This window comes from Beta vulgaris, chromosome 1, assembly GCF_026745355.1.
Source record: "Beta vulgaris subsp. vulgaris cultivar EL10 chromosome 1, EL10.2, whole genome shotgun sequence".
Taxonomy (NCBI): domain Eukaryota; kingdom Viridiplantae; phylum Streptophyta; class Magnoliopsida; order Caryophyllales; family Amaranthaceae; genus Beta; species Beta vulgaris.
In genome coordinates this window covers 32,196,619-32,268,707 of record NC_079202.1, presented here as the reverse complement: position 1 = coordinate 32,268,707, position 72,089 = coordinate 32,196,619, and the positions used below count along the sequence as shown (strand labels likewise).

The 72,089-nt window shown below is 38.3% G+C and overlaps 2 protein-coding genes, 1 non-coding gene and 1 pseudogene across 3 annotated transcripts; 3 read left to right on the top strand and 1 right to left on the bottom strand.

Annotated features, from left to right (window-relative positions):
* Positions 1-34,919: 34,919 nt before the first annotated feature.
* Positions 34,920-35,783, top strand: LOC104898347 (uncharacterized). Its single transcript, XM_010685412.1, has one exon. It carries the CDS (start codon positions 34,920-34,922, stop codon positions 35,781-35,783), a length of 864 nt encoding a protein of 287 aa, XP_010683714.1.
* A 17,019-nt stretch (positions 35,784-52,802) lies between these two features.
* LOC104898365 (protein FAR1-RELATED SEQUENCE 11-like) lies at positions 52,803-55,064 on the top strand (annotated as a pseudogene).
* A 6,462-nt stretch (positions 55,065-61,526) lies between these two features.
* On the bottom strand, positions 61,527-62,150 carry LOC104898373 (uncharacterized). The gene has a single exon (XM_010685444.1). The coding sequence runs from the start codon at positions 62,148-62,150 to the stop codon at positions 61,527-61,529; it is 624 nt and encodes a 207-aa protein (XP_010683746.1).
* Positions 62,151-62,948: 798 nt separating this feature from the next.
* On the top strand, positions 62,949-63,054 carry LOC125494486 (small nucleolar RNA R71). The gene has a single exon (XR_007270734.1). It is a non-coding gene; the product is annotated as a small nucleolar RNA R71 (small nucleolar RNA).
* Positions 63,055-72,089: the final 9,035 nt, after the last annotated feature.

The window sequence follows — 72,089 nt, the reverse complement described above, 5'->3', positions numbered from 1 at the left end:
CTGAGGGTGATATTCCGAAGACTGCATCCAGGACGTGTTATGGTCATTATGAGTTCACACTGATGCCGTTTGATCTGACCAACACACCTATAGCGTTCATGGATTTGATGCATAGAATCTTCAGACTAGACTTGGATAAATATGTGGTTGTATTTATAGATGATATTTTGATATATACGAAGGATAGGAGCAGTCATGAGCTGCGTTTGAGGGAAGTTTTTTCCACCCTAAGAGAGCACAAGACATACGTCAAGCTCTCTAAGTGTGAGTTTTTGGTTGGATAAAGTTGCAGTTTTAGGACATGTTATCTCAAAGGAGAGAGTTTCGGTGAATCATTTTAAGATTCCAGTAGTGCGCGAGTGGCCAACACCGAAGATGGTGTCTGATATAAGGAGTTTCCTTGGGTTAGCTGGTTACTATCGAAGATTTGTAAAGGATTTGTCGAAGATCTCGAGACCAATGACTAGCCTGATGAAGAAAGAATGTAAGTTTGTCTCGACTCCAGAGTGTGAGGAAGCTTTTCGGCGTTGAAGGAAAGATTGACTACAACACCCATTTTGGCTCTAGTTGAAACTTAGCAGTATGATTTTATAGTGATGCTTCGACATTTGGGTTAGGATGTGTATTGATGCATAACCGAAAGGTCATCACTTATGCTTCTAGGCAGTTAAAATCATATGAAGTGAAGTATCCAACCCATGATCTTGATTAGCAGCAATACTATTTGCTTTGAAGATATGGCGATACTACTTGTATAGGGTAGCGTGTAAGTTGTACACGGATCATAAGAGTTAAATGTATATTTTTACTCAGAAGGAGTTGAACATGAGGCGGAGGAGGTGGTTGGAGTTGATCAAGTATTATGATATGGAGATCCAGTATCATGAAGGGAAAGCTAATGTTGTTGTTGATGCATTGAGTCAAAAGTCGAGTCATTCAGTTAATGTAATGGTGTTGCCCACTCAGTTATGTGTCGAGTTTTAGAAAATGTCATTGGAGGTACTAGAAGAAGGAGGCGTTGAAGAATTGTTGGGTTCTTTGTTAGTTCAACCCTCAATCTATGATAAGATTAGGGAGAGTCAATCAAAAGATGAAAAGTTACAAAAGATTCGAGAGAAGATCCAGGATGGTCAGTATCGGATTTCCAAATAGCCGATGATGGAAGTATTCGATTCAAGGGGAGGTGGTGTATACCAAGTAATAGAGAAGAGTTGAAGCGGAAATTGTTGGAAGAAGCTCATAGCTCACCTTATTCAGTACACCCAGGTGGTGATAAGTTGTGTAAGGACATGAAGCAAATGTTTGGTGGCCAAACATGAAGCGAGAGGTAGCAGAGTTCGTGGCCAAGTGTCTCACATGCCAAAAGGTCAAGTTTGAGAACAAGAGGCCGTAAAGGAAGGTTCAACCTCTGGATATTTCGAGTTGGTAATGGGATTCTATGTCAATGGATTGTGTGTCTGCATTACCAAGAACTAAGGCTGGAAATGATACAATTTGGGTAGTGGCATATCGTTTAACTAAATCCACAACTTTCATACCTATGAAGAATACTTGGCCGATGGATCAATTGGCTAAAGCATATGTAAAGCGGGTGGTGAAATATCATAGTGTGCCTAAGGACATTGTTTCCGATCGTGATTCACGGTTCTTGTCCAACTTCTGGCAGAGTTTGCACAAGGCTTTGGGTACTAATTTGTTAATGAGTACAGTTTTTCATCCAGCTACAGATGGGCAAACAAAACGAACAATTCAGACTTTAGAAGATATGTTGCGATCTTGTGTTGTGGAGTATCAGGGTTCGTGGGATGATTTCTTAGATTTGATAGAATTTTCCCACAGCAACAATCATCATGCAAGTATTGTTATGGCTCCGTTTGAGGCTTTACATGGTCGAAAGTGTAGAAGTTCAGTCTGGTGGAATGATATTAGTGAAATCGTGGTGCTTGGATCCGAGTTCCTTGAAGAGACAGCGAAAGAGGTGAAAGTGATTCAAGAAAAGATCAAGGCAGCTCAAGATCGACAAGAGAGTTATGCTTATTTGAACGAAGGAATGAAGAGTTTCAGGGTGGGGAGAAGGTATTGTTGAAAATATCTCTAATGAAATGGGTGATTCGATCTGGGAAGAAGGGAATGTTAAGCCCAAACTATATCGGGTCATATGCTAAAGAAGATCGAAAAACTGCATATAAGTTGGATTTGCCAAATGATTTAAGTCGAGTCCATGATGTTTTTCATACATCTCAGTTAACTAAGTATATTCCGGATGTGTCTCATGCGCTGCAACCTGAGACCATTGAATTAGATGATAGTTTGACTTACAAGGAAAGACTTATGATGGAGGTTACAAATCTTGGTTTAATCTCCTAATATATGGTGAAGGTTACAAACTATTTAATTTTTGAAATAAGATACGATCTATTCTACTCCTATAAATACCCCATACCTTAAGCCATCTTTTCCATACAAAAACTTTGAAGAACATACTCTCTTACTTCAAAGTTCTTCTTTCTCTTTCTATCTATTCTAGTTTTATATTTCTTATTCAAGTTTCAATTTTCTTTAGTTTAAGAAAAATATTTTCATATTTCTTACTAAAAAATATTATGCTCATGATAGGTCATTCATGTTTAAATTCATGATTAACTTCATGTGATAAATTACTTATTGGTTGGTTATGAGAAAGCTCAAGTATAAGAATAAGTTAAGACTAGGAAAGGAGGTTTATTCATGACTTACAAGTCATATGATTATTATTTCCGCTTGATTAAATCAAGGGATTCCAAGTCCACTTGTTGGCAATTATAGTTAACTCTTGATATAGCTCCGTGATGGGTTGACTAGCTTGGGAGGGTGTTCACACTTACCAAAATAGAAGGAGAGATAAGAAGAGGAATGATTTTTAGGATTATTTTTAATCCAAGTTTTTTGGAAAGAGTTTGTTCTTAAAAGGTTATTGTTGAATTATTATTCAAGTTTTTGGAAAGGGTTTGTTCTTAAAATGTTATTCTTGAATTATTATTGAAGTGTTTGGAAAGAGTTTGTTCTTCAAAATGTTACTCTTGAATTATTATTAAGTGTTTGAAAATAGTTTATTTTTAAAGAGTTATTCTTGAATTATTGGTGATGGAGTGGTAGATCGTGAAAAATTACTACGAACCAACAAATGTGTTACTTATCTTGTACATTTCATACTCAGTTTTATACTGACGTGTATTTTCTTTTTCCTATTTGGCTTTGCCCTGTTTACATTTTCGGTAAGTAGTTTTGCAGGTGAATTTTGAATGTGCGTGGGAGCATACTAGGAAGGGGATATTCACTTGGATTAGAGTGTTTCATTTATTTTGAGTATTGAGACAATATTAATTTTATTAATAAAGAAATATTATTATTTTTTGTTAAAGTCTTCCGCTACAAGTTATTTTGTTAGTTAGTAGTTGGTTGCCGAAAGCGTGTTAGTCACGTGGCGGTAATACTCCTAAATTACTCAAGTATTATTTACTAAATTACTTATTTAAAAGCGATTAATTTGGGGGTGTTACATTGTGTGAAAGAGATGGCTTAAGGTATCGGGTATTTATAGGAGTAGAATAGGTAGTACTTAATTTCCAAAATTAAATAGTTTGTAATCTTCACCATAAATTAAGAGATTAAACCAAGATTTGTAACCTCTGTCATAAATTTGGAAGTTATAGGAAAACAAAACACCCTTTAATCACCATAAAATCCCGTAGGAATATATGGCCCAAAAAAAATTTTTTTTTTTTGTTTTCTGAATTTTTTTTTACTAGGATTTAATACCCAAAGTTTAACCAATCCAATTTTGGCATCATATTCCCGCCAAAATAATTTAAAATCAGTGAAAACAATAAAATACCCTTTGCTTAAAATATTTATTTTAGAAAACAAATATAAAATAAATATTTAATTATTTAAATAAATACTTAAAATATGGGGTGTCACATTCTAACCCTCTTAAAAGAAGTTTCGACCTCAAAACTTAAGACAAAAAGCCATAATCACTTTCCAAAAATGGATTAAAATTCAAAACTATAGTTTCTGATCAAATTCTCATGTCTAAAAGGCATATAATGACTCAAAAATATGATAAAATGCAATAATTATAGTAGAAGCGCGAAACTATATCGCATTCTACCCCACTTAATTAAAAGGAGTTACGACCCCGTAACTCGACAACTAACCTCGGAAAACAACGCCGGATATTTGCGCATATCCGCTTTAACTTCCCATGTTGCTTCCTCAGTCCGATGGTTTGACCATAATACTTTGACTAATCTTACATCCTTAGTTCGAGCACTTCTAACTTTACAAGGATTCGTACAGGTATTTCCTTATAAGTCAAACTATCATCTAATTCAATGGTCTCAGGTTGCAGCACATGAGACACATCCGAAATATACTTAGTTAACTGAGATATATGAAAAACATCATGGACTCGACTTAAATCATTTGGCAAATCCAACTTATATGCCACGTTTTCGATCTTCTTTAGCACCTCATATATATGACCCGATATAGTTTGGGCTTAACATTCCCTTCTTCCCAGATCGCATAACCCATTTCATTAGAGATATTTTCAACAATACCTTCTCCCCAACCTGAAACTCTTCACCCCTTCGCTTCAAATCAGCATAACTCTTCTGCCGATCTTGAGCTTTCTTGATCTTTTCTTGAATCACTTTCACTTGCTTCACTTTCGAGGAACTCGGGTCCAAGCACCACTTTTTCACTAATATCATTCCAGCAGACTGAACTTCTACACTTTCGACCATACACTAGTGGAAAAAAGCCCATATGATGCGGGCAAAATCGGGCTTACTAATGCGGTTATGGTCCGCATCAGATGGGCCCGCAACAAGTAACCAAAAAAAACTAATGCGGTTAAAAACCGCATCAGTATAGTGAGAATCTGATTCGGTTTTCCACAATAACCGCATCAGATTATGGGTGTTGAAGAATAAGAAAAAGTGGCGCGCTGCCATGAAAACCGCATCAGGTTTTCGAATTTCATTAGTGGAAAAAACCTTATATGTCACTTAGTATCAGATGCGGTTTTTGTAAAATCGCATCCGAAAATGCTTCAAAAAATGGGAGGGAAATTTGTCAAAAAAAATTGGATGTGGTCCATTAAAAACCGCATCAGATTATAATTTTCGTAATTTTGTGAAGCTCAAACTGTTAGTGCGCGGCCCATTAGTGCGCGGCCCATGTTAACTTAACAAACCCGACATCCCTAACCCATTTCTCTCTAACCCCAACCCAGCCCTTCCCTTATAACCCTAACCTTAAAACTTTTCAAATTCTCTCTCCTCTCTCTACCGACTTTTCCTCTTTCCTCTCTACTCCCTACTCCCTTCTCCCTACTGAACCCCCACCACCATTTGCGTCCACCACCATTTGTGTTCACCACCTTCTCCTTCTTCGTCACTTCACCACCTTCTCCTTCTTTGTCGCTTCACCACCCATTGCTTCACCAACCACCATCACCACTGCATAGCACGATGAGACGAAAAGGACGAACCACTATCGCCACCGCATCGCACGACAAGACAAAAAGGACAAGACAAAAACGAAGAGGAAGACGAAGAGACAAAAACAAACACGAAGAGAGAGAGATGATTAATTTGCATTATTTAGATTTAGGTGTTTGTTTATATTGTTTGATTTATTTATTTTTTATTTTTCAGTTTTAATTTATATTGTTCAACATTTTTTGATTATCAGATTTTTTTTTTTTCGATTTTTAAGTTTTAAGTATAATTTAGTTATTTAATTTCGTTCCTAATTAATGTCGTTATTATGTATAGATTCGTTTAATATTTCAATTTTTTTCTTTCGATTAGTATAGTTTACTTATTTAATTTTTCGTTTTCAGTATAATTTCGTTGCCAATTTTCATTTTTTGTTTTCAATTTGGTTCATACATCTTGCTTGTGGGTGTTATAAATTGGTTTATGTTTTTTTCATTCGCTGCTGGCTGGCCTGCTACTAACTTCTTTTTTTTGTTTTTCAAAAACCCCACAATCTGATGCGGTCATGTTAAGAACTGCATCACATTCTCACTATTTTGTTGCCGTTTTTAACCGCATCAGATTTTGTTGTTAGCTGTTGCAGGCCCATCTGATGCGGACCAAAACCGCATCTGTAAGCCCGATTTTGACCGCATCAGATGGGATTTTTTCCACTAGTGTCCCCCCCTAAATAAGCATGAAGCAGCGCCAAAGAAAGCCAACAATGACAAAAAATTCACATGTAAATATGCTCAATACTTTTTCATATAAAATATACTCAAATAATTTTACATATATATACAAAATACAGAAAAAAAATTGTACATCAAATTAAAAAATGAAATTGTGTACAAAAAATACAAAAATCTGACAAACTTGTACAAAAATATGTATAACATATAAACAGAATCTAAAAGAGAAAATAAAAAAAATATAAAACTAAAACCTTACTTAGATCTATAAAATATATAATAAATTTTAAAAACTAATTATAAACAAATAATAATGCATGAAATCCTAAATAAAAAAACCTATTTACCAACGAAATTACAATTGATGCGAAGAGAGAGATGACAAAGTATTTATTGCTTTCGATGAACAACGAAAACGAACGACGATGATGAAGAGAATGGTGATTTCGTGCGCAGCGATTAAGCTTAAGAGGACGCTTGAAAAACGAGAGTTTTCGATGATCAACAAATGAAATCGGCAAGCTTTTGATGAACAACGAACAAAGTCCGGCGAATTTTTCAAGAGAGAAATGCGGAAAAAGTAGGGGGGAGAGGTTGAAGGCGAAGGGAAAAGAGGAGAAGGAGGATGACGACTTGTGAGAAGGGAGATGGGTCATTAGGTTTAGAGAAGAGAGAGAAATGAGAGGGGATATGGGTTTGGAGGAGGCCGAACTGAGTTGGGTTGTACTTCATGGGCTGCACATTGTTTCTTGGGCTGTATTTGTGTTTTATTTCATCAAAACATTAGAAATCTGGTGCGGTTCTCTTAAACGCATCAAATTTTCAAAAACCGCATTAGTTTTCTAAATCTGATGCGGTCCAAAAGAGGACCACATCATATTGTCTTCCAACTTTCCCTCCCATTTTTTATTGTTGATTTTCGGATGCGGTTTTACAAAAACCGCATCTGTTACTTAGTGACAGATAAGGTTTTTTCCACTAATGATATAAAGCCTCAAACGGAACGTATACTAATACTTGCATGATGACTTTTGCCATAGGAAAATTCTATCAAATCTAAGAAATCCTCCCACAAACCCTAATACTCCATAACACAAGATCGCAACATATCTTCTAAAGTCTGAATTGTTCATTCTGTTTGTCCATCTGTAGCCGGATGAAAAGTTGTACTCATTAACAAATTAGTACCTATAGCCTTCTGCAAACTCTGCGAAAAGTTGGACAAGAACCGTGAATCACGATTGGGAACAATGTCCTTAGACACACCATGATATTTCACCACCCACTTCACATATGCTTTAGCCAATTGATCCATCGACCAAGTATTCTTCATAGGTATGAAAGTTGAGGATTTAGTTAAACGATCTACCACTACCAAAATTCTATCATTTCTAGCCTTAGTCCTTGGTAATGTAGACACACAATCCATTGATATATAATCCTATTTCCAACTCGAAATATCCAGAGGCCGAACCTTCCCTTGCGGTCTCTTGTGCTCAAACTTGACCTTTTGGCATGTGAGACACTTAGCCACGGATTCCACTACCTCTCGCTTCATGTTTGGCCACCAGAACGTTTGCTTCATATCCTTATACAACTTATCACCACCTGAGTGTACTGAATAAGGTAAGCTATGAGCTTCTCCCATTAATTTTCGCTTCAACTCTTCTCTATTACTCGGTAAACACCACCTCCCCTTGATTCGGATACTTCCATCATCGGCTATCTGGAAATCCGACACCTGACCATCCTGAATCTTCTCTCGAACCTCTGCTAACTTTTCATCCTTTGATTGACCCTCCATAATCTCATCATAGATTGAGGGTTGAACTGACAAAGAACCCAATAATTCTTCAACACCTCCTTCTTCTAGTACCTCTAATGAAAGTTTCTGAAACTCGACACATAACTGACTGGGGCAGCACCATTGCATTAACTGAATGACTCGACTTTCGACTCAATGCACCAGCAACAACATTAGCTTTCCCTTCATGATACTGGATCTCCAGATCATAATCCTTGATCAACTCTAACCACCTCCTATGCCTCATGTTCAACTCCTTTTAAGTGAAAATTAGTTATTAGGCCCGGGTTACGCCCCGGATAAGGAAAAATTTCAATTTATTAATATTGTACATTAAGATGATAACACTAAATGTTATTTGGTCTAGTGGTTAGGACTTTAATTTGTGTTCTTGAGGTTGCAGGATCAAACCCTATACTATGCAATTTCTAACTTTTTTTATTGTTGTGAATGACATGGAGTATAACGCCCTTAGGTAGAGCGCCACATGGCACCGTTCCTGGTTTATGCACGCCTTTTACTATATTAATATAGATATACTGTAAGCTCTTATGATCCGTGTACAACTTACGATTTACCCAATACAAGTAGTGTTGCATATCTTTAAAGCAAATACTATTGCAGCTAATTCAAGATCATGGGTTAGATAACTCACCTCATATGATTTTAATGTCTAGAAGCATAAGCGATGACCTTCTGGTTCTGCATCAATACACAACCTAACCCAAATTTGAAGCATCACTATAGACATCATACAACTGAATTTCATCAGGTAGAGCTAAAACAGGTGTTGTAGTCAACCTTTCTTTCAACGCCGAAAAAGCTTCCTTACACTCTGGATTCCAGACAAACTTACATTGGCCTGTAGTCAAACAGGCTAGTCATTAGTCTCGAGATATTTAAGAAATCTTTTACAAATTCTCGAGAGTAATCAGCTAACCCAAGGAAACTCCTCATATCAGACACCGTCTTCGGTGATGCCTACTCACGCACTGCTTGAATCTTAGCAGGATCCACCGAAACTCCTTCCTTTGAGACAAAATGTCCTAAAAATTCAACCTCATCCAACCAAAACTCACACTTAGAGAGCTTGACATTCAACTTATGCTCTCTTAGGGTGGAAAAACTTTCCTCAAATGCAGCTCATGACTGCTCCTATCTTATGAATATATCAAAATATCATCTATAAACACAACCACATATTTATCTAATTATGGCCTGAAAATCCTATGCATCAAATCCATGAACACTGCAGGTGCGTTAGACCAAACAGCATCACTGTGAACTCATAGTGACCATAACGCGTCCTAAATGCAGTCTTAGGAATATCACCCTCAGCAATCCTTAATTGGTGATAACCTGACCTCAAATATATCTTCGAGAAAATCCCCGCTCCTTTCAATTAATCAAATAAATCATCTATTCTCGGAACCGGATACTTATTCTTGATCGTCACATTATCAATGCACAACCTCAAACTACCATATTTCTTTTTCATGAACAATACAGGTGCACCCCAAGGAGACGAACTAGGTCTTATATATACCATTTTTCCAATAAATCCTCCAACTGAACTTTTAACTCTTTCATCTCAGCTGGAGCCATTCCATACGGAGCCTTTGAAATAGGTTCGGTTCTTGGAATCAAGTGTATGGTGAACTCAAGATCCTTAACCAATGGCATAAGGTATGGGGTTTATCGGAGTAGAATAGGTAGCACTTAATTTCCAAAATTAAATAGTTTGTAACCTTCACCATAAATTAAGAGATTAAACCAAGATTTGTAACCTCTATCATATATTTGGAAGTTATAGGAAAACAAAACTCTCTCCAATCACCATAAAATCCCGTAGGAATATATTTCCCCAATTTTTTTTTTTTTCTGAATTTTTTTTGACTTGAATTTAATACCAAAAGCTTAACAAATCCAATTTTGGCACCATATTCCCGCCAAAATAATTTAAAATCAGTGAAAATACTAAAATACCCTTTGCTTAAAATATTATTTTAGAAAATAAATATAAAATAAATATTTAATTATTTAAATAAATACTGAAAATATGGTTGTCAATGCCAACACCTTATTTCGTGGTCGATTTTTGTGATTGACTCGGACTAATCAACAAAAATTTAATAGTTTAAGAGCAGAATATAAACGGTTCTTTCACCAGGTACCCCTGTGGTTTTTCAAAATTCATGAGGTACCCCTTCTTTTTTAAAAATGCACCAGGTATCCTGACTATTTCAATAAAATTCACAAAATGTTAATGACTAACAGTGGGAAGATGATATGACCAAGTGTAGACACTAAAAATTTATTAGTGTTTTACATTAAAATAAATCTATTATTGTTATTGAGCTAAAATAAATATGATTAGCCCAAGTTAATTAATTTAGTCCATTCAAATAACATATCCAAATCAAATTAAACAAATATAATTTGGATTCTAAAATATTTGGGCTAGCCCATATTACTAGTCAGAATAAGGTGGTCAAATGGCAAAGGTAAAAAAGACTTCCAAGTCATAAATGGGCCCAAACCCATAACTTATCAGGTCGAATGAAGGGTTCTCCATTCCCTATAAATAGACCTCACCTCCTTCAGTTGAAAGGACGGAAAAATCATCGTTCTCAAGAGCTCATAAAATTCTCTTAGAATTCTCTCTACAATTAGTCAATAAGCACATCAAACCTGTGCCGACTATTCAGATACACTCAAACATATTGGACTGAGATTCAAGCTTTGTCAGCCCTCCTTCAAATATACCCAAACAAAACTCAAGCTCAGTTTGACATCGACAAATCATCATTCCACACTCAAACTCAGGTTGACGTTGACAACAGGTTAGTCTACATTCAACTCCACGTCGACACCAACACGTGTCACTCTCAAGTTACGAAACAGAATTAGAGGACTTAGTTTCTTTTCATTATAAACTGTTTACTGAGATTTGTACTCAATATATTTATTGAAATATAATTTCTTTGTTACTTTGTTTCTAGTCTTATATTATTTTGACTCAAAATTTTGTGTATACAGATTTTGGCACGCTCGGTGGGATCATCTCTACCTTTTATCTCTGTTTCGTCATCAACAACAAATCTGAGAAATGGCCTCAAGCAAAAACATCTCTCAATCTTCTGAAAACTCTGCTGACACTCCACACAAATCTGTAACGTTGGGTGATTTTATGAATGATATGACTCTTGCTTTTCGCACCAGAGGAATGAAAAAGGCTGTTATTGCTGTCGCTGCTGCAAAGTCCGAACTACAAACAATCCTACCAGGCAGAGAAAGCTCTCTAAGCCTGCTGCTACTGAATCATCTGTCACGCATGATTCATACAAGGAGAGTGAAACCCCTGTGTTTGGCTCAACCGCTTTGGCTAAACGTGACCCATCATTCATTGCTTCTTAAATATGGAAGCAACTCTCATCTGATAAGTCAGATAGGCTGACCGTCCACACTAGCCCTCTCTTTGACCCAGTCAATGTGGGGAGTGACAATGAAACGAATGAAGACATTGTTGACTCATCACCTCTAAAGATTCTTGACTTAGAGAAACCCTTGCCCTTTTCTCAGTCAAACACTGATGCTGTTATGGTGACCTTGGCTAAGACAGTTGAGGAACAACTTGCTGAAATGAATAGCCTACTCCAAAAATTAATGAAGGATGGAGAAGAAAAAGATGCTCAAATTCGACTCCAAAATGAGAAAATCGCTGCCCTCAACAAGAAACTTGAAGGAGACGACGCAGCATCAGGACTGGATGAGGGTGAAAGCGAAGGCGATAGTGGTGAAGACGCTCGCCGCCCACCTACAGCTCGACAACTTGAGTTATTGGTAGCTCACACTATCAAAAATCAACTCGGGGAAAGTTCTCAAGGCAGTCATTGCTATATATGTAAAGCCTTATACTAAAAGAATCGACAAGCTGCATATGCCACTTGGCTATCAGCCCCCCAAGTTCCGGCATTTCGATGGGAAAGGAAATCCGAATCAACACATTGCTCACTTTGTGGAAACATGCAATAATGCTGGTACCACAGATGATTTCCTGGTCAAACAATTCGTTCCTTCTCTTGAAGGCATGGCCTTTGACTGGTACACTGATTTACCCTCACAATCTATCGATAGTTGGGATCAAATGGAGGAGGAATTCCTGAACAGGTTCTATAGCACTAGACGTATTGTCAGTATGACTGAACTAACTAAGACTCACCAGTGGAAGGATGAGCCAGTCATCGATTACATCAATCGTTGGCGTGCATTGAGTCTAGAGTGTAAAGATCGCCTGACTAAAGTCTTTGCTGTTAAGATGTGCATTCAAGGAATGGATTGGGACTTGCTTTATATTTTGCAAGGTATAAAGCATAGGACTATTCAAGAGTTGGCTACGCGAGCTCATGACATGGAGCTTACCATTGCCAACAATAGAGGCAAAAGCAACACTTCTTTAGCGTACAAGGAAGAGAAGAAGGATTTTAAGAAAACTGACAAGACTGCCAAAAGTTCGACTAAGGAGTCAATGTTGATCATGACTACCTCCTCGCCTGTCAAGATCTCTAGCAAGGCTGGTACTGAAAATAATAAGGCTGAAAATAATAAGGGTTCACCTTCCAAAGAACCTAGGAAAAATAGGCCAACCTTGAAAGAACTCAAAGCAAAGAAATATCCATTTCCAGACTCTGATTTATCAGGGATGTTAGATGATTTTCTTGAAAACAAAGTCATTGAATTGCCCAAAGCTAAGCGTCCTGCAGAGGTCGGTAGGACTTTTGATGCTAACTACTATCGGTATCACAGGCTGATTAGTCATCCTATAGAAAATGTTATGGCTGAATTTTTTGACAGGATGACATTGACGCGACGACGCGATGATTCGATGATGTAATACCATATGACGTAAAGACACAAAAGATGCAAACCGAAGACACAACGAAGGATGCAAGATTGAGAGCAGTGCATTGAATGGTAACGGTCCAGCCAAATAAGGCAAGAGCATTATAAGCCATAAATTCAGCCGTTAAAGGGGACAACATTAAGACGCTGGAGCGTGAGCATAGAAGATTCTCCATGATTCAAGCGTAGAGATTAATGTAATAATGAGTGAATTTATTTTTGTATTCGTTGGGGAAAAAGCCAAAGAAAGAAGAAGGCATATAAAAGGGAGAGAGAGGTCAATGACATGTTTTTTACGCAATATTGTGAGAAAGACATTAGAGTGAACTAAGCATTCTTGTAAACGACAATCAGTCACGAAGAAAGATAGTGAACTATATTAGTTTGGTGGATCTCCAACCACCCGCGGTTTTTTACCCATCTTCATTGGGGTTTTCCGCGTCACCACTTTTGTGTGTTCATCCCCTTTGACTCCCCTTTGCATTCTTTTGTCGCATCACTTTAACATCATCTGGTTGACACGTCCCACAAACTTTAATTTTATCATAAGTGATAAATTTTAGCATAAACAATTTGGCGCCTTCCGTGGGGCATAACCAGACCATCTACTATTCAAAATCCGTCAAATGGGAGAAACACCTAACCTCGAGGAAATGCGAAGGCAGTACAACAAATGAGAGCAGAAATGCTCGAAATAAAGCAAGCTAACGAGCGTTAACTACCACTTTACGACATCGCAGGAGAGGATCCAGAAATTGCAAGAGGAGTTAGCATCGTCCAGGGCTTCGAAAGCCCGACGTCGAGAAAATCTGAATGACATCCCTTTGATGGGGAATCTTTCTGAGTCAGATGATGAAGAGCCTGAAGAGACGAAGAGCCCGAGGATGAAGAGCCCTTGAACAATGAAGAGAACGACCAAGGCGAAGGAGAAGCGAATCTTATGACAAAGCGCATGGCTCAAATCGAAAAGCAAAACAAGCGCTTGATGAAGCTCATGTCCCAGCTCCCTGGAGCCCCAACACCAGGCATCGTGGAGCATCCCGACGGCTACGCAGAGTCACCCTTCGTTGATAGGATCTCAAGGGCCGTGCTCCCCAAGAAGCTCAACCTGCCTACCTTAGCTGCTACTTATGATGGTTCAACCGATCCAGGCGAGCACGTCGCGCAATACAAGCAACGGATGTGGCAAGCGTCAATTCCCTGGCATTTGGTAGAGGCATGCATGTGCAAGTCTTTTGGAGCCACGCTCACCGGTCCCGCTCTCAAGTGGCTGGGATCTCTCAAGCCAGGAAGCATTGGCAATTTCTGATCTCCACCCTAGTCAATAAGTTCTATGAGAAGTTCGAAGGCAGTCGCAGCCTGAAAAGCAAGACGAGCACCTATATGGCGTCGTGCAAGGACCCAAAAGAATCCGTTCGCGATTATTATAATCGCTTTAACAAAGAAATGATTAGCATTAAAGATCTTGATACTAAGACTGCTATTGAATGTTTCAGGAAAGGATTAATCTTGCGGTCGAAGCTATACAATCGTCTGACGAAGTACCCGTGCCAGACGTTTGAGAAGTCAAGTCGGAGCATTAGCACAGATGAGGTTGGAGGAAGACGATCCATCCTCAACACCATATCCACCCGACGCGCATCAGATACTCCTGCTGATCGGAAGGCTTTCGTCCCTAAGAAGAACAACTGGCGAAGTCACCCTTATAGCCGTTCAAACCAGGTAAATAATGTTACTGACGTTGCTGAAAGTGCAGGTAACAGTGCGAGGACGGAGTCGCCAACTTTCCCTGCTCTAGACTCCTACGGATTTTCTGTTGATGTCGGAGGTGTCGTGAACGCTTTATCCAAAATCGGAGCGCCAGTTCGTTGGCCAAGAAAGAGCGACCGTCCAGAGGCGCAAAAAGATCAAACAAAGTGGTGTCAGTTCCATCATGACCATGGCCATAAGACGGAGGAGTGCATCGCGTTGCGACGAGAAGTCGCGTTCATGCTCAATAAGGGGCATCTTAAGGCCCTCTTGAGCGACAAAGGTAAAGCATCCTTCGGTAGAAATAGCGTGCAGTCCGACCCTCCTGCGTCGCCCAAACACGTAAAGGTAATCAACGTCATCTCTGGTGGATCTGATGTATAAAGGACTAACGTATTTCGCAGCCAAAAGGCTAGCAAGAGAGGGTACCCCCTCGTCCGCCGTTTATAAATCTTGCAGGTCAGCTGAGGAACGCAAGCTCGAAGCAATGGCGATAACCTTTGACGACGACGACGTCTGCGACGTGGAGCATCACGACGGATTAGTCATATCCCTGACTGTCAGCAACTGCTTGTTGAAGCGAGTGTTAGTCGATGGGGGCAGCTCAGCCAACATCATATTCAAAAGCGCCCTCAAAGGTATGGGTTTGTGCGATAAAGATATTACTAAAAAATCTATTGTTTTGGTAGGTTTCAGTGGAGAGGCTCAACATACTGTCGGAGAGATCACACTGCCAACGCTAGCCAAAGGCGTCAACCTGCCAACCAGATTCAACGTTGTGGACTGCCCGTCAGCGTACAATATCATCCTCGGTACCCCATGAATACATAAGATGAAGGCCGTCCCTTCAACCTATCATCAATCGCTGAAGTTTCCTACCAAATGGGGCGTCCAAGAAATAAAGGGCGAGCAGAAAAGCAAAATGAGACTTAGAGATTTAGACATTCACGGGGACTAAGTCTCCAGAAAAGCATATACTGCCATACTCTTTTGTGCTAACTCAATTGTGCTCCAATAATATGGCTGAGTACCAAGCACCATAATAGGCCTCCAAATGACAATCGAAATGAGACTTAGAGATTTAGACATTCACGGGGACTCCCAATTGGTCGTAAAACAACTGTCAGGTGAATATGAAGTTAAAAAGAATGATCTAATCCCTTATCAAAGGCAAGCATCACAATTGCTTGACAAACTCGATACCGTCAAGTTAGAACATGTTCCAAGGAGTGCCAACAACATGGCTGACGCGCTCGTCGGGCTTGCAGCCACTTTGGCATTGGGGGAAGAAGAAAGAATGTCTATACCCGTTTGCAAACAATGGGTTGTTACCCCTGATGACGATGGTGTTGACGAATATGTTGAAGAAGTCGACATAATCTATGTCTATCAAATCGACAAGGAAGTTTGGCGTCAACCAATTATTGATTATTTGGAACATGAAAAATTGCCAAGTGATCCAAAACATAAGACAGAGATTCGTCATCGAGCCTCACGGTTTATATATTATAAAGGACTCTCTTCGACGATCCTTCCATGGTCTTTGGTTAAGATGTCTCGGAGATGAAAGAAGCAAAGCAAACCATGGAGGAAGTCACTCTGGAGTCTGTGGCGCTCATCAGTCAGGCCCAAAACTGCATGACCGTATTAAAAGAATGGGTTACTATTGACCAACCATGGTACAAGATAGCATGGACTATGCAAAGAAATGTGAAGCTTGCCAATTTCATGCTAACTTCATTCATCAACCTCCAGAGCCATTACACCCCATAGTCGCATCCGGGCCATTTGAAGCATGAGGACTTGATGTAGTCGGCCCAATTACACCAAAGTCATCTGCTGGACAAGCGTATGTTTTGGCAGCGACTGATTATTTTTCCAAATGGGCAGAAGCCATCCCCCTACGTGAAGTGAAAAAAAGAAAATGTTGTTGACTTCATTTGTACTCACATCATCTACAGATATGGTGTACCCCAACGAATTGTCACAGACAATGGAACACCATTCTACAATAAGTTGATGAAAAACTTATGTGAGAAGTTTAAGTTCACACAACATAGATCATCAATGTACAATGCACCTGCGAATGGTTTAGCTGAAGCGTTCAACAAGACACTTTGTAGTTTATTGAGCAAAGTGGTTGCCAAGTTCAAACGTGATTGGCATGAAAGAGTAGGGGAAGCACTATGGACATACAGAACGACATATAAATCAGCAACACAATAAACCTCATACTCGTTGGTGTATGATGTTGAGGTCGTTCTCCCCTTGGAACTTCAAATTCCATCATTGCGAATTGCCATACAAGAAGGCTTGACTTCTGATGAAAATGATAAACTCCAATTTGCTGAGTTGGAGGCGCTTGACGAAAAAAGACTCCAAGCACAACAAAAACCTAAGTGCTACCAAGCTCGTCTGTCACGTGCTTTCAATAAGAAAGTTCGACCTCGCTCTTTCAAGTTGGAGACATGGTCCTAGCAATTCAGAGACCAATCATTATTTCTCGCAAGACGGGAAGTAAATTTATTCTAAATGGGATGCTCCATACGTTGTCAAAGAGGTATACACTAATGGGGAGTATAAAATTGTTGACGCTGAAGGATTACGGGTGGGGACTATCAACGACAAGTTTCTGAAGCGCTACTACGTAGGCAGCTAGGGTAACATAAAAACTACTCGAGTGCAGCCACACCACACCAAAAAATAAAAATTCTATCATTGTAATACTTTTGGCCCGCAAGAGTATAAACTGTGAACGGTGAAACAAAAAAAAAAATTCAATCATTGTAATATTCCTGTCCCGCAATAGTATAAACTGTGAATGACAAAACAAAAAAATAAAATTGTAATACTCCTGGCCCGTAAGAGTATAAGCTGTGAACGACAAAACAAAAAATAAAATTATAATAGTCTTGGCCCGCAAGAGTATAAACTGTGAACGGCGAAACAAAAATAAAAAATTGTAATACTCCTGGCCCGCAAGAGTATAAACTGTGAATGGCGAAACAAAAATAAAAATTCTATCATTGTAATACTCCTGGCCCGCAAGAGTATAAACTGTAAACGGCGAAACAAAAACAAAAAATTGTAATACTCCTGGCCTACAAGAGTATAAACTGTGAACGGTGAAAAAAAAACAAAAACAAAACAAAAAATTCTAACTCCCAAGCAAGAGTCTAAACTGCACACGGAAAAGAAAAAAAAAATCTTACGCCAAGCAAGAGTCAAAACTGCACACCAAAAAATTCTAACTTTTAAGCAAGAGTCTAAACTGCACACCAAAAAAGTTCTAACTCCTATCCCACAAGAATGCAAACAATGAAAGACAAAATCAAAACAAAAGCAATTCTTAGGTTAATGAACAATCATTTAACAAAAGAAGAAATCGTGGGTTAGACAACATACCTCGAGGGTGAGACTGACTGTCTTCAAGGGATTGTCTAGAGGTGTCATTGTCGCAGTGCTAAAGACATATGAGTAACACCCCTAATAGGCTTACAGTGCTAAAGACATGTGGCCCATCACGACGAAATCCCCGTGTTCGTCTTTAAGGGGCTGTCTGGAGGTGTCATTGTCGCAGTGCTAAAGACATATGAGTAACACCTCTGACAGGCTCACAATGCTAAAGACATATGGCCTATCACGATGAAATCCCCGTCTTCGTCTTCGTCTTCAAGGGAGTGTCTGGAGGTGTCATTTTCGCAGTGCTAAGGACATATGAGTAACACCCCTGACAGGCTCACAGTGCTAAAGACATGTGGCCCATCGCGACGAAATCCCCATCTTTGTCTTCAAGGGACTGTCTGGAGGTGTAATTGTCGCAGTGCTAAAGACATATGAGTAACACCCCTGACAGGCTAACAATGCAAAACACATGTGACCCATCGCGACGAAATCCTCATCTCCGTCTTCATCTTCAAGGGACTGTCTGGAGGTGTCATTGTCGCAGTGCTAAAGACATATGAGTAACACCCCTGACAGGCTCACAGTGCTAAAGACATGTGGCCCAACACGACAAAATCCTCGTCTTCATCTTCGTCTTCAAGGGACTGTCTAGAGGTGTCATTGTCGCAGTGCTAAAGACATATGAGTAACACCCCTGACATGCACACAATGGTAAAGACTTGTGGCTCATCGCGACGAAGTCCCCGTCTTCAAGTGAACCTGTCATACACAAAAAAGAAATACACGGGTATACATGTACAAAAAAAAGAGATATGCAAATGAAAATACTTTGGACTAAAAGGTGTAAAAAAGAAATCATCACCTCACTAGTCTTGAATTTCTGTTAATATTTCTCTCACAAAATCTGATGTTGATGTTTGAATCTCACAAAAAGAACAACAAGGATGAGAAAGAAAAGAATAGAGTTTGGTGTTGATGTTGCTGACAGTTGGTAGTTTCCCCACAGGAAGTCTAGATATTTATTTACTCTTAACCATTGATTTCATGTGTTGACTCTTTTAGTTTCACGCGAGACCTTCATAATTAATTCTCTTCATGATTTTTTGGCTCTACCTATGTCGTGAGATAGGGTTTATTGGTTCTCCTTATACCGTGAGATAAGGAATATGGGTTCTCCTTGTGCCGTGAGACAAGGTTTTTTTTTAATTGATTTGAGTGTGGTTTGCTCTGAAAAACCAATATTTGGTTTGAGCATGGTTTTGCTTAGGAAAAACCAAAATACGACGAGTTCGAGAAGAAGAGACGGTCTCGTTGTAACATTTTTTTTTATTTCCAACGTTGCCTTGATATCCGCACCAACTGTCAGAGCTCTTAATGAGAAGTTGCATCACAGCTGGGTGCCATTCAATAACACGTGGCGTGATCAGGACGGGAAGACGACGAGTCGCCTAATCCCAGCCGTGACTTCCTCTATAAATACGCCTTGAGTGAGAACCATTTATCACTTCTCACAATCTTGCATTTGCTCTGATATTCATAGCAGACTTCCTCTCTCTAAGGTCTTCCTTTGCAGCTCTGACGGTTTTGATCAAATTTTTCCCTTCCGACTTCGCGTATTTCTTGGATACCGATTCATTCTTCTTCTATACTCTCCATTCCAGGTATTTCCTCCAGACCTTTCTTTCGTCTTTCATACCATCTTATTTATAATGTTTTCAGACTCGGATTCACAAAATATCTCTAGAAGTCCTTCCGTTATGTCCGAAAGCGAGTAAATTCCGATAGCACCTCTTCTAGTCCCATAGGTCTGAATGAGTCGTCAGTAAGATACTCTGCCCAGGATTTTAGGGCTAGTAGCCATAAGGACTGTAGTACCTCAGGTAGGCCAGATAACGAGCCGGCCATACGAGCTTCTCCCTTGGGAATGGTAGTAGGACAGGCAGAGGCCTTATGAGTGAATGTCTATGGACAATATGGGACCATGCTAGGTCTAGTTGAACGCTCCTCTGAACTATTCCCTCCCGGCAGTTCTTCTTCCCCTAGACCGGTCCTTGAGATAGGGGAAACTTCAAGTAGGCCGGGACCCAAAGAGATAAGGGTGTCCCTTGTGCATTCGGACCAGGTGGACAGTGTAGTCCGTTCCATGGCTTCGTCTAGCGAGGAGTTAGCCACTCTAGAGGCTGAGGAGGACTATGACTGGGAAGATCCCGTAGAAATCATTCCGGAGGAATCAGACGAAGAGGGTTTGGCTGAACTGTATATGCCACCTAGTGAGCCCGACAGTGCTGCAGTTGTGCAGGTAGATGGGGTTGGGCCGACATCTGCTGGGGAAATAAGTTTCTTATAATACTTTACCTTTTCGGATGAATATAAGTTAGTGCTTCCGGCAGAAGGGAGCTGTGTAACCAATTGTCCTGCCGGTCACGTAGCTATCTATGCCCACATGCTGGACTTGGGCTGCGATTTCCCTTGGACCCATTTTTTGTCAAGGTTTTCCGGGCATGGAACATTTGCCTAGCCCAACTAACTCCCCTTGGATGGAGGAATTTAATCGCCTATGCCTGGGGGTACGTTACAAAGGCTTCCCGGAGACTTTGAACATTTTCCGTAAACTGCATTGGATCAAGGAGGATGGCTCGGCCAAGGGAAAAAGGACCGGGAGAAAGAGAAGGTCCCGGGCCGATGAAGCTGATGGCTGGGGGGGGGGTGGATGTCCCTATATACAAAAGCCGGCAAACTGACAATGTATCCCAAGCCTACCTCTCTCAAGCATTGGAGAGAGAGGTTCTTCTGGGTGCGGGTTCCTGACAACTTTCCCCTTCGTCGGCAATGGACGAAGCCACGTTCTCGGATGGAACACATCCCTGATCGAGGCTTGACGGGTCGGGAGAGGGAGGCCTACGATTTCTTTGCTTCTTCCTCTATACCGGCTTTGAGGATCAAGAAGCAGATATTAGGGCCCAAACTCTGGTTGCCCCACGCCCTTATGTTTTTAGCAACCCCGCCTTATCGGCTTTAGGCTTCTACCGTATCGACCCTTATGGTGGGTATATGTATATACTCGTATATGCTTTTGTTTACTTTTTCTTTTCCTTGAATCTTACTAACTGTGATGCCTTACTTGACTGTTTATTTTTGCAGGCCAGGATTTTTTGGTACGCAAAACCCTACACGTCGATCACCGCTACCGCCCCTTAAGCAATATGCCTCCCAAGCCAGCCCGTCGTTTTACTCCCATCCCGGCACCCACTGGTGGCCGAGGAGACCGAGGAGCCGGCAGGGGCTCCAGCCCTGAGGAGGACGATAGAGACTCCATGCCCCTGGTCCAACGTAGGTCCAGCCTGGCTCCTCAAAAGAGTAAGGCCGAAACGGCCAAGGAGCAGCCGGCGGCAAAAAAGGCGGCAACTAAGGTCGCTCCGACTGTCGTGATCCCTGAGTCCGTCAGTCTCATTTCTGGCCGGGTTGCCGAGGTCGGCAGCTCCTCTCTGCGGCCAAAGATCTACAAGCAACTAACCCTGCCAGAAATGGTGCCAGGGTTAGAATCCTTTGCCAAGCCGCGAAAGGTCGGCTATCTGGAGCGTTCCCGGCTCGAGCTGCCGGAGTTGCTGAAAAAGCGCTGGTCCCGTTCTCCGATAAAGGACGGTGAGAAATTTGAGCCTCAGCTCAATATCTTGGACGATGAGTCCTTGTTGTTGGACCGTCCTTTGGAGGGCGGGAACTTGGGTTACCGTCTCTTGAAGGCGACCCAGCTGAAGTTCGACATACTAGTGGACGAGGTCCAGGCTCTTGCTGCGGTGCACGCACATAATCTTGCCTTGGTAAGTCTTTTAGTCATTCATTTCATTTTTCCCAAGTGGGCTATGTGTCTCTCCTTGGTATTAAGTATTGGTTATGTGTTTCATGCAGTCAGCTCAATCTGGTAAGGAACTTTGTGATCTCTACCGATATTTCCAGACTTCTTACTTTCAAGAGGTACAGGATCACAAAGAGCTGAAGGGTAAAATGGCCGTCAAGGAGCAGGAGCTGCTGGCGGCCCAGACTGAGATGAATGACGCCTTGGCTGCGGAGAAGAAGGTGGATGAGGCTCTCACCAAAGCCGTAAAGGATCACTCCTTGGTTTTGGCCAACAAGGATCAGGATATTCGTCTTCTTTGCGATCAGATTGCTGAGGCCAAGACCCTTGAGTGCGAGGCCGTCAAGGAGTATCAGAAGTCCATGGACTTCGTGTCTCGCTTGCTCAACCGGTACAATGGTGGCTGGTCGGCCGCCATGAGATGTGTCCGCCACAACTTTCCGGACTTCGATAGGTCCAAAATTGAGGCAGCTCATCTTCGTGGCGACTTCGAGCTCCCGGTGGAGGGCGAGGTCTTGGATACCCGTAACTGAGGCCGATATCGCCAACGCTGATCCCAAGGCTGAGTTCGCGGAGGATCAGGGGACCGTCAACGCTGCTGCTAATACCGAAGGGTAAGTAATTGCCAACGCTTCTACCGGCGTTGATAAGCGGAGGAGCCGGTTGTAGTGGTCGACGACTCTGAGGAAGAAGAGCACGTTAAGTAGAATTTTTAACTTTCTTCCTTATCCCTCTGTGAACCTGGTCGTCTGTGGCCGGTAGTCTTCTTCTCCAGTCTGGTCGCCTGTGGCTGACTGCTTAGTTTTAAGGCTGTAATCCTTTTTATATTAATGCAGAATATTTTTGCCAACTTTGATGTCGTCCTTGATCATTTCTTGAAACATTTTTACTATTTAGTTGACTACACCATTTATTTCTTTGTCTGCTAAGACACTTTAATTAACTAAATGACTAATTAATAATGCGAACGTGACCTAATTTAGCCGGTAGATCCGCGAAGGTCATTGACCGGTAAATTACCAATATAACGCGATTTTAACCGGCAGATCCACGAAGGTCATTAACCGGTGAGGCATTTTAATTAGATCAGCAGATCCACTAAGGTCATTGACTGATTAATTTATAATGCGAGTTGATGTATTCCGGCAGATCCGCGAAGGTCATTGACCGGTTTTGCACTTTAATTAATTCAGCAGATCAACTAAGGTCATTGACTGATTAAGTAACAATGCTTATTAATTTTATCCGGCAGATCCACGAAGGTCATTGACCGATTTCTCACTTTAATCCATTTAGCATACCCACTAAGGTCATTGACTGAATAATTAATAATGCTCTTTAATTTTATCCGGCAGATCCACGAAGGTCATTGACCAGTATGTTTAGGCAGTTGAGGAATTGTACGTAGAAGATGCTCATTTTATTAAATAAAACGGCTCTTTCCGGCGGTGCCGGATTTATGGCCTACAACAGTAAAAATGAGAATGCTAATAAAGAGTAAATCCTACTGGCAACAATGCCTGTTTATTGACTACACGTAGTATCTCTTGAGGACACTAGCGTTCCAGCTATTCTTCAGCAGCTTTCCCGACATGTTCTCCAGTCGGTAAGACCCGGGCACGATTTCTTCCTTGACCAAATATGGACCTTCCCAATTTGCGGTAAGATTTCCGTCCACATGTGCTATTACAGTCGCCGTCGTGCGCTTGAGTACGAAGCATCCTTTGGAAATTGGACGGCTCCGTACTCGCTTGTTGTAGGCCTTGCTTATCCGGTCCTTATATGCTGTCAACTTTAGCTCGGTTGCTAACCTGACTTTTGGTAGAAGATCTAGGTCTTCTTTATGTAGTTGTCCGTTCAGCACTGGTTCATAGTTTAAGATTCACCAATTAGGCAGTCCCACTTCTATCGGCAACACCGCCTCTGCTCCAAAAGCTAGCCTGAAAGGAGTTTCGCCGGTAGCTTCCTTTTCTGTGGTCCTATTGGACCATAACACGACCGGGACCATGTCGGCCCATGCTCCCTTCAACTCATCCAACCTCTTCTTTAGTGCATTGAGGATCTGCTTGTTGGCGGCTTCTGCCTGCCCGTTACTCTGAAGGTGGCAGACCGATGAGTAAGTGAACTTTATGCTGTACGGGCGTAAGAAGTCTCTTATGGGTCCGCAGTCGAACTAGACGCCATGATCCATAACTATTCCCATAGGGATCCCGAACCTGGTGATGATCTTTTGCCAAATGAATTTCCTCAACTGATTGACCGTTATCTTCGCAGTCGGTTCCGCCTCAATCCATTTTGTGAAGTAGTCAATACCCATAATTAGGAATTTCCTTCCTCCGGATGCCGGTGTGAAAGGTCCTATTATGTCCATCCCCCACTGAGCGAAAGGGATTGGGTTCAGGATTGGCTGCAGGCCGTTTGCTGGCTGGTTTATCACCGGTGCGAACCATTGGCACTTATCGCATTTCTTGACGTAGACCTAGGCACCCGTGAGCATACGGGGCCAGTAGAAGCCTGCTCTTAGTGCTTTCAGTGCCAGCGCTTTTCCGCCAATATGATTCCCACAGATTCCCTCATGAATCTCTTATATTATTTTTGTGGCCTCATAGGCCATTACACACCTTAGTAGAGGGAGTGAGAACCCTTTTTTGTACAATTGGCCTTGAAAGATACAGTACCAAGATGAGTCCCTTTTAAGCTTTTTGGTCGCTATCTTCTCCTCTGGGAGGGTACCTGTCAGTTTGTAGGCCATAATGTCGTCATACCATTCCGGACTTTGGCCTATGGTGTTGACGTATAGCACTGGAGTGTCTATGCTTCGTTCCCCCAAAGTCTCCACCATGACACTTCGCTTCTTATCACTGACACTCGAACTTGCCAGCTTTGATAAGGCGTCAACCGCCATGTTTTCTATCCTCGGTACCAGTTTGACCTCAAAGCTCTGTAATCCGGCTGTCATGCTCTTCATCTTATTGAGATACTTCTGCATAACCGGCTCCCGGGCTTCATAGATTCCCTCGATCTGGCTCGATACCAGCTGCGAGTCTGTGGTCATGAGGATCTTTTTGGCGCTACCCGCAATGCTCAGACTTGGTCCGGCCAAGGCTGCTTCGTATTCAACCTCGTTATTCGAGGCCTTGAAGCCAAACCTTATGGTGTATTCAAAGATCTCCCCCTCTGGGACGTCATCACCACTCCTGCCCCAGCTCCACTCTGGGATGCTGAACCATCGACCTCTATTTTCCAGATACCGGTTGATTCTAACGATTCTGTGTAAGTGGTTTCGACAATGAAGTCGGCCAGCGCTTGGGCTTTGATGGCTGTACGGGGCCGGTATTCGATGTCGAACTCAGAGAGTTCTATAGCCCACTTGAGGAGTCTAGCGGTTGTGTCAAGCTTGTGGAGAGCTTTTTCCATAGGTTGATTAGTGAGTACTTGGACGGTATGGGAGTCAAAATATGGCCGCAGTTTCCTTGCTGCGATCAAGACGACATATGCCATCTTCTCCAACAGCTCGTATCTCTGCTCTGCCCCAGCCAATACATGGCTAAGAAAGTATATGGGATTCTGCTGCCCTTTCGTATTTACTAGTAACACAGCTGCTACCGTCTTCTCAGATATCGAGACGTAGAGCTGCAGTTGTCTCCCAGGTCTGGCCGGGTTATTGTTGGCAGCTTTTTGAAATGCGCTTTCACTTCCTCGAAGGCCTGCTTCTGCTAATCCCCCCATTCAAATTTCTTGTTTTCTCTAAGGATTTTGAAGAACGGTAGGGCTTTCTCGGTTGACTTGGAGACAAAACTGGTGAGAGCCGCCATTCTTCCTATCAGTCTCTGAATGTCCCGGATGCTTTTTGGCTCCGGGAGGTCACTGATGGCCTTAACTTTGTCAGGGTTGGCGTCAATGCCTCTTTCACTTACCATGAACCCCAGGAACTTGCCGGATCTCACCCCGAACACGCATTTTTTGGGGTTCAGCTTCATTTGATGTTGCCGGAGCGTGGCGAAGGTTTCTTCCAGGTCGATGACGTGCTATTCCTCTGTCAGGCTTTTCACTATACTGTCGTCAACGTATACCTCTACATTCCGGCCTTTTTGGTGCTCGAAAATCTTGTTCACTAATTTCTGATAAGTGGCGCCGGCATTTTTGAGCCCAAAAGACATGGCTTTGTATGCATAGACCCCATCTTCCATGATGAAGGCCCTTTGTTTCTATCGGACTCTAATAGGCTGATTTGATGATAACTAGATAAAGCGTCCATGAAGCTTAGTAAGGCGTGGTCGCTAGTAGAGTCCACCAACTGGTCTATTCTGGGCAGAGGGTAGCAGTCCTTGGGACAAGCTTTGTTGAGGTCGGTAGTCGACACACATCCGCCAGGACCCGTTTGCCTTCTTCACCATGACTACGTTGGCAAGCCACTCAGGGTAGTCACAGGGCTCAATGAAGTCTGCTGCCAGCAGCTTGTCCACCTCCTCTTTGATGGCTGCATTCTTCTCACTGGAGAAATTTCGCTTCTTTTCTTTTAACAACCTGATATCCTCATTGACATTCAGCCAGTGCACCATGAACTCCGGGTCGATGCTTGGCATCTCATCTGCAGAGAAAGCGAAGATGTCGGCGTGACCCCTCAGTAAGGAAATTAGGTTAACCTTAACCTCTTCTGCCAAATCTGCTCCAAAACTTAAGATGTCGGCGTGACCCCTCAAGATTTACAAAACTTAACGTTCAAAAACTATATATTTTTTTTATAACAAACTAAGCATAATAATAGTGAAAACTTCACATGCACTTGATTAATCACTAAAATCAATATATATCCAGAGATATAATCATCATAAATCCACATGCAAACAACATTTTCGTAACAAAAATCATACACAAACAATTTACAGAAATTTTTAACCAAATCGAAGCGTTCTAGAGTAGTGCTTGTGTACCTTACCTTGCTTGCTAGTTTTTTTCACTCTTAAACCTCCTTGAAGTCTTGATTCTCTACTGAATTTCCTTATACCTATATCCAAAATGATATTCCATCATTAATCTCATGACAATTCACTCAAAAATCAACCCAAAGAACAAATTTACAACCATACAACACTTACCTCACCTACCTTCTTCTTTCCTTGCTTTTGATTAACCTCCTTGGATTTTTGGCTTGAATAATTTGCTTCCCAATACCTATTATCAACTAAAGTAGCTATGTATTAGCTTGTATGTAAAATTTGGGTAGTTTTTATCACTAGTTTTAGAGAGAGAGATGAAGAACCGAAGATGATTATGTGCTCCAGAACAGGCGAGTGAGAGGAGGAGAAAAAGAAATGTCTGGGCTTTTCTTGTTTCAACTCCAAATATGATGAAATTTTGACCCTTGGTTCTCTTATGTATTTAAGACATCAATATGTGTATTTTAGGGTTTGACGGATTTTACAAGGTCCAAACCCCTATTTCCCATAAAGGTGTGTTCAGAAAATTCTGGACAGTCCCAACTTAGTGTTTTGCTTTTGTTTACCCTCTTAAGGCTTTGATACCCACTTGAAAACTTAAACATGTGTTCCCAATAAACCCATATTCACATTCCAAGTCTTCTTTCCCCTCTTGGATACATCCTTTTATTTTATTCAAACATTTCTTTCTAATTCCCTATCCTTAATTCCATAAATGAATCATTTTTAACGTGCCTACTTGTAATTAATGGTTTAAAACAAATCTTAACCCTATTACTTGATATTATGTATTTAATAACCTTAAGAGTTTTTATTAATACTAATATTCTACTTATTCAGGAAGGCTATTTCACTCTTCCCACCTTAAGAAGTTTCGTCCCGAAACTAAGATTTACCTCAAAATAAATGTGGATAACGCTCCTTCATGTCGAGTTCTTTCTCCCAGGTTATTTCTTCAGTATCATTGTTTGACCATAGCACATTTACTAATGGAATACTTTGATTACTCAACACTTTTTCTCGCTTGTCCAGAATTCGGACAGGTCTTTCTTCGTAACTTAATGACTCATCAATCCAAAGAGGTTCATAAGTCAATATATAAGAAGGGTCATGCACATATTTCCGTAATTGAGATACGTGAAAAACATTATGAACCTTAAAAAGTTCAACCGGCAAGGCAAGCTCATATGCCACCTCTCCTACTCTTCTGAGAATTTCATACGGTCCTATAAATTTAGGACTTAATTTCCCCCGCATTCCAAATCTCTTCACTCCCTTGGTTGGGGACACCTTTAGGAATACCCGATCCCCTTCTTCAAATTCTAACTTCCTTCTTCTCAAATCAGCATACTTCTTTTGTCGATCCTGGGCCTCTCTCATTTTCTCCCAAAATTTTCTCACACTTTCCATCGTTTCATGCACTAATTCTGGTCCAACTGGAACTCCGGAACTGATATCATCCCAACAAATGGGCATCCGGCATTTTCTTCCATACGGGGCTTCATACGGGGCCATCCCAATACTTACCTGATAACTATTATTATAGGAGAACTCTATCAAGGCCAATCGTTCCTCCCATGACCCCTGGAATTCCAATATGCACGCTCGTAACATATCCTCAAGAATCTGAATTACACGCTCCGTTTGTCCGTCTGTTGCAGGATGGAAAGCGGTGCTTAATTTGAGTGTTGTTCCAAAGGCTTCTTGTAATTTTTCCCAAAAATGCGACAGAAATCGAGGATCCCGATCAGACACTATAGTTGAAGGTGCTCCATGAAGTCTGATGATATTCCGAACATATGTATCTGCCAACTGCTTTTTACTCCATGATATACCAATAGCGACGAATCGTGCAGTTTTCGTTAATCTATCTACTATTACCCAAATAGAACCGTACCCTTTACGTGTCTTTGGCAACCCACTTACGAAGTCCATAGATACTGAATCCCATTTCCACTATGGTACCGATAGTGGTTGCAAAAGTCCAGGCATTCTTCTTCTATCAAATTTCACTTTCTGACACACCATACAACTGGGCACAAACCGTGATACATCTCGCTTCATCCCTTTCCACCAGAAAAATTTCTTCAATTCTTGAATCATTTTATCCCGACCTGGGTGCACCGAGTACGCACTGCTATGAGCTTCAATCAACAGTTTCCTTTTTAATTCCTCATCACCTGGAACACACCATCTTCCATTAATACGTATACTTTGATCAGCGTACTTTTGGAAGTCAGTGGTTTCACCTTTTTCAATCTTTCTCTTCACTTGCTGAATGAATGGATCCTGATTTTGCTTTTCTCGAATTTCCTCATATAGGGAAGGTTGAACAAAGATAGCATTCAAATTTCCTTGAACATCTCCTTTTCTAACCAGGTGCAAATCTAATTGTACTAACTCCCTATACAATTCTTCTGGTACAGAAATGATTGAAATCACTTCCCGCCTTGGTCGGCGACTTAAGGCATCTGCCACCTTGTTCGTCTTTCCCGGATGAAACTAAATATCTATATCATAGTCCTTGATGAACTACAACCATCTTCGTTGCCTCATATTCATTTCCTTCTGGGTGAAGATGTACTTTAAACTCTTGTGATCTGTGTAGATCTTGCAGCTAATTTCAAATCATGCACCGGGTAATTCCTTTCATGGGTTTTCAACTGGCGTGAAGCATAAGCTATCACATGCTGATTTTGCATTAATACACATCCTAACCCTTCCTGCGAAGCATCACTATATACTTCAAAACCTTCAACTCCTACTGGCGATGCCAATACAGGTGCACTAGTCAACCTTCTTTTTAACTCCTGGAACGCTTTTTCACGTTTCTCCGTCCACTGAAACTTAGTGCTTTTTTTTTTATTATATTGGTGATGGGTAATGCAATCCAAGAGAAATCCTTAACAAATCGTCGGTAATACCCTTCTAATCCGAGGAAGCTACGAACTTCGGTTACATTCACCGGGGCTGGCCACTCAATAATTGCTCTAATTTCTCAGGATCTACTGCTATATCTTCCATTCTTTGAAACTACATGACCCAGGAACACAACTAATTCCAGCCAGAATTCACACTTGCTGAGTTTCGCATACAATTTTTCCCGTCTCAAAACATTCAACACCATTCTTAAATGCTTTGCATGCTCTTCCCGATTCACTAAGTAAACCAAAATATCATCAACAAATATCACCACAAACCGATCTAAGAACGGTTTGAAATATCTTTGCATCAAATCCATAAATGCAGCAGGAGCATTAGTAAGGCCAAATGGCATTACCACGAATTCATAATGACCATATGTGGTTTTGAATGCAGTTTTAGAGATGTCTTCATCTGCTATCCTCATTTGATGATATCCAGAACGTAAATCTATCTTAGAAAACATACCTGCTCCTTTCAACTGATCAAACAAATCATCAATTCTTGCTAATGGATACCTATTCCGTACTGTAATCTTATTGATTTCCCGATAGTCAATGCATAACCTCATGGTTCCGTCTTTTTTCTTGACAAATAGTACGGGTGCCCCCCCCAAGGTGAAACACTTGGCCGAATATAGCCTTTTTGCATCAGTTCTTCCAATTGTTTCTTCAATTCAACCATCTCCATTGGGGCCATTCTATATGGAGCTCGAGAAATAGGGGTGGCTTCTGGTATTAAGTCAATATGGAAATCTACTATCCTCTTAGGCGGGAGCCCATGCAACTCCTCTGGAAACATATCTGGATATTCTCTAACCACAGGAATATTTTACGTCTTTTCTGTGACATCTTTTCCTTCAAGACCAAAAACTTCATTTTCTACATTGTCCCCCATACTATTGATAGTTATTTCCTTTATAACATTTAAACATTTTCTGCCCCTAAGAAAACACCTTTGATAAAACACTTCCTTTCCTCTGGGTGCTTCCAACTTTATTTTTTCCGAATAACATTCAACCACTACTCTATTGTTAATCAGCCAATCCATTCCCAAGATAACATCATAAGACTCTAAATTAAACGGTATCAGATTTGCAAGAAGTTCGGAATCTGCTATCTGAATCGTGCAATCTTGAAGGATCCAATTACAACGAACTGAATTCCCATCAGGCATGGAAATCGACATACTTATGGGTTCCACACAAGGTTTATTTTGTATTTCCCTAACAAACTTATTAGATATAAAGGAATGAGACGCACCCGTATCAACTATCAAATAACATATTCGCCAATTTGTTACACACTAGAAATTTTCCTGAAATCACATTACCTTCCATTTTCGGGGTCTCTGGTGTATCAATCTTCTCTGACTTAATGGCATACACCTTTCCAACGGATCTTCCTTGAACCCCATTAAACCCTCCTTTATTTCCACGGCTGGAGCTACCCGCACATGCCGTCAACATCAATGGCCTACCATCCCGATTATTTCCTGAGTCAGGGCGCCTATTCATTGCTCCTTTTAGACAATCTCCGATTTTGTGTCCCGTACCTCTACACTTAAAGCAAATCAACTCCCCAGTGCAATTTCTTCCGTAATGATTTCTTTCACACAACCTGCACTTCCATTCTGACTTGTTTATCTTTTCACCTCCCCCTTGAGGTTTAAAAGTTACCCCAACTCCCTCTTCTTTCTTTACTCTTTTTACATTATCTGTCTTACTCTTTCCCCCATTTTTCCTCTTGCGGAATCCTTCATCCTTCATCTCAATCCGCTCCTGATCCAAGGCCTAATCATATAATTCTTCGAAGGTTGAATATGGCCCTACCCGCTTCTGATATTTTAAATTCAACCCTTCAAAGAATCGCATGGACTTAATTCTTTCATTTGCCACAAAATCTGGGGCAAACCGCGATAATTCTATGAATTTTGCCGCATATTCCAACACGGACATTTTAGCTTGTCTTAGAAATAGGATCTCATTCTCCTTCATCCTCCGCGAAGCCGGAGGAAAGAATTTATGTTTCAATTTTTCCGTAAACTTTTCCCAGCTGAAGTCAAACTGCTTGGAAATTCCTTTAGTGGTGTTCCACCAAATGTCAGCAGGTCCTTCTAAATAAAAGGAGGCCATTTTGACCTTTAAGTGTTCTGGACAACTCACAACTTCTAGCACTTTATTCATATGGTTCACCCAATCCTCAAACTTAACAGGGTCCGCCTCCCCATCATAAGATCGAGGTTTATGAGAAGCTAATCTTTTATAAAAAAATTTCTTCCTCATCACCCTTACTAGCTCCTTGAGCTTCTAGTAAGGCTTGCAATTTTGCATTCATCTCTTTCAGCATTTGAATCTGTTCATCTTTCGATGATTCTTTTTTGCTGGTTCCTACTCCAGCGATGGTTAAAACATTACCTTCACTGGCCATTTCCTACACATATCAACATTTAAACAATTCAAATTTTATCCACTAATTGCTTTCATCCTTATTCTCCGTGAAATACCATAATGATCAACCCATTATAAACACATACGACATCATTCTTTTCCATTCAATAATAACAATATTCTTACATTACGTAAAAGGAAAACACATGTTCCGACAATTTCTACTCAATTTCTAACCATTAAAAAGAAACAAGATTATTGAAATAGAAAACACAAAATAACCATCACGTTTTCCTAAAATCACCAGTTCTTAATCCCTTGATTGCTCCAACTTCCACCTAATTTAACCGGTAAGGATCGTAGTAGTATCCACTGTCGCTACTACTAGGAGTTGGTGTTTCTGGAACATAATCGGGATCATTGGTACCCTGGGAAGATCCACCCACTGATAAACTGCTGGTAGTATCCCTAGAACTCCTATAGCTAGAACCCCTGGAACTGCTGGATTGTAACCTACTAGCTCTGCGACTTGATTCACTGGACACAACTATTGGTGAAGGAGGCGGCACATATTGGACATTCCTATTCATTTCTCTTTGCTCCAACCTCGCATACATATCATGCCAATACTGAGCTCCAAGTCCCATGGGAGTCTCTCCCAGAGCCCACGCTTCTTTAGTTAATTCTACTTCCCTTTCTACCTCTTCTGGAACCCCCCCTCCATCGAATTAGGTTTTTGCTTACATTTTCCATGTTAACACCATCATCCTGATATGCACCTGTGGCCGCAAATAATACTAGCATTCTCCAATAGGTCGTTTTGAAAGTCGCCCAGGGTTCATAAGACGGTAAGGTCTTAATTAAGGTATAAGCTTGAATCTCGGGGCGGAAAAATGGGTTATGATCTCCTTCCCCGTAATTTTCATTCCATTCCTTGATTCCTTCTTTCACTTCCATCATATGATTGATAGGTTCTTCCCAACAATTAGCTTTCCAGGTGTCACGCCCATCCTCCACTTCTACGGACACAGATCTTCTACTCCTGCTTCATCCGCTTTCACTTCCAGCCATTTTCCTATAGTTAATTAAACCATTATATACAGAATATCCTTTATCCACATAATTGTCACAAACATTAATTTCTCCTTTTCTTTACCCCTATATCTATTTTACCCGATTTACTCGATGTATATATATATATAATATTCTTATAGCTTACTCTATTAGTTATCTTTAATTAAGAGCCTTCGGCTCTGATACCATCTATAACGGCCCGCTCGTTTAGCTGCGTAACTTATTCATAATCCAACTCATAATCTCTTGGTTATGCATGAGTTAAGCATATAACCATAGGGGTGTTACTGGAACTACCCCTAAGTGGAGGTAGTTCCAGTAACACCCCTATGGTTAGGTACTTAACTCATGCATAACCAAGAGATTATGAGTTGGATTATGAATAAGTTAAGCAGCTAAACAAGCGGGCTGTTACAGATGGTATCAGAGCCGAAGGTTCTTAATTAAAGATAACTAATAGAGTAAGCTATAAGAATATTATATATATATATATATATATATATATATATATATACATCGAGTAAATCGGATAAAATAGATATAGGGGTAAAGAAAAGGAGAAATTAATGTTTGTGACAATTATGTGGATAAAGGATATTCTGTATATAATGGTTTAATGAACTATAGGAAAATGGCTGGAAGTGGAAGCGGATGAAGCAGGAGTAGAAGATCTGTGTTCGTAGAAGGAGGATGGGCCTGACACCTCGAAAGCTAATTGTTGAGAAGAAACTATCAATCATATGATGGAAGTGAAAGAAGGAATCAAGGAATGGAATGAAAATTACGGGGAAGGAGAACATAACCCATTTTTCCGCACCGAGATTCAAGCTTATACCTTAATTAAGACCTTACCGTCTTATGAACCCTGGGCGACTTTCAAAACGACCTATTGGAGAATGCTAGTATTATTTGTGGCCATAGGTGCATATCAGGATGATGGTGTTAACATGGAAAATGTAAGCAAAAACCTAATTCGGTGGAGGGGGGTTCCAGAAGAGGTAGAAAGGGAAGTAGAATTGACCAAAGAAGCGTGGGCTCTGAGAGAGACTCCCATGGGACCTGGAGCTCAGTATTGGCATGATATGTATGCGAGGTTGGAGCAAAGAGAAATGAATAGGAATGTCCAATATGTGCCGCCTCCTTCACCAATAGTTGTGTCCAGTGAATCAAGTCGTAGAGCCAGTAGGTCACAATCTAGCAGATTCAGGGGTTGTAGCTATAGGAGTTCTAGGGATACTACCAACAGTTTATCAGTGGGTGGATCTTCCTAGGGTATCAATGATCCCGATTATGTTCCAGAAACCCCAACTCCTAGTAGTAGCGACAGTGGATACTACTACGATCCTTACCGGTTAAATTAGGTGGAAGTTGGAGCAATCAAGGGATTAAGAACTGGTGATTTTAGGAAAACGGGATGGTTATTTTGTGTTTTATTTCAATATATAATCTTGTTTCTTTTTAGTGGTTAGAAATTGAGTAGAAATTGTCGGAACATGTGTTTTCCTTTTATGTAATGTAAGAATATTGTTATTATTGAATGGAAAAGAATGATGTCGTATCTGTTTATAATGGGTTTATCATTGTGGTATTTCACGGAGAATCAGGATGAAAGCAATTGTTGGATAAAATTTGAATTGTTTAAATGTTGATATGTGTAGGAAATGGCCAGTGAAGGTAATGTTTCAACCATCGCTGGAGTAGGAACCAGCGAAAAAGAATCATCGAAAGATGAACAGATTCAAATGCTGAAAGAGATGAATGCAAAATTGTTAGCCTTACTAGAAGCTCAAGGAGCTGGTAAGGGTGATGAGGAAGAAATTTTTTATAAAAGATTAGCTTCTCATAAACCTCGTTCTTATGATGGGGAGGCGGACCCTGTTAAGTTTGAGGATTGGGTGAACCATATGAATAAAGTGCTGGAAGTTGTGAGTTGTCCAGAACACTTAAAGGTCAACATGGCCTCCTTTTATTTAGAAGGACCTGCTGACATTTGGTGGAACATCACTAAAGGAATTTCCAAGCAGTCTGACTTCAGCTGGGAAAAGTTTACGGAAAAATTGAAACATAAATTCTTTCCTTCGGCTTTGCGAAGGATGAAGGAGAATGAGATCCTATTTCTAAGACAAGCTAAAATGTCCATGTTGGAATATGCGACAAAATTCATAGAATTATCGCGGTTTGCCCCAGATTTTGTGGTAAATGAAAGAATTAAGTCCATGCGATTCTTTGAAGGGTTGAATTCAAAATATCAGAAGCGGGTAGGGCCATATTCAACCTTCGAAGAATTATATGATCAGGCCTTGGAGCAGGAGCGGATTGAGATGAAGGATGAAGAATTCCGCAAGAGGAAAAATGGGGGAAAGAGTAAAACAGAGAATGTAAAAAGAGTCAAAAAAGAAGAGGGAGCTGGGGTAACTTTTAAACCTCAAGGGAGAGGTGAAAAGATAAACAAGTCAGAATGGAAGTGCAGGTTTTGTGGAAGAAATCATTACGGAAAAATTACGCTGGTAGTTGATTTGCTTTAAGTGTAGAGGTACGGGACACAAAATCGGGGATTGTCCAAAAGGAGCAATGAATAGGCGCCCTGACTCAGGAAATAATCGGGATGGTAGGCCATTGATGTTGACGGCAGGTGTGGGTAGCTCCAGCCGTGGAAATAAAGGAGGGTTTAATGGGGCTCAAGGAAGATCAGCTGGAAAGGCGTATGTCATTAAGTCAGAGAAGATTGATACACCAGAGACCCCGAAAATGGAAGGTAATGTGATTTATGGAAACTTTTTAGTTTGCAACAAATTGGCGAATGTGTTATTTGATAGTGGTGCATCGCATTCCTTTATATCTAATAAGTTTGTTAGGGGAATACAAAATAAACCTTGTGTGGAACCCATAAGTATGTCGATTTCCATGCCTGATGGGAATTAAGTTCGTTGTAATTGGATCCTTCGAGATTGCACGATACAGATAGCAAATTTCGAACTTCTTGCAAATCTGATACCGTTTAATTTAAAGTCTTATGATGTTATCTTGGGAATGGATTGGCTGAGTAACAATAGAGCAGTGGTTGAATGTTATTCGGAGAAAATAAAGTTGGAAGCACCCAGAGGAAAGGAAGTGTTTTATCAAAGGTGTTTTCCTGGGAGCAGAAAATGTTTAAATGTTATAAAGGAAATAACTATCAATAGTATGGGGGACAATGCAGAAAATGAAGTTTTTGGTCATGAAGGAAAAGATGTCATAGAAAAGACCAAAAATATTCCTGTGGTTAGAGAAAATCCAGATATGTTTTCAGAGGAGTTGCTTGGGCTCCCGCCTAAGAGGATAGTAGATTTCCATATTGATTTAATACCGGAAGCCACCCCTATTTCTCGAGCTCCATATAGAATGGCCCCAATGGAGATGGTTGAATTGAAGAAACAATTGGAAGAACTTATGCAAAAAGGCTATATTCGGCCAAGTGTTTCACCTTGGGGGGCACCCGTACTATTTGTCAAGAAAAAAGATGGAACCATGAGGTTATGAATTGACTATCGGGAAATCAATAAGATTACAGTACGGAATAAGTATCCATTAGCTAGAATTGATGATTTGTTTGATCAGTTGAAAGGAGCAGGGATCTTTTCTAAGATAGATTTACGTTCTGGATATCATCAAATGAGGATAACAGATGAAGACATCTCTAAAACTGCATTCAGAACCACATATGGTCATTATGAATTCGTGGTAATGCCATTTGGCCTTACTAATGCTCCTGCTGCATTTATGGATTTGATGCAAAGATATTTCAAACCTTTCTTAGATCGGTTTGTGGTGATATTTATTGATGATATTTTGGTTTACTCAGTGAATCGGGAAGAGCATGCAAAGCATTTAAGAATGGTGTTGAATGTTTTGAGACGGGAAAAATTGTATGCGAAACTCGGCAAGTGTGAATTCTGGCTGGAATCAGTTGTGTTCCTGGGTCATGTAGTTTCAAAGAATGGTATAGCAGTAGATCCTGATAAAATTAGAGCAATTATTGAGTGGCCAGCCCCGGTGAATGTAACCGAAGTTCGTAGCTTTCTCGGATTAGCAGGGTATTACCGACGATTTGTTATGGATTTCTCTCGGATTGCATTACCCATCACCAATTTAAAAAAAAAAAAAGCACTAAGTTTCAGTGGACGGAGAAACGCGAAAAAGCGTTCCAGGAGTTAAAAATAAGGTTGACTAGTGCACCTGTATTACCATTGCCAGCAGGAGTTGAAGGTTTTGAAGTATATAGTGATGCTTCGCAGGAAGGGTTAGGATGTGTATTAATGCAAAATCAGTGTGTGATAACTTATGCTTCACGCCAGTTGAAAACCCATGAAAGGAATTACCCGGTGCATGATTTGAAATTAGCTGCAAGATCTACACAGATCACAAGAGTTTAAAGTACATCTTCACCCAGAAGGAAATGAATATGAGGCAACGAAGATGGTTGTAGTTCATCAAGGACTATGATATAGATATTCAGTATCATCCGGGAAAGACAAACAAGGTGGTAGATGCCTTAAGTCGTCGACCAAGGCGGGAAGTGAATTCAATCATTTCTGTACCAGAAGAATTGTATAGGGAGTTAGTACAATTAGATTTGCACCTGGTTAGAAAAGGATATGTTCAAGGAAATTTGAATGCTATCTCTGTTCAACCTTCCCTATATGAGGAAATTCGAGAAAAGAAAAATCAGGATCCATTCATTCAGCAAGTGAAGAGAAAGATTGAAAAAGGTGAACCACTGTTCAAAAGTACGCTGATCAAAGTATACGTATTAATGGAAGATGGTGTGTTCCAGGTGATGAGGAATTAAAAAGGAAGCTGTTGATTGAAGCTCATAGCAGTGCGTACTCGGTGCACCCAGGTCGGGATAAAATGATTCAAGATCTGAAGAAATTTTTCTGGTGGAAAGAGATGAAGCAAGATGTAACACGGTTTGTGGCCAATTGTATGGTGTGTCAGAAAGTGAAATTTGATAGAAGAAGAATGCCCGGACTTTTGCAACCACTATCGGTACCAGAGTGGAAATGGGATTCAGTATCTATGGACTTCATAACTGGGTTGCCAAAGACACAAAAAGGGTACGGTTCTATTTGGGTAATAGTAGGTAGAATAACGAAAATTGCACGATTCGTCGCTATTGGTATATCATGGAGTAAAAAGCAGTTGGCAGATACATATGTTCGGAATATCATCAGACTTCATGGAGCACCTTCAACTATAGTGTCTGATGGGGATCCTCGATTTCTGTCACATTTTTGGGAAAAATCACAATAAGCCTTTGGAACAACACTAAAATTAAGCACCGCTTTCCATCCTACAACAGACGGACAAACGGAGCGTGTAATTCAGTTCTTGAGGATATGTTACGAGCGTGTATATTGGAATTCCAGGGGTCATAGGAGGAACGATTGGCCTTGATAGAGTTCTCCTATAATAATAGTTATCATGTAAGTATTGGGATGGCCCCGTATGAAGCCTTGTATGGAAGAAAATGCCGGATGCCCATTTGTTGGGATGATATCAGTTTCGGAGTTCCAGTTGGACCAGAATTAGTGCAAGAAACGATGGAAAGTGGAGAAAAATTTGGGAGAAAATGAGATAGGCCTAGGATCGACAAAAGAAGTATGCTGATTTGAGAAGAAGGAAGTTAGAATTTGAAGAAGGGGATCGGGTATTCCTAAAAGGGGTCCCCAACTATGGGAGTGAAGAGATTTGGAATGCGGGGGAAATTAAGTCCTAAATTTATAGGACCGTATGAAATCCTCAGAAGAGTAGGAGAGGTGGCATATGAGCTTGCCTTGCCGGTTGAACTTTCTAAGGTTCATAATGTTTTTCACGTATCTCAATTGCGGAAATATGTGCATGACCCTTCTCATATATTGACTTATGAACCTCTTCGGATTGATGAGTCATTAAGTTACGAAGAAAGGCATGTTCGAATTCTAGACAAGCGAGAAAAAGTGTTGAGGAATCAAAGTATTCCATTAGTAAAGGTGATATGGTCAAACAATGATCCTGAAGAAATAACATGGGAGAAAGAACTCGACATGAAGGAGCGTTATCCACGTTTATTTTGAGGTAAATCTTAGTTTCGGGACGAAACTTCTTAAGGTGGGAAGAGTGAAATAGCCTTCATGAATAAGTGGAATATTAGTATTAATAAAAACTCTAAACGTTATTAAATACATAATATCAAGTAATAGGGTTAAGATTTGTTTTGAACCATTAATTACAAGTAGGACGTTAAAAATGATTCATTTATGGAATTAAGGATAGGGGATTAGAAAGAAATGTTTGAATAAAATAAAAGGATGTATCCAAGAGGGGAAAGAAGACTTCGAATGTGAATATGGGTTTATTGGGAACACATCTTTAAGTTTTCAAGTGGGTATCAAAGCCTTAAGACGGTACACAAAAGCAAAACACTAAGTTGGGACTGTCCAGAATTTTCTGAACACACCTTTATGGGAAATAGGGGTTTGGACCTTGTAAAATCCGTCAAACCTTAAAATAATTTCATATTGATGTCTTAAATACATAAGAGAACCTAGGGTCAAAATTTGATCACATTTGGAGTTGAAACAAGAAAAGCCCAGACATTTCTTTTTCTCCTCCTCTCACTCGCCTGTTCTGGAGCACATAACCAGCTTCGGTTCTTCATCTCTCTCTCTCAAATTAGTGCATAAAAACTCCCCAGATTTTACATACAAGCTAATACATAGGTACTTCAGTTGATAATAGGTATTGGGAAGCAAATTATTCAAGCCAAAGATCCAAGGAGGTTAATCAAAAGCAAGGAAAGAAGAAGGTAGGTGAGGTAAGTGTTGTATGGTTGTAAATTTGTTCTTTGGGTTGATTTTTGAGTGAATTATCATGAGGTTAATGATGGAATATCATTTTGGATATAGGTATTAGGAAATTCAGTAGAGAATCAAGACTTCAAGGAGGTTTAAGAGTGAAAAAAACTAGCAAGCAAGATAAGGTACACAAGCACTACTCTAGAACGCTTCGATTTGGTTAAAAATTTCTGTAAATTGTTTGTGTATGGTTTTTGGTACGAAAATGTTGTTTGGATGTGGATTTATGATGATTATATCTCTGGATATATATATTGATTTTAGTGATTAATCAAGTGCATGTGAAGTTTCCACTATTATTATGCTTAGTTTGTTATAAACAAAATATATAGTTTTTGAACGTTAAGTTTTATTGTAAATCTTGATTTAGTTGTTTTGTGTGAAGTTTATAACTAAAATAAACTTAATATGGCAGTAGCTATACTATACTTAATTATAATAATTAGTTGATAAAAAGACTTAAGTATTAAACTTGGGTTAAAGTACTAAATCGGGGAAATCGTTACCATGTTTTTAGAGATTAAATATGTTTAAAATGATAGAAACCTTATTAAAAGAATTTTGAGTAATCTTAACATGAAGAGGCAGTAGCTTAATATAGTACTAGCCTTTTGTGCACGCGATGCGTGCGAGGATATTACATCCAAATGAATCATGATGGGTTGGTTTGGGTTATTTTTATTTTGAGCAATAAAACTTGTGCACTGCCTGTCTGATTTAATTTAGGAGAATTTTTTTAAAAAAATCTTGCTTGTTAACCGGGAACAGTTGGTCCATATACTTATTTGCCACTTAAATCGGTAAAGAGAATATTTTTCTCCTTTTCTAAATGTTCACACTTTGAGTTTCAATTATATTTGAAATGCAATTTTAAATTTTTCATACACAATCTGACTTTGCATGAAATGGTCATTTTAAATTTTCTCCATTTCTAAAAATGTTAACACTTTGAGTTTCAATTATATTTGAAATGAAATATTAAGTTTTTCAAACACAATCTGATTTCGCATGAAATGGGTATTTTTAATTTTTCTCCTTTTCTAAATTTTAACAATTTGAGTTTCAATTATATTTGAAATGAAATTGTAAAATTTTCATACACAATTTGATTTCGCATGAAATGGTTTTCGCAAATTAATGTAATTTTTTTTCTGAAAATTAATTTTTGCAAAAGTTGTTCGCAAAAAGGTTTGATATTGTTTTGTTTACCAAAATTTATTTCTGAACATGAATATTTTGCAAAAGTTTTGGGCAAAAATTTTATATTGGAAGTTTTTAAAAAAAGAACTAAATTTGTAACTTTTTCATCAGTTTCATAAATGAATCAAATTTCATACACATCTTGTTTTCTGATTTTATATGAAAATGAATCAAATTTAAGTCTAATTTTTATAAAAGGCCTTCAACTAATTGCTATTATCTCCATTTTTCCAACTACATAACAGTCAACTAATGTGAAATAACTTTGAAGATTAAAATAATTATATACATATTTGAAAGTTCGCAAATCGCCGATGGACGAATGTGTGCTATCACTGTCAAGATCCTATATTTTTTCTCAGATTTGTGTTTATAGGTAATTTTTGTGAGTATGTAATTGTGAATGGTTATTGAGAATAATGATCTTCTAAGTGAATTTTGTGAATGTTTTTGTATGTATTAACGTCCTAGTATATTAGCTTTAGTTTGTAAGTTAATTTTTAGTTTTTGTAAAGTTTCCTAATCATTTGAGTGATTTGCGTGATTTTTACAATGTGATTTTCTCAATTTTGTGAGTAATTTGTAAAGTTTCCTCATATAAGTGATTTCTGAGTGATTGTTGAAAATTAATTTCCGGTGGCTTTGTTTGACCCCCATGTTGGTAATGAGATTCCTTCTATAATTTAGAAAGGGAAGGGGGGAAAAATAGTCAGTTCAAAAAAGGACACCGTTGCTCCCCCCTTCCCTTATATAATAGAGATTACGAGAAAATAAAACTATGGTATCATCATGATTAAGGACTTTTAATAATTAAACTATATTTCTAATAGGGAAAAGTGAAATGTTTCAATTTCAAGGCTTATTTACTAATGGAATAATGATATCAAAGCAATATCTAAGGACATAAGACATCATTGACAATAGGTGCTTCACAAGAGATAGGTTATAATGATGATCTTAAGATAAAACCTCCGAATTTCATAGTCTCACGGAAAAACTTTTATGTTTATTTTGCACTTACCTTAAGAAAGTGAACTCTTGATGAATAATACCTTAACCTTTATTTACTCGACAACCTTTCTTTAGAATCAATTATTTACAAATATATATCTATTGTGTTTTAAAAGAAAGAACTACTCTTATTTTCCTAATCACTATCGATTTCTTAAACTTCAAGTCAAATAAATTGTTTTGTAACAAACGACTCTTTTCTCTCTTAGTGGGAACTTCACATGAACAAGATTAGTTATAAAAGTCTTTACTAAAAGAATGATTCATCATTAGTTTCTTAAGTATACTCTTTTTCGTATATTAACCATGTAAATACAATAACATATTTTTTTTATGAAACGATTGGGGGCTGCTTAGGAGTGATGAACAATTATGTGAATGATAAGGAATATGTATATGTATTGGGACATGTCCTGAAAGCCTTGCAAGCATAAATGATAAGAGAAGGGAGATGTCCCTCATTAGTCTAGAGACATGATTATATCTCTCTAGTCAGGTTCTCTTTCCCTAATCAAGATTATGTGAATTCAAAATTCAATTGAATATCGATTTATTACTACTCCCAACCATTTGAATTTATGTGTAAGTCAAGTTGGATAAGATTTGGAACTCTTTGATATGCTAAGCAGTAACGAAAACTGGAAATGATTACTTTGTGGAAAACACACGCTTTTATCTATTTCTTGTTATAATAAGTGATGCTTGTGTACCAACCTTGCTGATTTAGTATATTGTGGATTGTTTTGTATGGTTGGGGGCAGAGTCCCCTTATTTGCAAGATTAGGAAGGAAAGGTGGGAAGGATTTCTTACTTGACTAAGCTTATGGGTGAAGTAATTAGAAATGAAGCATTGAAGCTGAACTCTTGAACTATTTTGTCTATATAACTAGTTTTGTTTATAATTGGTTATGTAAGTCACTTAATGTGGGGTTTAGTTTAATTTGCAGACTAGGATGTAATAATTAGTATCTCTTTTTTATGATTATCAAGTGGATTAAGTATGGTATCATTAAGCTACCTCTTTGGTATGTGGAGGTAGTTCCAGTAACACCCCTATGGTTAGATGCTTAACTCATGCATAACCAAGAGATTATGAGTTGGATTATGAATAAGTTAAGCAGCTAAACGAGCGGGCTGTAACAGATACGACATTCATATTTCAAATCCTACATATCCTCTGAGCTCACAAACCTCTCGTAACAACTCCATTAACTCATAAGTTATTATTTGACCTTTGAAATTCACATCCAAATTTACTATTCCCTAACTATCTAATCTACGTCCACCACATAACATCTTCATTCTTAGTTAGAACCTCCCAAAAATTACTTCATCCTTCAATTATGACATCACAAATCTTCATTCTTATATAACCAAGCTTCATATTATTTTCGGAGATATCTTCGGGTGATATCATTCAGCCTTGTTTATACGATAAGTAAATCTTGGATATTTGACTACTTCTAATAATATCCTCAAAGCGACAATTGTATTTCTTAAACAGAACTTCACAAGTACCCATCTCAAGCAAACTCATTCTAACTTAGATTCCAAACTCCATATAACATAATTCATCAATGATATTCTGTAACGATATAACTTGTTTCACTAGACTTACGTGTTTCCAAACTTAAATCCGAAAATAATGTTCATTAAATGACCCAAATTTGAGAGACTTTTTCCTATGAGAACTTCTTCATAAAAATTTAAGTAGGAGTAAAGATCCTCCCCGTCATTAATAGAACTAGAAAATTCTGATTTATAATTTCACGAGTCCATATTTGTTCATAACTCCAAGTCATAATTTTCAAAGTTCATGATCATATATAATCAAAATCTCAAACCATAATAAAGAGTTTTTCATACTTTCAGAATTCCATATAAAATTATATCACAAATATTTTCACAATTGCCTTAACCTGAAATTTTAACTCAACATCCTTGATCAAAATTCCTTTCTTTTTCTCTGAAACTTTCAAATATAACTATAGTTTAAATCGAAAGCGAGTTCGTAAACATATCGAGTCGACGTCCCTGCTTAATTCATAAATCAAAGTACTTGTTATTAAACCACTTATATAGTTAGATATACTAAAGATCCTTGCTTTAATTCTCATAGCTACACTTTCATATAAAAGATCAACTTACTAAGCATAAGAAACTTATTATAAATTCGATGTGGAAACAAGTAGGTTTAATAATATCACACATCAATATTATTGAAGGATTCAACTACCTCCAATCAGTTCTTCATAGAAATATTACTCAGTAAAACTCATCACACATATAGCTTTCGCTCATAGTTTAAAACCATATATGTAGTTAACAACTCTTGTAAAGACAGCAATAACACTTTGAATAATTTTGTATTTATATAAAAGGCTTATTAAGCTCAGCACATGAAATCACATAAAACACGAATATAGATTCAAAGGTGGAAGGACATGTGTGTACCTTGAAACAATTCCCAATAATTCGACATTCTGGATAACCAACTATAGCTCGAACTTCATAATTTATCTCCATATACATACTCCAACAACGACCTCAAAACAATAACAACAATCATTAACCATCCTCACAACAATTTAGATAAACAAATTGAATTACTCATACTTTCTAAACTCTTCCATGAACTAACCACCACAACCCTTATATACAACCCATTCTACTAATCCAACTCACAACATCAATTCTATCTCTAATTAACATCATTCTGATTTTAGAGAGTCTTATCAAACAACATAATTTATAAAAATCAGTTTTTATAAACTTACTTAAGAGGCTTACTTCATATTAGAAGCTTCAATCCAATAAAAGAAGATAAAATATTCAATTTTAAGTTTAACAACTCTTATCATAACTATATTTGCTAATCAATAACAAAATTGAGAACCAAGTTTATTTCTAAATCAGAATATAAAATCCAATTGCACCACACTTGAATTGGAATCAAAGGAGATGAGGAATTAAGAAAAATTAGCTTATACCTTCATATGGAAAGGAATACCAAAACAATGGCAGCAACAAGGCAAACAAGTTAGCAATGACAACATGGGCAAACAAAGCCAACCACGGCAGCAGCGCAACACAAAGTACAGCAGCAGTGCTGAACTTGTGTAAGGCGTAACTCATAGCTCCGAACTCCGAATTGAGCGATTTTTGTGTCCAAATTCATTATATCGAAGTGATCTACAACTTTGATTCAGCAACAAAGAGCAAAATTAGATTGCATGTTATAGATAATTGAGGCAACAGATTGTCGGAATAAAACAGAGGAGAGAGAAATGAAGGTGGCAACACCAAACTTACAAAGACCATAACTCATAGCTCCAAACTCCAAATCAAGTGATTTTTGTGCCCAAATTCATTATCTCTAAGTTATCTACAAATTTGATTCATCAAGAAAGAGCAAAATTGGATTGCATGTTGTAGATAATTGGGGCAACAGATTGTCGGAATAAAACAGAGGAGAGAGAAATGAAGGGAGCAACACCAAACTTGCAAAGACCATAACTCATAGCTCCGAACTCCAAATTAAGTGATTTTTGGGTCTAAGTTCAATAACTTTTGAAGATCTACAACTTTCATGTAATAAGGTTGGGTAAATTTCGACTCCAGAATGCATAAATTGAACATGCACATTACGGGGTATAAAATCAGAGGAGAGAGAAAATTATTGTTTGGGGTTTTTATTTTGGTTTTGGGGTTTCTCCCAATTCTCAAACACTTGGGTAATTAAACTGAAATATTGAAGAGAACAATTAAACTTTGGGAAAATACACTTTGGCACTTGATTGAAAAGTTATGAAGAAGAGAGAGTGATGCTTTAGCATCTAGAGTAGATGACATGAGTGAGGAGAGATAAATTGTAATTAAAAATGAGTTTCTCTTTATTTAAAAGCTTAAACCTCAACTCAATATCTCTATTATATAAAATCCATACTAACTTATTTGTATTTGAAACTTACTTTAGACGATAAATAATAATTCTCAAGTAATTTCTTTACTAATATGAACATAGCTAACTTTGACTAAAACGTGTCTGAAAATATCAGCTATTATACTTATCAAATCTCATTTATAAATTTGTTATTAAACTTGCTTAAAATATAGGCTATTACAGCAGGTAAGATATATAGGAATATCTTACAAATTCATTTAAAAGTTGTACAGATTATATATATAATATATTAACTTTCTAATAACCTCAAATCCAATCTTTCTTTCCTTTTGAACTATTCTGTAAAACTTTCAAATATAACCTTTCGTAATCTGTGAGTAGGAAGTAATAAAATTGCAATGAGCTCGCTAGGCTCACTAGATAAGGTAAACACCAAAGACCCTAGTATGCATACCCCTTACTTGGTAACCTACCAAAAAGGAAGACAATTGGCAAGAGTATTGATCAACATACTCCCGACTACTATATATAATGGTTGAGACACTGTTAACTCAACATACTTCCAAACTTGGAGAATACCGCTTACCGGCAACCCCACAATAGAACTATATAAACCCTCGTAAGGGTAAGGAACTTCCTCCTTTTTAAAATCTCAACTTGTTAACATAGAGAAACTTCCCCCTTCCAATATAAATCTCATTAACTTTTCTAAATCTCAATATTTAAACTTCGTAATTAAAAGGATTTCACTTTGAAAAAAACAATGCCAAATAAATACAAAACATAACTGTACATGTTTAGTAAAAAATCTTACCTTATCAGCAACCACAATCAATATATCTCAATCTCAAGTCAAAAAGGTTCTTCTACGATCTCGCAATCTATAATATAATAATATAGTATAAGTCACTTGACTATACTTCACATAATCCATCTATAAATTACATTACTTAGTTAATGAACTTTGACTAATTTTGAAAACAACTCAACTTAACCCAATTCAAGAGAACTCAAAAGTCAACACGACAAAGATCAATGGAAGGAAGCTATACAAATAGGTTGAAGCTTACTCATGCCTCATGCCTCATGCCATTTCTAGTACAACTATATCCATAACTATTTCAATCTATAACCAACTAGGTCGAGACTACCACTTAATAACAACTACCACACTATGAGATTCATCACCTCATAACTGCTTCAACACAATCACATAAACGAACACAATAACAACATAGTACTCATCCAGCTTCTCTAATATGTGACCACAACAATGGCACACCACAAAAACCACACCACAACAACAACACACCACAACAACGACACCACAACAACACACTACAACAACACACGCCAAAATAACAAGAACACCATACTACTCTTGCTATACCACACTAACTCATTCTAATTTATGGCAAATTTCATTGACTAGAGAACTACAATATTATACTATACTTCGAACTACTAGTGGTTGATGCAAAGTGTAAGCTGGCATAACTTAACAAGAGAGATGTAGAGTGAAGGAGGACAACAAAGTTGAAAACAATATAATCTGGAGGGATACGTATATTCAACCAGAGAAACGGTTCATGCTTTTCTTATTGAATTAGATATGTTGCAAACATATTACTAATATATATGGTTTCTAGCTAACCAATTGTATGTATGCATCAAGAGTTGAATACTTTTCTTCATAAAAATAAGAGTGAAACAAGTTTATTTAATCCAACATAACAAGAATTTCAGAATAAATTTCAAAACTAGTGATTAGGAAATCAAACCTGAAAAGAAGTTAACTAAATCAAACTAAACATTAAACATAAACCAATTACTCAAATTTCATATAACAAAATTTTCCCACAATTTAATTTATTCAAGAACACTAATTTACAAAAACCCCAAATTCTGAAAATAATTAACCGAATACGAAAATAAAACTTAAGACTATAACTTACTTGATTAGGGGAAGTAGTGAGGTGAGATTACTCTATAAGAAGAATCCCAAAAACTGCTCTTTGATTCTATTCTCGACCCGAACCCGCAAACTAAAGCACGTTATTAACCTCTTCGAAAGACCCACAAAACTGAAGCTATATTTAAAAAGAATGAACACTAATTGAAGTGATGATGATTGATAGAGAAGTTACTAAGTTTAATGGTGTTGTGAAGGTTTGAAGTAGAAGTATGGGACGATGAGATGAATCGTGGGTTTTGGAACTAATACAAGAAGCTACACTTTTTTCTTTCTTTTGACTTTCTCTTTTTTTTCCTTATTTTTTATTTTGCTTTCTTTCTTTTCTATATCTAAATACTAATATGATAGGTTTTGGGTTCTAACTTAACCTAATACATTTAGAAACTTATTTTTGACCACTTATAGAGTAAAAAGTCAAATATAATAAATAAATATTTTATATCAAATAAATTTGAAATTATTTTCATTAAATAATTTAATACAAATAGTTACTAATTGAGCATAAAATACGAGGTGTTACGGTTAAGTTTCCGTTAGTCATAAGCCCTAATTAACCCTATAATCCTAATTACCCGTCTAATCCTAACCCTTAAGCCCTAATCCTAACCTCCTAACACATAACCCTTACCTTAACCATCCAACCACCACCCCTCCCCCACCCACGCAACCCCCGCCCCTCTCCCACCACCCCGTCGAATTCCCCATCCCCACCCCTGTCGAATTTCCCCTCCCCCGTCGATGGCCTGCTGTTGTTCTTAGAGGTCTCAATCTCTCTCTCATCCTTCATCATTGATATCCTTATTTATAAAAACTAATTTCGAAAATGATTTCGAAAAATGGTTTCGAAAATGATTCAATAAATGATTTCAAAAATTGAATAGGTAAACTGATTTCGAAAATAATTTCAAAAAATGTTTGTTGGTGGTTTTACGGTGGGCTGGGGAGGTGGGTTTCGAGGGAGGAGTGGGGAAATCGACGGGAGAAGGGGGCTATCGTGTGGGTGGGTTGGGGAAATCGACGGGGAGGGGGGCTGCTGCATGAGGTGAGGGAGGGGGGATGTTGTATGGGGCCGGTGAGGGAAGAGGAGGGGAGGGGAGGTGGTGGTGGTGGGGCTGCTGTAGAGGGTGAGGGAGGGAGAGGGGAGGTGGTGGTGGTTGGGTTGTGAGGCTGCTGCAGGGGGTGAGGGAGGGGGAGGAGAGGTGGTGGTGGTGGTTGGGTGGTGGGGCTGTTGTAGAGGGTGAGGCGGGGGAGGGGGAGGTAGTAATGGTGGTTAGGTGGTGGGGCTGCTGCAGAGGGTGAGGGAGGAGGAGGGGAGGTGGTGCCGGTGGTGGTTGAGTGGTGGGGTTAGAGTTTGAAGTGATGGGTTATGGTAGGGTTTAGTTAGTTAATTAGGGTTTATTAGGGTTTAATTAGGGTTAGGAGGGTTAATTAATCCTAATGACTAATGAAAACTTGACACTGTTAATCATTAAGGGAATTTCATACATTTTACCTCTAAAGTAAGGGTACCCGGTGCATTTTTTAAAAAAGAAGGGGTATCCCATGAATTTTGAAAAACCACAGGGGTACCTGGTGAAAAAACCTTAATATAAAAGAAAAGGAGAAATAAACTTAATGAAAACTTGTTATTGTTTTCGTCATTAATAACATAACTTTATCTATTTTGGTTTTTTTTTTTTCGATTTTTCACCAAGTACCCCCGAGTTTTCACGCAATTTACCGGATACCCTCACACTTTGGAAAATACATCTGGTACCACTCAGTTTCAACATAATACACCCAAATTGCCTTATTGTCAACCATCCGTTAGTCCTCCATTAGATAATACTTTAATTCATGAGGTACCTTAAGTTGAAACTTATTTTACCAAGTACCCCCAAATGTTTTCAAATAACACCTGCAATTTAGCGGTTAGAAATTGATTCGAAAATGAGTTGTTATGTCTTTTCACTTAGTTTCTTTATATATTATATTATTGATCCCCCTCTTAACATCCTTACCTGCACTCTCTTCTTATCATCTCTCTAGATTATCCTAATGAGTTCTCTTTCCAAAACATGTTCCTCAACCCCATGTAAATTCTTGCAGTTCCATAAGAGGGTTGATGCTGCTGTCCATGGGGTGTATCCCAAGGCAAGTAGAGGGGTCTGTTACTAGCAACTTTACATGAATTGCAAGAATTTAGGCTGGAGTGGATCAGCTTTCCACAAATTATTCTGGATTGCAGCAAATGCTTACAACAGATTTATGTTCAACAAATCTATGGAGAAGATCAAGGCTTTTGATAAAGATGTTGTTACATACCTAGATAACACAACATAGCAGTGGTCTAGGTACATGTTTGACACAACAATCAGTTGTGATCACAATACCACAAACATTATAGAAAGTTTCAATGCTTGCACCAAAGCTCACATAGAATTACCTGTGCTCAATCTACTTGAAGGTATTCATCATCACTTGTGTTTTTCTTTTTTTTTTTTTGCAAGTTCTCAATTATTAATGGTCTAATATTTTTGTTCAATTTCAGAGCTATTAGACTCCGGTCCATGAAGAAGATTGGTGCAATGTTTAACAAAGCCATTGACATGGAGCCAGGGCAGCTAACTGATTATGCTTCAGAGGTCCTTGAAACTAGGAGTGGGATTCAAGGTTTTGTCATGCTACACCATGTGGAGGAGGAGAGTTTGAAGTGACAGGTGGAAATGTGAATTTCCTAATCAATTTGGCTAGGGTCAATTATTGTGTGTGGGAAGTGGCAAGATTGTGGGATCCTTTGCAAGCATGCCTTAAGGATCATGTTACAATCAAATGATTAACCCTCTTGATTATGTGTCTGATTATTACAAGGGGCAGCTAACAAGGCCACTTATGCTGAGCACATCCATCCCATGGCTGATCATTCTCAGTGGTCATACTACAATCTCCCACACATTCACCTTCCAAATAAGAAGAGAGGTGTTGGCAAAACTCCAAAATAGAGGAAAAGAGGAGTGAAAGAGGCAAAGAAGGCTAAGAGACACAACTTTGTTAAGTACAGTAAGTGCAAGCCGCTGCTGGCCACAATGCAAGAGCATATGACAAAGGGGATAAATGTCAAAAGAGAGCTGCTGACAGTGGTGTTAGTACTTCCAAGGCATAGAAGAGAGCAAGGATGTAATAATTTCCCCTAAATTTTTGGATTTTATAAACATATTTTAATGTACATTTATATATATTTTAGTATGCTTTAGCACTTATATAATTTATTTCTTATAAGGTTGACTATTTGAAAGTCAAAATAATTATTTAATGATTTTAAGTAATCAAATATTTCATTTAGTCATGCTTTGAAAACTTATTTTATAACTAAACTATTGGAATTAAAGTAAAAAGATTTTAAAACCTTATAACTTTTCCTATAAACACTCTCATTTAACTAAACCATCAAAGTCCAACTCCTTATTGGACCCTTAATGGGGGAACCTATAAATACCTTAGTTACACAAATCCCCACATATTAAACACATTTATTTTCTCTCCTTTTTCTTTCGGCCTCCCTCTTCTTTCCTCCCTCTCCCCCGATTTTTTCTTCGGCCTCCTCCTTCGTTCTTCTCTTCGGCCAGCCGCTCTGACACCTCCACCGTACCACCGGCTGACCGTCGCCATCACCGGCGACAGTAACGCCTCCCCCTCCTTGCCGTGACTTTCTTCCTTCTCTCTCTTGTTTGATTATTTTTCTTCCTTCTCAAGTTATTTTCAATACAAAGTTTGTATATTTAAGATTTGTTTTAATAAGATCATGTTTAAAAGTTATAGTTTGATGATTTAAATGTGAATTTGAGATTATATAATTTATGTAATGAAGGAATTGAAATTCAGATTTACTTATTATGTTTAAATTGGGATTTTAATTATCAAAGCATGGATTTTTAGGGTTTTATGAGTTGGAAAATCATAGTAGTGTATTATAGCTTATGAAATGGAGTATTCTTATGATTCTAAGTAGGCAAAAGCTAATGAGCGCCCCACGGGGCGCTAGATAAGGTAGATATAATATATGATTTAATTCTTATATTTAATAACTTTACTAAAATAGTGTACCTAGTTTCCAATTAATCTGCTTTGTAAATAGGAAACTCAATTAAATGCTAATTTACCATTTACAAGACAAGAAATCACGCTCAATTGAACTTGCATGTTGCCGCCAACTGTTGAAACTCTTTCATTGCATTACAAATAGAGCCAGCAAAAAGCTTCATTACAAATACTCCAACCAGAAAATAAACAAAGAAAAAAAAATTGAAGGGTTAGAGGTAAGAGCCAGCAAAAAGCCAAATCAACTTCAATGTGGGATTGCTGGAGCTTGGAGGTAAGAAGCCAAATTCTATCTTTTTTCAATTCTCCCTTTTGTTATGTTTTACTTGGATACGATAATTTTCACTTTTACTTATGATATGCCTTTGATTATCTTCTATAATGTGGTTTATCATAATGGAACTTTTTTCCCTGGTAAATTTATGCAATGGCCTTCTTTCATTAAATCGTGTGTATGTTTGACTTGAATATCACCCCAAGTGATGAAGAATTGTTTGATATTATGGGGGATGACATATTCAATTTAATTGGAACTTATGGAGAAAATATTAATCTGGAAAGCTCATCGCTAAATTCAATCCATAACCAACACCAAAATTATGTTGAAAAAGGTCAAGACAAATCAAACTTTGAGCCATTTGTGGGTCAGACATTCCTAAGTGAAGACGAAGCATGGATTTTCTACCAAAAATATGCACACCTTCATGGTTTTAGCATTCGCAAGGATCAAACAGAAAAAAGAGATGGTCATCAAATTATAAGACGTGATTTCTTTTGTCATCGTGGTCGAACACAACCGCTAAAAGAAATTGATCCGAATAAGGAACAGAGAAACAGTTTGTCTAGTAAATGTAATTGTAAGGCCCATTTACGCATCAAATTAAGGAGATGCAATGAAATTTACCTGAAGAGTGGCATGTTACTACTTTCCTATCGGAGCATAGTCATGCTTTATTGTCTAAAGAACTAGTTCGATTCCTTCCCGCTAATCGAATTATTAGTCCAGAAGATGAAAAGAAGAGTATTTTATTGAAGGAAGCCGGTCTAACAGTTAGACAAATTATTCGTGTTCTTGAACTTGAAAAAAATGTAGAACATGGGGAGCTTCCTTTTCTTGAAAAAGATATTCGCAACCTTTTTACTAAGGTGAGAAAAACAGTTTGTGGTGATGATGTTACTAATCTACTAGATTACTTCAAATCTTGCAAAGAACAAAATCCCAACTTTCATTATATGTTAAAGGTTGATCATGAGAGGAAATTGGAACATATATTTTGGTGTCCGACTGAGTCAGTTGATTGGTACCATAAATATGGGGACGTTGTAGTCTTTGATACCACCTATAAGGTTAATGTGTATAGCATGCAGTGTGCGATATTTGTCGGTATCAACAATCATGGGAAGACAATTTTATTTGGATGTGCATTGCTCCGAAATGAGACTACAAATACTTTCAAATGGTTAATGAAGGTATATAATCTCTTTAATTTATCTATTTCATTGCTCCAAATATCATGTTTATATTTACTTGCAATATTCTTATTTTACTACTATTGATTGTTTAATTTTACTATTTCTACAGTCTTTTTTATATACAATGAAGAAACCCCCAAAAACCATTATAACTGATCAAGATCCATGGATGACACAAGCAATTGCTGAAGAGTTTCCACACACTAAACATAGCTTTTGTATATGGCATATTACTTCCAAGTTTAGTGGTTGGTTCACATCCATTCTTCGTGACAAATACCAAGAATGGTGTGCCGATTTTTACAAACTCTATAAGTCAGAGACAATAGAGGAGTTTCATAACCAGTGGCCCATTGTTATTGGCAAATACAGTTTGCAAGACAACAAACATGTTAAGGGCTTGTATGAAATCAAAGAATTTTGGGCACCGACATATCTTCAAAGTTACTACTTTGGAGGGATGAGGACCACGGGAAGGTCTTTTATTAAGAGATTTGTGTCATCTACTTCAACACTAAAAGATCTAGCTAAACAGGTTAGTGGACAAGTTTATACATATTTTTTTTCAATAGTATTTTTTCCTTCATATTTTATTGGAATCATTGTGTTACTTGTTTGATTTGCTTAGATTGATGTCGCTATCCGAGAGATCATACAAAGACAATCACATGATAATATGTTAGCAGTCACTAAGTTAGATGTTTTAAAAGTGAAGACCCCTTTGGAAAAACACGCCTCGCAAGTATTTACTCCGTTTGCTTTCGAGAAGTTCAGAGAAGAATTTTCTAGAGCGAGTCAATACTCAATCATATTTGTGGATGGTCATCATTTTATTGTTAGGTATTATGAAGGGGAAAATATTCGAAGTCATAACGTCTTTTGGGATGGTAAAAATGCAATGTGCTCTTGCAAACAATTTCAATTCTCAAGAATAATTTGCCGCCACATATTGTGGGTCTTCCTTCAGAATGATTGCCATGAAATTCCATCAGCCTACTTGCCTATTCGATGGCACCTCGGCAAAATTACCACTCCAACTGAAATTTTAGTTGATCAAACTGTACAAAATAATGTGGTTGATAATAGCGTTGTTGTTCATTTGCCTCCAATTTCCAAAACAAAAGGTCGTCCTAAGAATAATAAACGAGAAAAGGGTGGAAAAGAATTGACAAAGCAAGTAAGACATTGTTCAAAGTGCAAGAAACCGGGCCATTATGCAAATAATTGTTTGAATGAGAAAGAAAATGCTATCAGTTCCAATGGTGCACCAAGGAAGCTAAGAAGAATATAGTTGCTGCAACTAGTGACGATTTGAATCCTATTTTCTGTGTTAGAAATTAGGTAATTTATATTCATTTGTGCTTATATGATATGTTGGTATCACTTAAGAGACATGAAAGTTGATTATCGTAGAGTTTTTGGTACTCCGTCTTATTCAAGATTGAGTTTATGCGACCTTGGAGGAATTGATCTTTCTTTATTCACCGTGTGATTCTTTTGGTATTGTTCAATTCACTAGGAGAATTTGTTTGAGAAACATATATTGTTGTGTTTTTTCTTACTATTTTATTGTTTTAAGGGTTATAAGATCACGTAGATGCATTATAATCCTCTGTTATAAAGTATTTGAACCTTTTTTGGGTTTTATCTTGAGTCTATTTATTTGTGTTCTTTTGTGTACTATGGCTGGCAATCAATATGGAAATCATGTACTCCTTGACTTTTACACATAGACAAATTTAACAATGAAATTCAAACAAACTTGTAAAAAGAGGGGGAAATTGGTGTCAAATTTTCACAGCAACAGTAGTAGGTTCGTCTGTTAATATTATTGGAAGAGTTGACTCCCTTAGAAGATAATATAATTCATACAAAGCATAATAGAGTTGAAGTATTAATCATTGTCCAAGAAAATAAATGGTGATACAAGAAAGGAAGTTAATTAAATACTTGTCACTTTATCATTTTATCTAGCGCCTAAAATCAATTAGATATATGGGTAATAAAGATATGGGAAATCGATACCAAAAATATAAGTCTTATATAGTCCCCCGGGGGCGTCCGTTAGCGGGCTCGTTCTAAGTATGTTTAAAATGAGTTTTAATATATAACTAGTGAGTGTCCCGGGCGATGCTCCGGATTGTTTCTTTTCGTAATTTTTTGTCTTGTGAGGAAAAAATTGACGTCATAATTTGAAGAATACAAGAAATTGGAGTAAGAGTTTATGTCTACTATCATTACCATTAATGAGTTAGGTATCCAACTAATTGTGTATTCTTTTAATGAGATATAATTACAAGACCTTATTATATTTTATTTTGAAATATTAAACAATGATGTTATGTTGGATCAATGGTTAAGCTTTCACTTTCTGTTTCAAAGATCACGTGTTCGATACCTTCTAACCACACGACATATTTTTTTTAGTTGAGGGGTTTGACATGAAAATAGAGTATTTGCATTAGAACCTTAGAGGAGAGTGCCACATGGCACATAGACATTCTTATTAATATATAATATGTTGCTGGAAATTTGAAAAGAGTGTTGGTATTGAAGTTTCTATGATTTAAACATGAGTTTAAAGGGTTTTTGACAACTAGTATAGTAATACTATACTATGAGGTTGTGATAACTAAGCTTTAATGATGGGAAAGGTTTTTAAAAAGTTTTAAGAAGGGTTTAAAGTATTTTATTATTGCTGTAAATTTATAAAGGATTGATTGTGGATTTGTATTGGTTGTTTTAGGTGGAGAATTCTCTTTAGGCACCTTTTAAGGTTGTGAAAGTGGCCTCTCGATTTGTTTACACAAAGTACGTACATACCTGTGTGTTGAATGGATTAGTATCATGTTCTAAGGACGAAAATTATGTAGTATCATGTATAGGGAACTTCTATTAGTTCATATGTGATTTCTATTAAGTTGGATTTGCAAGTTTTATGCCGTTGTGTGAAGCTTTTTGGTTATGACATTTATATTATGTTTGTATGGAAGATTGATGCAAGCATATGAGATTTGGAAACATTATTTTACTAATTCGTATGAGGGATTAATATATATGTTGGTGTGAATCATGATTGAATCATGTTGTTCCCTTTGGATTATATATTTACTTATAAGGAATGAGGGCCTTATTTCGTAAGTGGATTATTATACCTATGAAAGATTGGTTGGATGTTGACTTGGTTCAACGAATAAAGGAAGATTATGAATTAAAGGGGCGTTTGGTTATAAGAGGGGAAAGGGAATGGAATCAAGTAAGGGTTAGGAGGGGAAAAGAATAAAAAACCCCCAATTAAAAGACATGTTTGGTAGTAAAAACAAGGGAAAGGGTTCAAAAACCCCCTCCCCTCTCTTCTTCTTCTGGTAACCAACTCTCTTCTCCGGCACTCACTTCTTTTCACCAGCTAATCTCTACGTCACCTCCCCCCCCCCCACCCTCTCTCTAACAACGAAATCGACCGTTGGTGTGGTCGGGGGTGAAACTTGGGTTATTTTTCGTGGGTCTGGGCTGGTTGTTGGAGGGTTGGGGTGCGTCGTCGCTGTGCTAGGGTGGGAAATCGGCGGTCTGGGGTGGGTTTATGGTGGGATGGGGTTGGTTTCAGGGGGTTATGGGTGGTTTTTTATGGGTTGCGGGTGGTTTTTAGGGTGGGGCTAGGTGGTTTTCGAGCAACTTGGGGTGGGCGGTGGGCGGTGGGCTCTGGGCGAATTTGGTGGTCTGGTTTAGGGGGTAGGTGGGCTTTGGTGCTAGTGGTTTTGTGGGTGTTAGAGGTGGTTTGGTGGTTGTGGTTAGAGGGATGGTGTAGGTGGGTGCGGTGGGGTGGGGTGGGGTGACAGAAGAGGGGTGGTGGAGGACTGGAGGTGGTTGTTGATAGGATTGGGTGGTCAAAGGTGATGGTCAAGGGTTTTCCATTCCCCCATTTCTAAGTGGAGGGGGGTAGTGGGAAATCAAAATAGAGGGATTTGGGGTAATGGAGGGAAAAGAAAACTCCTAATCCAAACAAGTTTTAAGGGAATGGAATCAACTAATTCCCTTTCTCTTTCCTTTAACCCCCTAACCAAACGCCCCCTAAAGTTAGAATTAATCTTGGGTTGTTAAGTTGTTGTTAATCACCTTACCTAATTCTAAGATGAAAATAGAAATTTATGATTGTTTGTTGATTATATTATTTGTCCTACTTGTGAGTCATAACAAGTGAAGAAATTATTAATCATGTAAAGTGAAACGTGGATAGCAATAGCTTTAGTCTTGTACACATCTGAAGTATTGGACAAGTATGAGTTGGAGTACATGGTGGTAGCCCATGGCTTTTGTTTGGACCAGATTGATCATTGTGTCCTGTTTTTATTTTTAAAGGTTCCTCGATATAGTAGGTCAGTGGAATACGGAGTTGCGCCTGTATTTCTTCTGCTAAATGGAAGACTGGTTTTGGTTTATACAACTCGTTCCATTGACTATTCCATTTAAATTAATTAAGCTATTAGTTAGAAAGTTTAGTTTAGTAAAAGTGGTATGTAATGTTATTTTATTATTGTTTATCCTGCTTATTATTTTGTTGGTATCATGTTAGGATTGTTTATTTATTTATTTAGGGCCCGTTCAATATTACTCTGATTTTCTGTTTTTTGGTTTTTCGATTTTCAAAGTCGTATGATATATATCCTTTAATGAATACAAAATTAGTCAAATTTATTGAGAACATGATGATTTTGAAAACTGACAACTAAAAAGTAAAAATCACTTGTTCTAGTTTTCTATTTTTGGTTTTTAGTTTTATAAAAAAACTGAAAACTGAAAACAAAAAACGATAACGGACGGGCCCTTAGTATGTTGTACTCAACTTTGCATATTACGTGCTTTGTGTGTGTATGTTGATCATGGCTATGCCTTATTGATCCTGAGATGACCCATTTGGTGAGTAGCTCACTACTACAAAGAAGCCTAAAGAGACCCCCTAAAATCTCATTTAGAGACCACATGAGAGGTGGTCTTCACCTCACAGGTCTCTCAGGATAAATAACCACTTATTGCGGGTGGTTTCTTAATTTAATAGAAGAGACCACTTCCTTAAAATAAGTGGTTATTTATGAATTTAAATAGGAAAAAACGAAGAAAGATAAGGCACCACATTTTGCAGTTAGGTGGTCTTTTTTATCTTACAAAGAAATCATTTTTAATATATAGGTGAGCTTTTTAATCATTCCTAAAAACACCACCTGAAAGGAAAATGTGGTCTCTTTAACCTTTTTTTTTAAAAAAAAAAAAACAATATTTCAATATTATTATACGTTTCTCCAATCCGTTTCACCTGCTCAATGCGCGTCTTTCATAATCTACAAGTGACTTACATATATATAGAACATCTAGGCACTTATATTGAGATAATTTAGATGACTTTATAATTGGAACAACCTTTTTATTCATTCAATATTATTCAGTACAAAATCACATGCATATCAATATAGAAAAATAATAGAGCACCCAGGCATGTTCCCAATTCATGTGCATAAACTTAAGAATATAGCTCCTAAAATTTCAATCAATATACACAAAAGTTTCAAAGACCAAAAACGATGTAGATCAATTACACTTCCTAGTAAAAATTTATGTTATCTCAAAATTCCTCCTCCTCCAGCTTGCTTATGCTTGTGCGTATGAGCTCTGCCAAGTACTGAAAAGCATAAAATATATGCATTAAAAATAGAATACAACCAAAAAGGACAAAAAATGCTACTTTAAATTAAAATTTACTAACTTTGTTCCATAATATCATCTTTTCACACAACATCCAAGTAACAACAAATTATAAAATCAACTACTTTTTCCTCTCTCTTATTTAGAAATTCAACTAAAGTCCAGTTTCGCAAATCTGCCATTAAAAACAATAAACAAAACATGAATTACGAATCAAACATGCAAACAGGAACATGATTATGCAAAATTCAGGTGAACCATGCATCAAAAATGCCAAAAAAAAACGCCAAATTATATATTATAAGTAAAAAAAAAAACAGAATTATGCAAAATTAAGTAATACAACGTATTGAAATTGCTAAAGACTACAGAATTATGTATCAGAAATAGCAAAAAAACAACAAAATCATGCATAATTCAAATGAATGATTAAGAAATTCAATACAATTCACAATTAAATCAGAAGATCTAGGGTTATTACCATCAACAAGAACCAATCTACCAACACTCATTCACCTAATTAATCACACAAAATCAATTTTCAAAGTCCAACTCACAAACAACGATGAATTCAACATCATAAATCGCATCCAACATCCACAATTTCATAATCTATTCATTAATTTCAGTCATAATTTGAAGAGACAACAACCATAGCAAAAACAAAAAAGACGACAACAACCACAAAAGAAGGTTGGTACCTTCGGTACTTTGTGAACCACCAGCAAATCGAGGCGGCAACGACGGACAGCGCAGACAAGACCGACAGGGGCAATAGCACACCAACCATAGCAACAACTAACCGCAACATCAACAAGCAAGAACAGGGGGAAGAAAGAAGCGCGGCAACAAGCAGCACCGCCGCAACAACAGCGCGCAATAGAGAGAGAGAAGAGGTGTTCAGTCACCAGCGAGCAAGGCGGTGCGACTCTGGTGGTTATAGTGGACAGGAAGAGAGAAACACAGGGGTAACAGCACCGCGGTGGCTCGTGAGCAGCATCGCGGCGGCAGAATACGAACAGAGGAGAGAGATATGAGTCGGCACGAATGACCCACAACAAAGCTCTGGCGAGCTTCGGCAATTACCGGCGAGGGGAGTGAAAGAAAGAGTCGGGGAGATGCGAGAAAAATGGAGTTTGGGGGTTTTTCCTTTTGGGGTTTGAGAGGTGATGAGGCAGAGAGAGATTTTTGAGGTGAGGTTGTTTTGTTTCATTCACATTGAACTGACAAAAAGACAGTTACAAGAGTATATTAATTTTATTTCTTAATTTGGCCAAATACAACTTTAAACTTAAAAATTAGAATAAGTTTATTCCTCATTTCCTTGTTTAAAAAATTCAGGCGCCTTTTTTTCCTCTTCAATTTACAATTCATCACCATACCCGTTAATATATATTTTAGGAATCCATATTTTCTCTAAAAGGATATAAAATAAAAATAACCACTTAAAAAAAAATAAGTGGTTTCTTATTTGTGATTTTAAGGATGTGCAAAAAGACCACATGTCTAAAAAGGAGGTCTTTTTATCGTAGTATAAGAGACCTCTTGTCTAAGAAGTTAGGTATTTTTTGCTAAATAATCACTTATGTCATCAAAGTGGTCTCTTATGGGTGGTCATTTTTCCCATATTTTTTGCTAATTTTTTTTTCTCTTTTTGGAAACCTATAAACCCACACAAAAACACACAAAAATATCAATATCACACAAAAATGAAAAATCAAATAAAATGAAAAGAAAAATATGTGTAAACTCGAGTTGCCTCTCGAAAAGCGCTCGTTTAAAGTCAATGAGCTCGACTCCTTTAAGATCACGTGGCATTTGGTGGAAGAGATACCGCATCACCCTTGAGACTCCAGTGAGGTGAGTCAACATCTCTACCCTTCATATAGGTGACATATTTGCCCATTTGTCAATAACATGGATGCGATAACAAGTATCTCCCAAAGAAGAAACAGGCATAGCTTTATGGAGTTCAAATTCCGTCTTGTTTTCACCCACGTTGAGGGACAACTTACCATGCTTCACATCAATCAAAGCTCCAGCAGTAGCAAGACATGGTCTACCTAGTATAATAGGAGTCTTCTGGCATCTCCATAACAAAGAAATCGCATGGGATAGTTAACTTGCCAACTTGGAGGGGTCCATCCTCTAAAACACCCAAAGGATATCGTATAGATCGATCTGCTAGTTGTAGGGAGACACGAGTAGGGCGAAAATCACCAAAATTGAGCTTTTTGAAGATATCATTAGGCATGAGACTTACGCTGGCTCCAAGATCACAAAGGGCCCTTTGAATAGTTACATCCCCAATGGAACATGGAATGGTGAAGTTTTCAGGATCATTAAGCTTTGGAGGGAGTGTATTAAGAAGGATGGCACTACACTCCTCGGAGAGCTCCACTGTAGTAGCTTCACAAATCTTCTTCTTCTTAGCCAGAAGTTGCTTCAAGGACTTAGCATAGGCAGGGATTTCGCAAATGGCCTCAAGGAACGGGATTTTATGATGAACATCTTTCAATAGCTCAAGAAACTTCCCGTACTTCTTCTCTATTCTAGCCTTTGCCAATCGATAGGGGAAAGGAGCCGACTCTACATAAACTCTAGCAAGCTGTGATGGAGCTTTCTCAAGCTCTTCAGTAATATCGTCTTTATCAACCTTCGACGATGTCACAATAGGTTTCATTCGTTCCTCTAAAGTCTTTCCACACCTCAAGGTGATTGCACTTACATTGTGCTAATTCTTAGGATTTGGTTCTGGCTGCCCTGGAAATTTAGGAGGTGCCTTCTGAAGCTGGGTTACCTGTTGAGTCACATGTGACATTTGTTGGGCTAGCTGTGCAATTTGGGTGTCAACTATCTTGTTGTGAGTATCAATCCTATCAAACTTCTTATTCGTTTCCTTGGAGATTGCTAAGAGTCTTTCTAGCAAGAGGAATCAGTATATGACTTTTGATGGGGTTGTTGAGAGGGTGGACCTTGTTGTCTCTACTGAAACCCAGGGGGGTTGGAGTTACGTGGTGCTTGAGGTTGATTGTTGCTCCAAGAGAAGTTCTCATGATTCCTCCAACCAGGATTGAAAGTATTCGAGTAAGGATCATTTCTAGGTCTAACATCACCATACACATCATTGACTTGCTCTTGTTCCACAATACTCATATCAGGAGACATGGAATTTGCATTGTTCCCTTGTAAATTATTCATTTCGACATTAGCACCAACTGATATATTCTTGATTTGTTGAGTCAAAGCATCAACCTTACTAGAGAGTGAAGTTATCGCATCGACCTCATACTTGCCGCCCTTTTTAGATGTAGATCGTTCACTAGACCAATGGCAGCTATTGGTGGCCATCTCCTCGACCAATGCCTTGGCTTGAGCAACTGTCTTACCCATGAGAGCACCCCCTGCTGCAGCATCAATAGAAATTCGAACCTCATGAGCCAACCCGTTATAGAATGTCTGGAAAAGGAGCCATGACGGAATCTCATGATGAGGACACTGCCTTTGTAAATCCTTGTACCTTTCCCAAGCTTCATAGAGTGATTCACCATCCAATTGAGTAAAGGATGTGATGGCATTATGCAACTTGGCAGTCTTTCCTGGAGGAAAGTACTTGTGACAGAAAGCAGTGGCTAATTCATTCCAATTTGTGAACTTGTTCGCTTCATGACTCTTCAACCATTCTTTCGCTCTGTCCCGCAAGGATTAAGGGAATAAGCGGAGGCGAAGAGCTTCATCGAAGGCTCTATTGATCTTCACAGTGTCACATTTCTCAAGAAAGGAATTGGTATGTTCATTGGGGTTCTCCATAGGGCTGCCACTGAACTGATCTTGTTGAATGAAGTGGATCAGTTGGATTTTGATCTCAAAGTTGTTGGCCTCTACTCTAGGCCTGGCAATGCTAGATGTAAATGTGACATCTGACATATTATATTCTCGAAGAGGACGAGCCATTGGTTCTCTCCGAATATTTTTCTAGTCCCTTCTTCTTCTCTCAGCGTTGAGTCTCCTAGCTGTGGCTTCTATCTCGGGATCAAAGACCACGTGATCTACAGATCGCGATCCCTGCGCATTCGAAAACAACAACTATGAAGAAATAAACAAGAACAAAGTAACAGGTGTAATCCATTAAATCTATAATCAAATAATTCTAATCCGTAGCCTCCCCGGCAACGGCGCCAAAAACTTGTTAGTGTTTTATTTTAATACCGCAAGTGTACGGTGTCGTAGCACATACGGGTCGAACTCAGGGAGGTGCAAGATTAGTCACTACTTGATTTTAGATTATAAAATAGTTACACAATCCAGAAATGATGAATAATCTATAAACTAAAGGCTAAACTAATGACGATATATGACAAACTATATGAATATGATAATTAAAGCACTAAGATTAAGCATCACCACTAATATGAATTGATCAAACCATAACTCACATCCTAGTTATCCAACTATAGCTTAGGCGAGATTGACATTCCTTATGACTCAGTAATAAAGCATAGCTGCGAACCGAAACTAAATACTCGGTCATTCCTCAATACCTAGAACTCACTTTCGTGATAGCAAAAGCCCTAACTAATATGCATGTCTCCTATTTTCATGGCTTACACACATAATTAGAAGCATTAAGAACCAATGTCAAATAATTCCCAATTCTAGTTCTCACCTATTTTCATGGGAGAATTCAAATTAATAACAAGATTATTTAAATTAAGACCCAACTTTCGTTGATGAACTCAATTAATAAAATAACAATTTAGCATCGAACAAATATTCCTAATTTTTAACTCCAACTTTCGTTGATAATGTAAAACTAGGGCTAAATCAAGATGCATAATTGACAATAACAACAATCTTGTCAAACCCTAAACATATAATTCAATAACATGGGAATTAGAGAAGAATTTACATGATCAATCCATATTAGGGCTCAACTCAATCTTAGATAAAAAGACTACTCACTAATCATGGCAAAAAGAACAATAAATATAATAAAAAACATTATTAAAATAATAATAAACAGAAGATGAGAGAATAAAACTTGGTTGAATTGAAGATTAATATGAAAGCTTGAGTCTTGAATCTCCAAAGTAGCAGTAGAAAATAAACTAGGGCATAAAACTAGAGAGAAAAATGACGTGATATTGACAAGTGAGTAATTAGATGATGTCCCATTCTAATTAGAAAACCTCTAATATAGATTTCTAACTCCTAAAACTAGTGGGGAACCAAATTACAAGATAAGGAAGCCAAATAAATCATTAAATGGCCGAAATCATTAAAATCGTGTGCGCGCGTAAGCAGTTTCTGGCAGACTGGGCCAACTTTTGAAGCCCATATCTCTCAAAATACAACTCGTCTTGGGCCATGCGACCTATCGTTGGAAAGCTCTTCAAACCTACTTTCCAAAGCCACTAAAATCAGACCAGTATCAGCATCAAGTCAGAAGTTATGGATAAAAGAGTGAACATGACTCGATTTCCACAATTCTATCAATGAATCTCAACTCCAACTTAGCTCCAATTTGCATTCAAATACATCCAAAATGATCCTTATCAATGTAGCTTGCTTTCAATTGCTCCTAAATACTCAAGCTTGTCCCATAATGCTCCAATTATGTTCTCGGTACCTGAAATTCATCAAAGAGAATAGAAGCACAAGAGGAGTAATATTTCGCAAATTAAGTAAAAGCATGCAATTATGAACTACAATGCACCTAAATGCTCCTAGAATGCAACCCAAATGCAACTAAAACCTATATAAAAATACGACACATCAAACTCCCCCAAGCTAAACCATTGCTTGTCCTCAAGCAATTAGACATAGACGTTGGAAAAGGAAGACAACCTACAATATGGGACTACGATAGGACCAAGCACACAACCAACAACACGAGAGATACAATTACTACACGAACCAAGCATCGAAGCATTCTCAAGCAATACCGCATAGCACGTCATGTAATGCCATCAACTCTCCTAGCATACCACATAACATCTCCCCCAAGCTAAACTTAACCAAACCTGAGAGACCTTACTTTAGTTATGTGCACTCGTACTCTCATGTGTTTATGGCATAATCAATATCACTCAAACTAAACCATGTCGACTCAAATGAAGCATTTACTCTTTAACTTTGACTATCAACTCACTTTTCACTTGAAATTATAACGCAAAAAGATTATGAAGACTTTCAAGGGTTGTAATGGGGCTGAGGTTATGGGTAGGAAATATATTTGGAAATGTGATGTTAAAAGCCAACTAGTGGAGAAAACAACATTTTAACATCTGTTGGCATTAGATGCAAACGTCACAAAAACTTCTACTAGAAGTTTAACATCACATTCCATTAAATCAACATAGTACCCATCTTTATCAACTCCAACCAATTTCATTGACCTTTTATTCGATCCTTTCATATTTTTTTCATTTTTTTTAGAATCATTAATCACAACTTCTTTATCATTCTTTTCATTTGCACTTTCACAATATTTCAAGCAACTTTCTTTCAACATATTTCCTTCCAATAATTATCACAAAACCACAAACTCAAGCTCAAAACAGAAACTTTGATGCTACTCCACTTAGCAAGGCTTAGGTAGAGAAATCATAAAAGGCTTAAGGCTTGTAATGTAGGTATTAGTTCATAACAAAGTCAGGAAAGGCTCGGCGAGGCTAGAGAAAGGATAATATATATGAAAGGAGAATATCTCTTGAAGTTCAAAACACTGAAAAGAATGCCTCAATCATATCCAAATACTTATAAAGTCAAGCGGAAAAGAGTACCAAGTCAAAGTCAAGATCCATGCAACAAATGAGGAACTAATCACACATGAAAGAATATAACTAACACAGATACATCAGTTTATAGGCACAAATGCTCATGGGGGTTAAGATGTCTAAACAATAAGGTTAAATCAAGCCAGAGAGAGATCAACCAATCTTACCACAAGCAATCAATTGCGATACAATCATGCTATGAAGAATCATGAATGAGATGAATTACGCTTAAGATTGTAGTAAGGATATCAACAAGGTTCTCAAATAGTGCTAGCAATAGTCCCATAGATGCAACTAAGATGAGATGAAATCTAATATGCTGATGCAACTAAGAAAGCAGTACATTTTTTTTTGGTTACACGTAAACTCCCACTCCTAATGAGCAGTACAAACCGTGTAACAACCTAAGAAGCAATCAAAACTACACTAGAAAGCAGTAGATGATAGATGAGAGAAAAATTTACAGTGTCCTCACTGCAAGAAATAAGATGAGAGAAGGAACATAATCAAACCGCATCGATCACCAAATCATCGAACATTCCCAAACACACCAAACCACCACTATTGCTGCACACAAATCCCAATAATTCAAGAATTATATCAGGGTTGCATACAAAGCCTACAAGTATAGCAAGACAAACAAATTCCAAGCAAAAGGAACATCAAGAGCATCAACGAGATAGAATAAAAAAGCTTACTACCCAATTTTAATGGGAAAAAGGGTTGAATAAGCTCAGAATTGATATCGCAATGCGTCGTGGTTAAACCAACTCAAACCAATTTGTAGCCGACTTGTGCGAATCCTATAACAACCATCAAATAAAAAAAAGAAAAAGAAATTAGGTGAAAAAAAGTAGTTGTTAAAAAATAGTGGAAAGTTAAAAATAAGAGAAAAAACTATCGAAAAAGAAAACGGAAAAAAAATAAAAACAAAATCAGAAAATAGAAAGGAAAGAAGGAAAACGGAGAGGGAAGAAACAGGAGATGGGTTGGCGTTGGTGGCTCTGTGCTGAGTGGCAGAATGTGGCGCGCGAGTGGAGGTGATGAAGAAGGGGGCGGAATCCGGCGATGGGTGGTGCGACTGGTGGTTCGCTAGCGTGGGAGGGAGGTGATGTGGGCGACGGTGCAGCGTGCAGTGATGCCACGAACTGGGCGCGGATGAGGACGTGGTTGGGTTGCGGCTCTGGTCGTCGATGGTCGACAGGTCAGGGGGTGTACGAAAGGGAGGTGGTGGTGTTACGCAAGGGAGGAGGAGAGGAAACTGATGTTGACGGAAGGAAAACGAAGAAACAGGTGCGTGTTCGGTTCAGGAGTGAGAGGGAGGCCGCAATAGTGACAGGACGGTAATTCCGTGTGGTGAACCGGCGCGACGGTGGGGTGCTGGCGTCGGTCGGAGAGGAACTAGTGGTGAGAGAAGGAGAGAGTGTCGCGGCGTTATGGCGGCGCTGGTGTGCTGCGCTGACGATGATGATGTTGGCCGGGAAGCAGTGGGATAATGATGGTGGTGCTGGAGTGAGAGGCTGTGTCGCGAAATATGAGGATCATGATGTGATGAAGCAGTGATGTCTGATGATGAAAAGTGTAAAAAAAAAAAGCAGTCTCTAGGGTTCAATAGTGCATTGTCATTTAGATGTTTGAAAATGATTCATTATAGGTTCGGGATTGGAGAGCTTGTGTTGAAATTACATGTAAAAATAACTGTTATTTCCCTAGGAACACTACAAGAGGGGGGGTGAATTGTAGGTGTAGAAATAAACGTAACTTTTTGCGGAAATTAAAACTTAAACGAATAAACAAGCTAAAGGAACACAAGGGATTTTTACGAGGAAAAACTTCTTGGGCCCAACAAGAAGAAACAACCTCAACCACTAGGGATTTTAAACTCAACACTTTCACTAATTAGGCCAAACAACTCTGTTACAACCTAATTCGAACTCGAGCCACACCTTGAGTTCCTAAACTCAAGTTCCTGAGCCACTGTTCCCTTAACAACAGTTCCTCTCAACTTCACTCGAAGTTTTCTCACATATACAAGCTTCACTCAAAGCCTTTATCTTACAGAACTTCACTCAAAGTTCCCTTACCCCAAAAACCAAAATACAATTGATCGAAATAAGCTTATGCTATGTTTGGGAATGAACATTTCATTTGTAAATGTGTAATTGGGCCAAATGACATGTTTGGGAAATCCAGGAATTTGGAATTGGAATTGGCCCAATTCCAACCGAATTCCAACCTTTACAATAATAGCCCAATTTTAAGAATTTTGAAATTCCATGTGCAAGGGTGTCATTTGCGAATTCTAAACCCTAACTATTTTCTACTTTCTCTCTCCTCAATTATAAACCTTAGCTTTCTCTCCTCCATTGAATCTCTTAGCTTTCTTTTCCTCCATTAACGAATCTCTAGCTTCTAACTATTCGATCTCCTCTCTGTAAATTCTATAGTAAGCCAAAAAATGGAGATGGATTTGAAATCCTAAATTAGAAATTCTTAAGTTTACCAAACAATGAATTTGATTTTAGATTCCATGATTTGAAAATACAAATTTCAAATGAATCATTTCAAATGAAATGCTCATTCCCAAACACTACCTTAGTGGAATTAGAGTAAGAAGGCAAAGAACAAATGGCTATTATGAGAGAATGAAGGCACTGACACTTAATAAGTTAAACTCACTTAATTACTTAGTCAGACACAATTTGGAACTTATCTAGACTTCTATATTTATAGTGTTAATCATGAAGAACGTGGGATTAATGTTAGAGTACACGTTTTAATCCATTTACCCATGATGTTCCTTCCCCTAAGGAACACGTTTTACATCATGTCCCATGATCCCATGAACTATAAATGAACGTGGATAAAATGCAGCCATTACTCCTAAATAATAGGAGTTCCTTAAGCATTATCCGAATATCAGTTTTTATAAACTCTTTTTATCTTTAAATCTGAATTTCTAATCTTTAAGAAAATAATATCTTTCTAACAACCGGATATTTATTTTCTTATTTTCCGAAAAATAAAATCTTTTCCAAAACAGATTTTCTTTTTAAAACTGATTTTATCATTTGAAATTAGAAATAACTAATTTCCTATAATCTAGGCATGACTTACTCCATTATCTTTTAACCGTTACATTATACACGCCTAAGTCTAGTTCCTTATATTAGTTCAGTTCCTTTAACATATTTCTAAGTGCCACTTAGTTTGTTCCTTAAAGGAACAAACGCTTCATTCTCAAATATTCTGCCACAGTTCCTTACCATTCTTTCTTTGTTCCTTTACATTGGAACTAGAAAATAAAACGCCTAGCTTCTATTATTCTTGATCCAATGCTTGCTCCAGTATCAACATAGAAACTTCTTTACTTAGCCTTTGAAATCCTCTCTTGACTTCTTCATTGACTTCGTATTCTCCCAGTTCCTTGCATTGATACCTTAGACACCATACACTTAAATAATTCATTAGTTCACTACTTAGTTTGTTCCTTTGTTTCTTTGTCATTATCAAAACTAGGGTTCAACAATTTCCCCCTTTTTGATGATGACAACAAAGGTACAAACTAAGGAAAATAACAAATAATATAAGTGAATGAAAATAAAAACATAAAGAAGAAAATGAAAAATAAAACACAATTATGTGAGTAACTGAAGTTTGATTTTTCATTTACCTTAACCTATTTTTGATTTTTCATTTACCTAATTTTTAATTTTTTAATTTTGCATTTTTTTAAGTTTATGTACAGTTTGTTCCTTAAATCCTTTTCCCCCTTTGTCATCCTCAAAAAGAATAGACTCTGCATGAATTGATGAATTGATTTAACACCTTAAGACCAATATGCAAGCACCATTAGTGGTTAAGTTAGAAAATCAAAGAGTAAACTTGCTCAAACATCAATCACATAATACTAGCCATTCCAAGGAAGAAATTATGCAAAGCATTTAGAAACATAGACAATATAGCAAAAGTCATTGATTATATAGCACTTGTTCCATAACAAAACAAAGAAAGAAAAGAAAAAGAAGAAACAAAAGTTGTGTTCCTTGATGAAAGAAACAGGAAAAAACAACAATAAAAGAAACTAAGAAAGGGAAGGGGAATGGTGTTCCTCTACAACTTCTTCTTCAACCACATCCTCCAATTTTCTCATCACCACCCATGATGTAGTTCAACCTGTTCCTTCAGCTCCTCCAAAGTACGAGCCATAGTGTCCATCTTCTTTTGCTGCGCAACCACGGTATCACTCAATTTCTTCATAAGACTTATCATAGTATCAGTTTTGGCATCCAAAGTCCAATGAAGATGATTGTAAAATTTTATCATATGTTGTGCAGGAAGGCAGACTTCATTAACCCAGTTAGTATCATCCGGATTTCCTGTTCCTTACCCTTGGAACTAGAGGCAGATGGGGGATGTTGTGAAGGAACTGGGAGGTTTGAGTGGAAGGCTCATCTGTTCCAGGAATGGAAACAGAAGGTGAAGGGTGATAAATGGGAGGAAGAATGGTGGTGTGGGTGGAAGAGTTGTGGAGGTGGAAGCAAAAGGATTTGGCCTTTTATTTCATCCTTCAACTGCTCAAAACTGAAGGAACAGAGAAGGACGAAGGTGAAATGGAGGGTATTTTGTGAAAGGAACAGAGAGTTTGGGAGATGGTGGGAGTAGGTTCCTTGAGAGTGGAGGGTACCTGTTCCTCATTATCCGAAAGGACTAAAGGAGAGTCCTCGTTGGAAGGAACAGGAACAGGAGCAATTTTTCGACGAGTGCTCTTTCTCACTCTCAAAGGAACAGAGGGTTTAGGCTTAGTGGCAATGTGTTTGCGCCTCTTAGGTTTGGTTCCTCCGGCTTAGGAACAGGGTTATCCAAGATTACATCATTATCTTCTTCAAGTCCAGTTTGGGCATTTTCTTTTTCCTGAGGAACTGGAAGCCATTCTTCCTTGAATGAGAACACCTTCTTGGACAGACAAGCCAAGTCCATTTAGGGTCTTCTCATTCAAGATGTTCCCTTGTTTGACTCCTATGTGGTCCAACCCGTAAGTCTTACTTCAAATGATGAAGTAAGGAAGTTATCAAGGCACCGTACCAATACACAATTATTCTCAATCAGTGGGTTAATGTTGAATGAAGAGGGAAGGGAAATTATTTGTATGTGGTGGTCCAAGCAAAACATGTAACACATATCCAAGAGACCCACTTCATTCCTCTTTTCAGTTCGAGGAATGAGTGCTCTCCAAACCAAGTTAAACAGTACTTTGTGAAGGGGAGAGAGTAGGTTATGGTTAAGTTTGTTTTGGCCAGCTGTTCCTCCAAAATATTCTAAGATTTTGTCTTGAGGAAAATTCGGAAAGGAAACAGTTCCTTTCCTTTTAAAATACAAATCAGTTCCTTTGCAAGGAACTTCCCATACTTTGCTTAAAGTTGCTTGATTAAACCTTTTTTCTTCCTCTAACTTCAGTTGTGCAAGTTCCATTAGTATTAACAAATTTGCACAAACTCATCCATAGCTAGAGGAACAAGAGCATTATTAAAGGCGAATTCAAACAAGAATTCCATGCCTTGTTCCTTTAGAATGGAGGTTAATTCTAGAAATTCAATTTTATTGCCCATTCTAAATCGACGTAAAAGCCCAAGACATACCTAGATTCACTTCGTTTTACCCTTTTCTTGGAAGACGAAGAAACAGTTCCTTTGGAAGGAACAGGTGCAGTTTCTTCTTCTTCCCCCTGAGATTGTTCCGGGGTTTCTTCTTCATCGTCTTCCCCAATCAATTTTCTTCTTCGCATGCTCCTTCTAGGAGATTCTAATTGCTGTTCCTCTATGGGGTTTTCTTGAATTATGTCG

Bases quoted from the DNA above. Each gene is read 5' to 3' on its own strand.
- LOC104898347 (XM_010685412.1), top strand. From the start codon at position 34,920: ATGGCCAGTGAAGGTAATGTTTCAACCATCGCTGGAGTAGGAACCAGC.
- LOC104898373 (XM_010685444.1), bottom strand. From the start codon at position 62,150: ATGAAACCTATTGTGACATCGTCGAAGGTTGATAAAGACGATATTACT.